A 72,089-nucleotide genomic window follows, 5' to 3' on the forward strand; every position below is an offset into this window, starting at 1 on the left:
GGTGAATCCTGTTGATGCCTTGGACAGATGGAGGGAATATTTGAAGAGTTGCTCAATGTAGGAGAAAACACTAACTGTAATGTTTCAGATTTCGATGTACAATGGGATAGGAATGCTGATGGAAAATAGGATCACATTTGAGGAAGTGGAGAAAATTGTCAATGGATTGCAGTGCAATAAAGCGGCTGGGGTGGATGAAATTAAGTCGGAACTCATCAAATACTGTGGAATGTCAGGTCTTAAATGGCTACACAGGATAATTGAAATGGCGTGGGAGTCGGGACAGGTTCCATCAGACTGGACGAAAGCAGTAAGCACACCAATCTTGGAACATGGAAACAGAAAAGATTGTAGCAACTACAGAGGTATCTCTTTCATCAGCGTTGTGGGTAAAATCTTCTCAGGTATTGTTGAAAGGAAAGTGCTAGTATTAGTTGAGGACAAATTGGATGAAAATCAGTGTGGGTTTAGGTCTCTTATAGGTTGTCAGAACCAGATCTTTAGCTTACGACAAATAATGGAGAAGTGTTGCGTGTGGAACAGGGAATTGTATCTATGCTTTATAGATCTAGAAAAGACATACGACCGGGTTCGTAGGAGGAAGTTATTGTCTGCTCTACGAGATTATGGAATAGGAGGCGAACTTTTGCAAGCAATTAAAGGTCATAACATAGATAGTCAGGCAGCAGTTAGAGTTGACGGTAAATTGAGTTCATGGTTCAGAGTAGTTTCAGGGGTAAGAGAAGGCTGCAACCTGTCTCCAACGTTGTTCATGTTATTTATGGATCGTATGTTGAAAACAATAGACTGGCTGGGTGAGATTAAGATATGTGAACACAAAATAAGCAGTCTCGCATATGCGGATGACTTAGTTGTGACGGCAGATTCGATTGAAAGTTGCAAAGTAATATTTCAGAACTAGATCAGAAATGTAAGGACTATGGTATGAAGATTAGCATCTCCACAACGAAAGTAATGTCAGTGGGAAAGAGATATAAACCGATTGAGTGCCAAATAGGAGGATCAAAGTTAGAACAGGTGGACGGTTTCAAGTACTTATGATGCATATTCTCACAGGATGACAACATAGTGAAAGAACTGGAAGCGAGGTGTAGCAAAGCTAATGCAGTGAGCGCTCAGCTACGATCTACTCTCTTCTGCAAGAAGGAACTCAGTACCAAGACTAAGTTATCTGTGCACCGTTCAATGTTTCGACCAACTTTGTTGTATTGGAGCGAAAGCTGGGTGGATTCAGGCTACCTTATCAATAAGGTTGAGGTTACGGATATGAAAGTAGCTAGGATGATTGCAGGTACTAGTAGATGGAAACAATGGTAGCAGGGTGTCCTCAGTGAGGAAATCAAAGAAAAACTGGGAATGAACTCTATTGATGTAGCAGTCAGGGTGAACAGGCTTAGATGGTGGAGTCATGTTACACGCATGGGAGAATCAACGTTACCCAAGAGACTCATGGGTTCAGCAGTAGATAGTAGGAGGGGTCTGGGTAGACCAAGGAGAAGGTAGAGAAGGTACCTGGATTCGGTTAAGAATGATTTTGAAGTAATAGGCTTAACATCAGAAGAGGCACCAATGTTAGCACTGAATAGGGGATCATGGAGGAATTTTATAAGGGGGACTATGCTTCAGACTGAACGCTGAAAGACATAATCAGTCTTAAATGATGATGATGATGATGATGATGATGACTGTTTGTATTGCTGGGGAAAGTTGTTGCTAACCATCAAAGTTGTATTCGTGGTTCGTCTAGTCTGACACCGGTAGCAAAAACGTCGTGATATCATATCGGAGGCGGCTGTTACTTCTGTTCCAGTTGGTCTGGTATTTTCTGATTTTGGCAAGGCGTTCGAATGGATCATCCATGGCTTCCTATTACAGGTACTGGAAGCCGTTGGGTTCAAAACTGACGAGCGCAGGGTCTTGTACAAATTGTTTACGTGTATCCAGGCTTCGATGACTCTCAATGGCCATCAGACACCATCTATTACAATCTATAGTGGTTTTCCTCTGGGAAGTCGCCTTTCACTGTCATTGTTTTTTCTATCACTTGATCCCCTTTTAAGAAGAATCGTCGCTTAGTTACAAGGATGGACTCTCTTGGGCGAGACGATCTCGGTGCGCCCATATGTGGATGATGTGATAGTGAGACTATGTTCTCCCGTTGAGATTCATTGCTCAAGGCTACGTTGGATGTCTGGTACCTTGTGTCTGGTGTCCAAATCGACGAAAGCAAATGTCAGTTGTTGAAATTGCAGACTTTTTATAATGATGTTATTTCTTGGGCGACGGTGGTCGATAGACACAAATCTTTGTGAGTCATAATTGACCATTCTCCACTCCAAATGGCTATACTTAATTAGACGTCGGTTACGGGGAAGATAAAAGAAGCAGTCCTGTAACATGAACGACGTTCCCTTAGCCTGCTTTAGAAAGCTCGGAATATGGATACCCACGTCCTGTGCAAATCATATTACATCGCTGAGATCATACCCAGTGATGGCTAGTAAACTAAAACAGGTGTCTAGTCGTTTCGATAATGATACGAGATGGCTGCGCGTGTGCGTTGTCTAGTAGGTTTGGCATTTTCCGGTTTTCAGAGGAAAGCGTCTGTGTTATTCGTTCAGCGCACCGTACTGACTATCTCTCACGTAATCCACACAGTCATGTCTCGATTATTTTACTGTATTACTCTGTTCCTGTTTCACCAATGGCAGTGGCGTTCTCGTGGTATTACATAGTACACAATCTGTTATCCACCAATGAGTCACGGATCAGTGTAGTCACTGTCCCGCCTTAGACACACTACAACATTGATTTATCTGCCATGATTGGATGGTTGTAAGGATTCGAAAAAAAAAAGAAAGGCTAGTACCACGTGCGGGACCAGCACAGTGACAGGCTGTGGGGTGGCGTCGTGGTATCTCTGCCCACCTTGTCTCCACTCATCTGAAGCTGGCTGTGTCCGTTCTTCCCCAGGGGTACAAGAGTTTCTGTATACTAAAAAAAAAAAGGAAACTGCGTATCTGAAAAAAACAGTCATGTATTTTATAACGGCTGTAGTCGCCGCACTGCCTGTTCCTTCGGACAGGAACTTTGGATCGTACTTCGAACAACACAGCCACTACAATACGTATGTCTCGTAAACGTCTTCCAAAGACATTTGACATTTTCTCATTCTTTGTAGTATTGTACTTCTTCAATTCGTACTTTATTTGTCCGCAAAATTTTTTAATATTCTTGAATACATCTCAAATACTTACTGTTTCTTCTTGTCTCCATTTAAGATGTTGCATATTTCACTGTGCTCCAGACGTACAAATTCAAAAATTTCTTTTTCAGTTCCATATCAATATTTAAGAAAAAAACCATCCTTGACCTGTACCCCATATAGTTCTGATATTTTCTTCTTTTGCCCGTCCTGTCTATTCCTGCATCCTAAAATGGTTCAAATGGCTCTGAGCACTATGGGACTTAACATCTGTGATCATCAGTCCCCTAGAACTTAGAACTAGTTAAACCTAACTAACCTAAGGACATCACACACATCCATGCCCAAGGCAGGATTCGAACCTGCGACCGTAGCGGTCACGCTTTTCCAGACTGAAGCACCTAGAACCGCACGGCCACACCGGCCGGCTCCTGCATCCTAGATGAGTGAATCTCTCACTTCTCAACTAGTGTCGTTTCCCTTTCTGCTATTTTTCATCATCTTCGTCCTCACTCCGTCCATTCAGAAGCATTATTTTTTAATTTATTTTTATTATATTCCACTCTTAGTTAACTACAATGGTGTGCAAAACTTAAGGACGAAAGTAACTTCCGCATGATGCGTTACTACCTAGCAACATATATCCATGAAACTTGGACCATATATAGAAGGAACTCTTACAATATAAACTGAAGAGACAAAGAAGTTGGTACACCTACCTAATATGGCGTACAGCCCACGTGAGCACGCAGAAGTGCCGCAACACATGTCTGAAGGAGTGATGGAGGGAACTGACACCATAAATCCTGCAGGGCTATCCATAAATCCATAAGAGTACAAGGGGGTGGAGATCTCTTCTGATCAGCACGTTGCAAGGCATCCCAGATATGTTCAATAATGTTCATATCTAGGTGTTTGGGTGGTCAGCGGATGTGTTTAAACTCAGAAAAGTGTTCCTGGAGCCACTCTGTAGCAATTCTGGACGTGTCGCATTGTCCTGTTGGAATTGCCCAAGTCCGTCGGTACGCACAGTGGACATGAATGAAAGCAGGTGATCAGACAGGATGCTTACGAACGTGTCATCTGTCAGTGTCGTATCTAGACCAATCAGAGGTCCCATATCACTCTAACTGTGCACGCCTCCACCATTACAGAGCCCCCACCAGCTTGAACAGTCCCCTGCTGACATGCAGGGTCCATAGATTCATGAGGTTGTCTCCATACCCGTACACATCCATCCGCTCGATACAATTTGAAACAAGACACGTCCACTGCGCGTCCACTCCCGCCGGAAGTTTGAGTCCTCCCTCGGGCATAAGTTAATTTAAGTTAGTTTAAGTAGTGTGCAAGTGTAGGGACCGATGACCTCTGTAGTTTGTGCCCTTAAGAGCGCACACACATTTGAACATTTGAAGACTCATCCGACCAGGCTACATGTTTCCAGTCAACAACAATCCAATGTCGGTGCTGAAGGGCCCAGGCTAGGCACAAAGCTTTGTGTCGGACAGTCATCAAGGGTACACGAGTGGGCTTTCGGCTCCGAAAGCCCATATCGATGATGTTTCGTTCAATGGTTCGCATGAAATCTGCTGCAGTTTGCGAGAGGATTGCACTTCCGTTACGTTGAGCGATTCTCTTGAGTCGTCGTTGGTGCCATTCTTGCAGATCTTTTTCTGGCTACAGCGATGTCGGAGAGTTGTTGTTTAACTAGATTCCTAGTATTCACGGTACACTCGTGAAATGGTCATCCGGGAAGAACCCCACTTCATCACTACCTTGGGGATGCTGTGTCCCATCGCTCGTGCGTCAACTATAATAGCACGTTCAAACTCACTTAAATCTTGATAACCTGCCATTGTGGCAGTAGTAACCGATCTAACAACTGCGTCTGACACTTGTTGTCCTATATAGGCGTTGCGGACCGCTGTGCAGTATTCCGCCTGTTTACATATCTCTGTATTTGAGTAGGCATGCGTACACCAGTTTCTATGGCGCTTCAGTGTAGTACAGAAGATAACTCTAAGAAATACGCAATGTAAAGAACAGAAATAGCACTGTTATTCAAAGACTAGGAATACAGCCAAAAGCGCTGTCCGATATTTATATTTATCTCATTTATCTTATCATATTATGCCTTACATGTTCATTTAATTTCAAAATTTTTCAGGAGCACTATATTTCAAATGCAGTCTATTTCCTGTTGTTTGATTTTTCCCCCTGTCCACTGTTCACTATCGCACAGTTCTGTACCCCAGACTTACAGTTCCAGAAAATTTTCCCTCTTAATACGTTGATATATTGACCAAGAGAAGTCTACTAGTATCAAACATAGGCCTTAATTTGGGGAAGAAATTTCTGAGAATGTACATTTTCAGCACAAAATTAAATGTTAATGAAACGTGGTCTGTGGGAAAATCGGAACAGAAGAGAATCGAAGCATTTGAGATGAGATACTACAGGTGAATGTTGAAAGTTGGGTGGATTGGTAAGGTAAGGAACGAGAATCGGGGAGGAAAGGGACATATGGAAAACACCGACAAGGACAGGATGATAGGATATCTGTTAGGACATCAGGGAATGATTTCTATGGTGTTAGAGGGAGTTGTAGAGGGCAAAAACTGTAGAGGAAGACAGAGACTGGAATACATCCAGCAAATAATTGAGGACGGAAGTTGCAAGTGGTACTCTGGGATGATGAGTTTGGCACAGGAGAGGAATTCGTGGCGGGAAGCTTCAAACCAGTCAGAAGACCGATTACTAAAAGAAAAAAAAAACTGTTAATTCCATTCAACAATTTTTGTGTCTTCTTAACTTTTGGCTAACAACGGTATGTCTCTTTGAGCTTCTAATTTCCATATTTAATGTTTGTAGTTGGTTTCAATAAATTTTGTAGTTTACTTGTCTGCATCCTTACTTATCGGCATATCGCAAATTTTACGTTCAGACAGCCACAGAAAAATTGAAAAAAAAATTGTGTTGAAAATAAGTTCGTAAGAATGGACTATGTACAGAATGAATAAAGAGCAGGTCTGCATTGTAAAATAAAAGTTTAGTAATTAGTTTACCGGCAACGTACATTGTGTGGGGAAATTTTCTAAACTAGATCTTGAACACAGCGCTGTAGGGAAGTGAATAATAAACTCTCATCAACCTGGTAAAAAACAAAAACACGACAGTTGATATACGATGTAAATGTGAACTGAAGAGATGAAGTGTGAAATGTAGAAGTATTATATACGGAAGATGAAGGACGAAATGAAGAAGTGTCTGTAGATATCTCGGGAGAAGTAGCAACAGCCTGATGAAATAAGAGCCCCTGTTAATGTGAAAACTGAAGTATAGTAAAGGGAGAATGTACGGCTGAGTAGAAAGACGATTGTTTAGGACATCTAACTGAAAGCAATGGGTACAACAAGTTTGCATATGCAAAAAAAAAAAAGTTCAAATGTGAGTGAAATCGTATGGGACTTAATTGCTAAGGTCATCAGTCCCTAAGCTTACACACTACTTAACCTAAATTATCCTAAGGACAAACACACAAACCCATGCCCGAGGGAGGACTCGAATCTCCGCCGGGATCAGCCGCACAGTCCATGACTGCACCGCCTGAGACCGCTCGGCTAATCCCGCGAGGCGATCCAAAATCCCCAACCACACACACAAACGGAGTTAGTGGGCATTACTACCTACCTGTTTCTTGATAAAAATTCCTCTTGCAGTAAACAGAACACCTATGCCCCACACGAATCCTGTCGTGATACAAATACATTTCATAATGTTGTGCAACGCGAAGTAATAGATCTTGTACAAGTGAGTAATTTTTTTTCCTTTTTTTTTTTTAGAATCGCTTCAGATGTTTATGTTAGTCTCTGAAATACAACTATTAACTTTCGACACAAAGATTAAATTACAGTCCACAGCAGAAAGCCTCCACATACAGGGAAAGGCTACATCTTCTCAATGTGACTGTGGCAATGAACATTGTAACGAGCTGTAGCAGATGAGTGTGACAGAGGCAGCCCTTGAATCGATTGAAAAGTTAGATATTAATTTGTACATTTAGTCGTTTAGTTCTATTTATTTTGTAAAATTATGTAAGTCATGTATGTAAATTGCAGTTCATAACCGGGTAATCTCGTAATTGACATTACGTGATGGACTGTGGTGCTCTCCATATTGCCCACATATTCGGTGCTCCCTCTAGTTCTGATTGCAGTTCACCGCATTACTCCTTGAAGACGTCTACCGCCGTCGGAGAGGAAACTTTAGGAAAAGATTTATGCATCGGCTGCTGCCTGTTAGCCAGAAAGTTTGAAGTTAAGAAAATGCAGTTTATTTTTATAAGCTAAATAAATAGTAGAGTCCACAGGCTAAATATGTGTTCTAAACATTGTTATTAATAGTGGTTGAAGCGACCGTTGACTTCATTTTCATCATTTTCTCGCGCATGGTGACTGACATTTTTTAATTAGAGATGACCGGCTCAGCTTAAAATATAGTGGGTAAGTCATTTTGGAATTCGTTTTGATCACCTGATGACTTTACAATACTGTTTATTGCAGCATCATCAGTCATCCGCCAACGATCTAAGAGGGCTGCTCAGATAGTCCTAAATCGTTTATGCGGATCGGGAACAACAGAGAGCCTACAACACTTCCTTGGGGAACGTCGGATATCATTTCCGTTTTACTTGGTGATTTTCCGTCGATCAATGCTGTGCTGTTCTGTGACCTTTGTGACAGGAAATCACGAATCCAGTCGTACAACTGAAGCGGTAATCTATAGGTAAGCAATTTGATTGGAGGACTCTTGTGAGGAACAGTCGAAAGCCTTCACAATACAGAATCAATTTGAGACGCCCTGTCGATAGCACTCGTTGCTTCGTGCGAATAAAGAGCTAATCGTGTTTCTCAAGATCGATATTTTCTGAATTCGTGCTTTGTATGAACAGACCGTTACCTTTGAGGTAATTCATAATGTTTGAATAATTATATATTCAAAAATCATACTGTAAATCAACGTTAGTGATATGGGGTATGTAATTAGGAAGATTTCTCCTACTTCGTTTCTTGAGTACTGGTGTGACCTGTACAGTTTCCAATCTTTTGGTATGGATCGAGTGAGCAGTTGTATGTGCCTTCTAAGTATGGGGCTATAATAGTCTGAAGAGAACCTTATTGATGTGCCATCTACACTGGAAGTCGTGACTTTATTAAATGCTTTAGGCTGCTTCGCTACGTCAATGACATTTACTTCTAAGTTTCTCATGTTGACAGTTATACTATATCCGAATTTTGGAACTTCGTCTTTGTCTTCGTGAAAAAATTTCGAAAAACTTTGTTTAATAAGTCCACTTAAATGATGCTGTCATCGGTGATATTTTGTTATCGCGGAGTGAAGGTACAGTTTGTTCCTGGCCACTGGTATACTTTGCATATGACCAGTATCTCTGTGGATTTTCTGTCAGATTTAGAGACTAGTTATTAAAAGCTTGTCGATTTACCATATAAACTAAAGAAATAACAATGAATCCAAACCATTCTGGATTTATCACAGAAGGGCTGAGTTTTAAGTAAAAATTGTGCAGACGTAGATTTCCGCATCAAAAGTAATGGGAAGAGGTTTCCAGTTTTGTGAAGAGCGCTTTTCAAATTTTCAAGAAAATATTTTCGCCCTTAAAATGATCCTTATAAATTTCAAAAATGGTTCAATTGGCTCTGAGCACTACGGGACTTAACATGTGAGGTCATCAGTCCCCTAGAACTTAGAACTACTTAAACCTAACTAACCTAAGGACATCACACACATCCATGACCCAGGCAAGATTCGAACCTGCGACCGTAGCGGTCGTGCGGTTCCGGAATGAAGCGCCTAGAACCGCTCGGTCACAAGGGTTGGCTGCTTGTAAATATCACTTATGTTAAAAAAATCACGAGGTAAGAAATCCGGAACACTTTTAACGGTTAAAGAACGTGAATTCGGAGCAGAGCATGCTTTTAATTCTAGGCATCAGAATTTCTTACTTCGAATCAACCATCTGTAACGGCCCCTATGTCAGGGATCACTTAACTAGTGGGTATGATTGGAAGCCATTTTTTTTTTTTTTGCAGAAACAATATTTCTATTAAAGCAACCGTTTGTCACCATATCAGACCCGATATATTTTATTTAATCCTGTACGCCTATTGCAACTGTGCGGCCATTTTCAAGTGAGCATATACAAATGTTTGCACATAGAGTATTAAAGGATCGTACGTAATTAAGTCGTGCGCGGCACATGATCACGCCGTTTGTTGCTTGTCATCTTATGTTTATGGTATTGCCGCCTCGTTTCTTATTCGATTTACTGGCGCCACTAAGTTGCTGCCTTGTTCAAAATGACTCTGAGCACTATGGGACTTAACTTCTGAGGTCATCAGTCCCCTAGAACTTAGAACTACTTAAACCTAACTAACCAAAGGACATCACACACATCCATGCCCGAGGCAGGATTCGAACCTGCGATCGTAGAGGTAGCGTGGTTCCAGACTGTAGCTCCCAGAACCACACGGTCACTCTAGCCGGCAAGTTGCTGCCTTGCCTGCCCTTGAGTGGCAGCAGCAGCGCTTATCGATAAGAGCACTGCGATATTATCTATGGAGTGAGGTCTATTTCTAGGTCGTCGTATGTCAGGAGTTGAGTCGTTACGGGGCTGCAGTGAGGTTCGGACAGCCATGACGCGCCCGATCGTTGCCGACACGGATGACTTGAGTGGGGACGACCTTGATTGGTCGTTTGATCGGTCGTCTCATCAGACGACGCGTATTTGGTCGCCGACCGATTCTGGGTTCTTCGTGTCTGTCGACTTGTGATTTGTCTTTGTCGTTCCACAATCACTGGTTTTAGTATTGTTCGATTTGTTTGTAGAAGTGTTTTCGTGGAACAGTGTAGAGTTTGTGTGGTTTTGACTGAGCAACTATTTTAATGCTGTCTGCGTGCTGCATGGAGTCGGTCGATTTAGACGGAGCAGCGAGGAAGTCTCTGCGGCGCGAGGTCAGGCCAGGACCATTGGCGGCGTGCATGCGCGGTCGGATTTGTGAGGCGCCAGCTACGAGAGCTACAAAGCTCGTCGTCCATTGAACCTGGGCACTGAAGCTGAGTGATAATTAACTTGTTATGAAACCTCAACTGCTGTGGCATGTCTTCGTTCATTGCCGGTTGTTGCTTTCTGGGCCCTTCCCGCAAGCAGCAACATATGGTGTGCTGGAGTCGGCGAAATTTTGGAGCCATCTTCCAGTATGGTGTTTAACTATTGAATTGGTTGTTGCTTATTAGTGAAGTGCAGCAGCGGTATTTTCTGCCTTGTGGCCGTTAACGTTCCAGTTGTCTACCCTGATCGTTAGCATAGTTTGCCTGCAGTGTGTCATTCCTCACCATGTTGATGCTCTCCGGCAAGGCGTATAATTCGACAGACTTGGTGTTGTTCACATTTTGAGTGGTTATTGTGCCTTGACTCTATTTAGAAACCAATTTTCAAGACGTAGTGCTGCCGGTATCTTCGCCCTCGCCGATATTTTCCGGTTTCTTCCCGTTGGTGGGGCAGAAGGGAATTATTTAGGTTGTTGGTTGGTCCTTCAGCTGTCCCTGGGTCGGGTTGCCATCTGATTATTTAGTCTTACTCTTGGCTACCTGTCTCACATAAACTTATGTTAGAGTTACCTCCTCAGGCCGACCCTTGGAACACTTCTGAGCACCATTGTTCTGTTGTTTGTGATATTCGTCTCAGGTACTGTGCGAGGCCTTCAGCCATCTACTAATTTAGTTTATTTCAATTTAAAATAAGGCCTTCAGCCAACTTAAATTAATTTTTCAAAATTGATTTGCTTAAAAGTTATTCTTTGAAAGAGGAGATTTTGCTCTATTTGAAGTCCTTATTATCCAGGCCTTAAACCTTGAGTTGTTCAATGTTCAATTTGTAGTATTCAGCCGAACTTTTACATGAAATATCTTAAGCTAAGGCCTTCAGCAATCTCAAATTAAAATTTGAAAATTCATTTGATTAAAACGTTTTAAAATTTTCTTCTTTACCCGAAATTCTTGTTTCCAGGCCTTAAGCCCTTAGTTCTTCTGTGTCCAGTGTGTGACCTTCAGCCGAGAATTAACGTATTTTTTTTTTTTTTTTAAGTAAGGCCTTCAGCCGCATGTATTTTTAAAGCAATTGTAACAACTTGTGTTCAGGCTTTCAGCCGTATTGTTTTGAATCCTCTTAAGGGCATGTGTGATTAAGTGTTTTTAGGAAAATAAAGTGGTGTGTTTTGTCCAACTGATAGTAACTCACTTTGGCCCCTTTCCACAACCATAACCCGATCCGCTCTGTCCTGCGAAACCAGATTTCAGTGATCTTACAATAAAGAACCAAACATGAGAATATAATACAGGTCCGATTTTCTTGAAAGTTCTCCCAAGTTTTGTTTTTGTTATGACATTTGTTTACAGTTTTACATATGAAGAACTTATTTATAACATATTTACACGAACCCCTTGAAAATGACCCAACAATCGTAGCTGGTCATTCAGTGGAATGAAGTGTATGATTTCATAGAAATTAACAGTCATAGCGAAAAGAAAAAGAATTTTCTTAATAAGCTACATTCCTAGCTTTCTATTCTTAATAAAATACTGTTCTTGATAAGTTGTTCTTCACCTACTGAATTTTCAACTTTTGGGGCAGTTTCCTTCTTAGCGTGTGTGTGGGTATACTATATCTGTTACTTTTTAATGTGGATCAAAACTATACATCTGTTAAGATGTATAATTGGTATATGAAAGAAACTGGGTTCGTTTCAGTGTACTTGATATGTTTATTGCTGGGAAAAATTATAGGATAACTTCCCCAACGAAGTCATCAATAATCCACCCTTGTCTGAATGGGTTAATTCTCCGCATATGCGTATGTAAATATGACATTTTATAAACTAATAAAGAAGACCTAGAACTGGATATAAATAATTTAACTGCATTAAAAACTTCACTGTGTCTGATTTTATATTTTTTGATAAGACTGCGTGTAGAAACACATTCTTTTGTTATTTATAGGAGAAACCGTTTGTAAAATAAAAACTGTGACTATTCTTCAAGCATTCGAATATCTTAATCGAATGTATTTGTGTAAAATACTATGTCTGTTTCTTTCTGACAGTCTTATTCTCTGTATTTATATTTATCATGGCGTAAGTGAGACGTAAAAATTAGTAACTGCAGATGTGCTGAAAGGTACTTCTAGTGGACATTGTACCTATAGTATGTTGTTGCTTTGTGTTTCTTTCTCATTTCGTACTGGTGCGTATCCCTCTTGTAGTGTATAGAACTTTTCGTGTGAGTAAATCACAGTTACTAATTAAATGTAAAGAAAATATAATTTCGTAGTGTAAAGCGTGATCTGGCTGTAGCATGTTCTGTGCACAGTACTGTGTTTCTGCCTTTAATAACGCATTAAACGTAGTTCTTACTATTCAGGTCACTGTGTGTTGCCAAATTACATGTGGCTCTTTCTTGATTTATTATCAGTTTCGGTGAATTGTAATGTTTATACTTTGACAGCTATTTTGTATGATAGCGTTTGATTATTATTTTTTTGATACAAAGCTGGCTTACGTTAGTAATAAGCCAGAGAAACGACCACAGTATGGTGTCTTTCAGTGTACATTCAATCTCTTCTTTTCACTCTCAGTAATTAGACCCTTGTGGTTCCAACAGCGATTTTGTTTTTAATTTGGTTTACCACAAACCTTGGAAAAAAGGAACATAACAATATAAGCAGAAGAGCTTTTCATTTTCCTATTACTATTTTACGTCAGCGGTTGCGGTCTACACCAGTAACAAAGATAACAAACAGGATGGATATAGAGACAGACGTCAACTGTAATTTCTGTAATTTGGTATATGTTTGATAGGAAGATTTTTTCGGAACGACTGTCTCATGGAAATACGCTGTACGCATTTGTTCAAGTTACTTGACATTTTAGTATGTTCTGTTGGTCTTATGATTTATAACTCAGACTGCTCCCCTTGGAACGCAACCGTCCTTCGCCGCGCCGCTGAGGTGAGTTCTCGCTTTCCAGAGATACGCATCATTCATACTAATTTGGAAGTTAATCGTAGATGGACGAGAGTGCTCTGTACTTCGCGATTCCCAACCACTGGTACCTCGCTCCGACGTAACTGTCCTGTGCTCTAGCTTGGTAATATCGCAGGTGCTATTTACAGAAGTTATGTCAGCCAGGCCCTGCTTTTCGCGCTCGAGCGGTCTTAATTGTCTGCCTCACGTTTAACTAAAAACCTTCCTCCGAGCAAGTTACCCATTGTTGGCGCCTTCGGACAGTAAAAAGGTTTGAGGAATGTGCTTACAGGCTGCTTTCTTAGCAAGTGCTACTCTGTGTCTGCTCGTTCTTCGTCATCAACACACATGTAACACCTCCTGGGGATCAACAAAACGACAAAAAGCGGAAGTCTGGGTCTCTGTCTTGTATAAAAGGGGAAACTCAGGCAGTGGACAAGCAGTCGATCGCTAGCACCACAACGATTCATACCACTACAGCAATGTCTCGTGCTCAGGTAAGAGACCGACCTACTGGGATTCGAGGCTGATTCCTTTGGGCGTCGTGGGTATCCTAGGAAGCCCCGCTAGCCTGTCTAGATTTTATCAAGAGACGAGCTTGAGAATAGCTTTTACAGAAGCACAACTCCCACGGAAGTGTATAACGTTTAATTATGCTTTATCATAAAGATAAGAAAAAATTCTTGAAACTTCCTGGCAGATTAAAACTGTGTGCCGGGACCTATGCCTTTCGCGGGCAAGTGCTCTGCCAGCAGAGCTACCCAAGCACGACTCACGAGTGGCTACTTTCGCTCTTCAGTGGCCTTATATGTTCTTTGTACCTGATATTAACATTTCTTGCAGTTGATCCAGTATATTTAGAGCAGCAGTTCATATATTCCTGAATGAGACCATGTTCAGTATACAACAGAATACGTAATGTGCAATGAATTTAAATGTGACCTATCAATAGGAAGTCAATTACGTGCATCTAGTGCCTACAGAAGAACATATCAATACGTCAAAAGGGCATAAAAATGAATTCAAGTGTAATAAAAAGGCGCTACCATATACCTGTAAATAGTTAAATAACTTCTATGTACCGCCAAGACTCATTGCCAATCCCCTAACGAAATAACATGCTCACGCTAGCATGTAACATCGGCGGCTCGCGGTATATCGTCCTATCAGGCGACCTGTGTCACCAATGGCTCACGCTCGACTCTACCAACTATGGTACCAGCAATACTCTAACTATGATGTATTACCTAAGAGCCAGGAGCAACGAACGGCTGTGAATACAATTTTGAGTGATCCTTCAGCGGGACAGCTTTCTAAACATATAATTTGTGATTTCAAAACTAAGCGAAACTAACTAGGTAGACGAATAAGACAAATAACATTAACAATTTTGTGGGTAGCTCATTCACAGTTAGGGCTAGTGACTGACACATGTATGCATAAAGGATTATGTGTTGTGACACATTCTGATTCCTGAAGACAACTTTTGCCAAAACGCGCTAATGGATTTGTTTGATAAGAACTGAAAGTGCTGTACAGGCGGAACACTGTCATAAAAAAGTATGCAAATGCCGCAGCCATTTTGAAGCGTAACTTTTGCTTTTAAAACCGATGATCCCTGAACCTGTCAATTTAAACGTAAAAAAAAAAAAAACAGCTCAATAGAATTTAACTGAGAACATCACAATCGCCCAGTGGCATAATTATCCGCAGTGGTTGCGGATTGTGCTGCCGAGAGGGGAAAATTGTTTTAAATGTACGTGAGTGAAAGTAACTTTCACTTAAACTAGCTGCTAATTTCTGATAGGAAACACGTAGATGGAATTGATATCCTTTGCATATCTGAACAATTTTTAGAATGTTCATTTCGTGGTTAAGCAATCAACATAAAGACAGCCTTGAGGCGTCTTCTCCAATACACGCAGCATGATTTCAAACAGAGCACCCAGCACACCCGCGGCACAATTTTTGTCTTTACGTACTTCTCTACAGACGTAATTGTGCTCTTTCCTACGTGTAGAAAAGTACCAGTACAGTGATTATCGTAATTCTTAACGTCACAAATGCTGGAAACATCCGATACCTCTTATGGCACTGGTGTTTCCCCCTTACTTCTGATTTTCTGTTTCTTCTTTTCCGGATGCCAAGTAATACACCCACGTACAGCTTTCCCGTTCTCGTTCGAATCTGTTGTTTCCTCTTTCCATTCCTTACTTTCCTGTCATTTCAGCCTCTTCCAGCTTAATTTTCATGGGGGGTGCACACCTGTTCCCCTACAGGATGCCATTACCCCAGCCTGATATTACATCAGATTCTGTATATTGAAACTGTTAGACTTAGTAAGCAAACCCATGCAACGATGAAATGAATTACAGTTATTCTAACATTCAGATAAAGTAAAATATCAGTAATAACTGTAAAAATTCCTTCCTATTTTTCGTCTGCTGAAAATAGCAAGAAACTGGTCTGTTCTGTTTGCAACGCACGCACGTATTCCACAGATCAGACGGCACCTGTGTTCTTTTTCCGACTTGCCACTTACAGGAATTAGAAAATGGGTTGCAGTAGTTGAAAGTCATCTGATTTACTACGGGGTTCAAATTCTGGATGGTACCATTACCGTTACTGTTTACTAAATCTGGACAACGTGACTACGGTGAAATTAGAGCTGTGAGATGTCAAACAAAACGAAAAGTTAGAATTACATTAATACCTTCAGCTGCTGACGGGCGTTGATATATATCAACTGGGACAGGTGAAAATGTGTGCCTCGACCCGTACTCGAACCCGGGATCTCCTGCGCACATGGCAGACACTCTTTCCATCTGAGCCACCGAGGGCACAGAGGATAGTGCGACTGCAGGGACTATCTCGCGCACGCCTCCCGCGAGACCCACATTCTCACATTGTATGTCCACACACAACATTCGTAGTGTCCCTCTCGAACACACTCATTACTTGGGGAGGACATTCTTACCAAGTCCCGTAAGAGTTCAGGTACTTCTTCAGTAACAGAGATGTATTTCACATTAGGGAAGATGAACAAGTGCTCATAGTTCTTAAGGTATGCACTTTAGAACCCTTGTTTACTGGACGTATTTTTCTTGTTTTGAACCGTATTACCACCTCCGAAAGTCGCCTACTTTAGAATATTAACAGCAACAGTACCGGTGCATGTATTCCACTGTCAGAGGTATCAGAAACATTTCCGCACATAATTTTCGACTAGCTCGTTTTCGGACCAGGGTCCCTGGCCTGATACACTTACCCATCTCATCGTCCCTGAAAGATTGTAACTTTCACCCAGTATATGAGAGAACCTGAGTTAGTGTTTTGCAGCTAAACAAACACTCTGAAAGAAATGGGGCCAGCTATCTCGGTGAGTACGCGAGGAAGCCCTTACTTGTTGCCCGTGTGCTGTACGTGGCTGTATCTCGTCGCAGGTGTCCGTGGTCCTGATGCTTGCGATGGCCGCCGTCAGCTGCCAGCAGGCGCTGTGCTGGCGCGGTCGCTCCTACGCCCACCAGACGGCTTCTGTGGTGGGGCCCGCGCATCGTGTCAGCGTCGGGGCTCACTCTTACGACTACGTGGTGAGCAACATTGTCTAGCTTCCATTTCATTTTTTTAGCTCATCTGCCTCTTGACTGGTTTAATGCTGCTCGCTGTCTTTTTCTATCTTGTGCTAATTTTTTCCCGTCTTCGTAACTACTACATCAAACGTATTTCACAATCTGCATTGCTTAGACCTATTGTTATTCCCTTCTATGGCTCTTTCCAAAATAATGTTAACAATTACTCGGTGCTGTAATAGATCTTCCACTAATTTATTATTTTGTTTTATATACATGTCTAGTTCCGAGGGACCAAACTGAGAAACCAATGTCCGTAGCCCCGGAACAAGTCAGTACATCAGAAAAGTTAATCATGAATAAAACAAAAGGTACACGAATCATCTACTGATAAGCTGCTGAGTCTATGGCATACTCAACAACTTAACACAGAAACTTGCTTGATTTTTTCCAAAAATCTTCTGGACAGATCATAAGGATTGAGCCATGAGGACATTCTTCACTTTGGACATGAAAATTCAAGGGTCACTGCTAAATTTTTTAATTCTTGTGGTAGCTTACTGAAAATGAACGCAGCAGTGTACTGTACATATTTATGCACAAGAGTCAAGGAAGTGTGATCCAAACGCAGATAGGATGTTTGCCTAGTATTAGCTGAATGAAAGCTGATAATTCTTGGGAATAAGATCACATTGTTAACAACAAACGACCTTAAGGTAAATTTATATTAAGAGGCCAGTGTCAGAATTTCCAGACTCATGAACAAGTGTCATCAAGATGGTCTTGAACTTTTACCATACTTTGCTTAAAACGCCCGTTTCTGTGCCAAAAGTACCCTTTGTGAATGGGTTTACCCCAGAATACAACGCCGTATGTCTTAAGCGAATGAAAATATGCAAAGAAGACTAACTTTCGTGTCGGATTACCACGAAATAGAGATACTGCTGTAATGGTAAATACAGCGGGATTTAGTTATTAAACAAGATATTGAATATAGGCTTGCCATCACATCTTAAAACTGTGAAAAATTTGTCTTATTTTGATTAGTACCAATCTATTTTCCTCAACCCGTGAACTGCACTATTTGGTGTACTGCCTATATTGTAATCATCATCCTTCTCTAACAAGCTGTGTCATCACCAAAGAGAAATATTTTAGAATAACCTGTCATGTTAGAAGGCACGGTGGTTCCATCACTGACCGCTGAGGCAGCCTCCACTCATCAATGTCCCAATCAGACCCCCCTTCACAGCTGTTCTCATTTCTGGCCCTTCTTTTTGTATGGGTATTTCCACAGACTTCTTCTCTCATCTATTCTGTTTAGAGATTGTTACATCTTACTGACTAATTAAATTTTAACTTTCTATGGTAGTGCCGCATTTGAAATGCTTCTAGCTTTTTCTTACCTGGCTTTCCTCATTTACACATCAATATCTGATACCAGTAGAGCTCTTTTATTGAAGAAAGCTTTCTTAACCTGCGTCACTTTACATCCACCATTAACTTACTTCCCATATAGGAGAATGCTTCCCACTTCTTCCATCACTGTGTCATTGTCAATTTTCATGATGAGCAAGTCTTTGTTCTGTCGTGTATGATTCTTCGCCTTTGTTATTGGTATCCTTTCTCATGATTCTGTGCTAAGTATGCTCCCCATTCCATTCAACAGGGCCAAGTTTTCCTTTCATCCAGCCAGAAACGTCACGTCCTCTGTACGCACTGCACTTTTATTTATCCGTAATTTTGCTTCACTTTCTTCAGTGCGTCTTCGACTTTCAAGTTGAATAACAGTGATGGTACGATGCATCCCTTCGCAACATGGTATTATCTTTCTTGGCCTTATTTCCACGTGGGTTTTGTAGATGTTTCAGAACACACTATCTCATAAAAAATGTGCGGACTCCCTTACGTATTACGGAATTGACGGCTAGATGTCACGAGAGGGAGACGCGCCAGTGTAAATGGAGGCGGGAGGTATTGTGTTGTCAGGTGAGAAGCAGTAAAAGCAGAAACGCTCGGTCAGCGGAGCTCAGTGACTTCGAACGTGGACATGTCGTTGGACGTCACCTGAGTAACAAAACCATCTGGGACATTTCAACCCGTCTGAAGCTGCGCTAGTCTTGGTGATATGGTTCTGAAGTGGAAACCACATCTAAACAAAGACCAGGCATCCCTTAATGTACTAACGGACGGAGATGTCAAGTATTGCAGAGGGTGGTTGCAAAAAATTGAGTGAAATCTGTGGCAGAAATCACTCGAGAGTTCCACAGCCCTGCCAACAGTCCAACTAGAAGAATGTTGTGCGTAGGGAGTTAAAAAGATTTGGTAAAATGGTGGAGCTGCTCTTCATATGCCACACATTTCTGTACTCAATACTAAAGAGCGACCCCACTGGAGAGTGGGTGGATGGAAACGGCTGATTTTCATTGATGAATCACGCTACATTCTGAGGCAATCCGATGGAAGAGTTTGAATTTGTCGAATGCCTGGAGAATGTTGCCTGTCATCAAATGTTGTGGCAACAGTGAACTTTGGAGAAGATGGTCTTACGTTGTGAAGATCGGATCCCCTTATTGTTCTCAAGAAAACTTTAAATACGGAAGGATATGAATGTATGTTACAACATTGTGTATTGCGTACGGTGACGATGATTCTTTGTATCAGCGTGATAACGGACGCCGACATAACGCACCCTGTCGTAAGGCAGCATTTCTGAGACAATGGTTTTTGGACAATAAAATTTCTGAAATGAACAGACACACCCAGAGTTTCGACTTGAAGCTATAGGAACACCTTTGTGATCTTTTGTATGTCGATCCTTCTAACTGATGGTCTGTGGGATTCGGCCGATCAGGTACGTAATGAAATGAAACACCTGCAGCCGCCGTTTTGATGTTATTTTTTTGTATTGAAACCAGTTTCGATGTTTCAGTACGCCATCTTTGTCTTCGGCCTCAGTTAAGCTCTGAAGATGATGTAATGAGTCACCGAAACGAGTTGCAATATGATAAAATAACATCAAAACGACGGCTGCAGGTGTTTCGTTTGATTACATTTGAGATGAGTTAGAACGTGGAATTCAGACCGAGTGCCTACCATTACTCTCTTTCCTGGCTTTAGTCTTGCTCAAGAATGGGCTGCCATTCCTCCTCAGACGTTCAGGCATCTCACTAAAAGTGTTCCCAGGAGATCTGAAAGCCTTATAAAGGCAAAGTGCCGACGCATCCCATCTTATAGTCCACTAATAGATGTCCGGATATTTTTTTATCGTATACTGTACTTGTGTCTCACTGAACTCTATTCTTAAAGTTTCAACGAGTGTGGTCTTTGTTTCACATGCAGATGCAACACGCCGAACACCCACTGAATGTTCTCTGGCTCACATCAAGCTACGAATACGAACTCATACAAGAGGGTAAAAGTGATAACATCATGGATTTTTATTGTTCTCACCACTCAACAGAGGAAACGAAGTGAGACAGAACGAAGCATGATCATAGAGGCTCCCTAGACTTCATAGGAATTATACGTGCCCTTAGATCCACTGTTAAGATATTGCTGTGAAGTGTAAACGGCAGTGAAGTCTGAGGTTTTTGACGTACGAATAAATTAAATGTAACCACCGAAGTTCGTAATAACCTTTCGTGAAACGTCCCTGTCCACTACTTCAGATAACTTCTGTTCTTTTTTCGAAAGGACATAAGGTAATGTACAGAATGATCAGTCAAGGTTCTTTATAATTCGGTTTGGTTGGTAACGCCATTGCAGAGAAGCTGCTCGTCACACAATGAATGCGTAACACAATTTGCAATAACACTAAAAGCGTCATCACTGTCTTTTGCAACAGCGTATGAAGATTTTAGGAAGAGATGAATCACGGTATTTTGATGTGCCCTGAGGTATCTGTGGTCCTGGCTTATAGCTCGCGCACACCAATACTCACGGTTCGATAGCAAAATGAAAGCAAGTTTTTATGAAAATGATTAGGACTACAGGAAAATTGTCACCCGGTGGCAACAGTTTGGGATCGGACCTCGGCAATTCTGCCCCGCAAAGTAAGGATCATTCCAATGTAGTTCGAGGAAAATCGAGTGGATTTGCTGGATTGATCTACTCTAGTGCCGAGTGACTAACGCCAAATAGCTTTACGGTGAACTAGAACGTCGGTTGCGTACCAGATCAACTTACACCTACCTCTCTTGAGCAACGATAAATATGGACGTTGATGTTCATTGTAACAGGACTTAAACGTAATTCTCATTTGACGATTAAACTGTGTTGAATAGCATAAGGATTATGTTCGTTTTATTAAGATCGTAATTGCCTTTGGAACTAACCGCAACAGGTGTTCGGGACATTCAGCCAAATAGCATGTTGTAATACAATAAGGCTTGACATGAGGTGGAATTGAAGTATGTGCAGTTTATCTCAATACTGTAGCTTAGCACATAGTTTCTCTCAGAACACCTGACGTACAGGTACAAGTGATACAAGATGTATCAAAAGGAATCATCCTATAAAAAAATCATAACTGCTTTGTTATTTGAGATATGTGCGTGCACAATACACCGTTGAAAAGAGAAAACTCTCGAGTTTTACATGGTTCCCTCTAGGTAGTAGAGTGTGCACCCATTTCAGTTCTAGAAAAAACGGTGTCGGGACAACAGAAAGCGTTTTGTGTTCTACATTTTGCGCAGTGCCGGTGAGTAATAACTGTTGATCGTGACTTTCGTACTAGCTATGGTGTGGATCCTTCTACAGCACAGAACATTAGACGATAGCATGAACAATTCAGAGAAACAGTTTGTTTGTGTAAAGGCAAACCACCGGGCCCGTCCCTGAGTGTCTTACACAGACGTCGAACGCATCTGCCATACTTTCACAAGGAGTCCGCAGAAATCCGTTCGCCGCGCGGCTCGACAGCTCGACGTGCCCCTAATGTCCGTCTGGCGTGTGTTGTGTCGACGTTTACAGACGAAACCACACAAAATTCAGCTACTGCAAGCTCTTCGTGAAGGTGACAAACAACAACTTGTGGTGTTCTGTAATTTCGTTCTTGGCAAGATGGAGGATGACAGTTTTTTCCACACTTAGTGTTTAGTGACGAGACAACATTCCATTTTAATGGAAAGATGAACCGTCGTAATGTGAGAATTTGAGGTAGAGAACAACCACACAAAGTTGTACAACATGAGAAGGACTGGCCAAAATTTAACGTGTTTTATGCACTTTCACGGGGAAATGTGTATGGTCCATTTATCTTTGGCGAGAACACAGTTGCAGTAAGCATATATCTCGATATGCTTGAGAACATTCTCTTCCCACAGTTGGACTCTGATTCGAACGACTTTATTTACCAACAGGATGGGGCACCACCACACTGGCATCTCGAATCGCGGGAATTTTTAAATCAAAGGATTACTGAACGATGGATCGGTCGCACTGGACCAAATGATCCAGCCTTACGTTACTGGCCTCCAAGATCACCACACCTGACTGTATGTGATTATTTCTCGTGGGAGCTTATAAAAAAAACTCTGTTTATGTGCCTCCGTTAACAACAGCAGTGAATGAACTGAGGCATCGCATAACAGCAGCTCTGGACGCACTAAGTCCAAGGCATGCTCGCTGCAGTGTGGTAACAATTTGAATACGGAATTGACAAACAGCGTGCATCTCAAGGGGGGCATATTGAACAGTTATGAAAAGGTATGAAAAAAAACCTTTTTCATCAAAAAACATTCATTGTATATGTTTATTAGTTTCAGAAATATAGATGTACCAAATCGGATGATTCTTTTTGATACACCCTGTATTATGACAACTATTTGTATTTATATTGTTTTCTCCGACTAGTATTTGAGTGATAACTCGGTCTGTTGTTGAGAGAAGAAGTCTTGTTGGCATAATAACTCACTGGCAATATGTCGCCATTTGGTGCCATTGCTTTCATCAGGCTCTACTCCTGGTCCTGGGAAACCGTACAATTGCACAGAGTAATAATGCCCTCTCACCAAACCCTTTACCACGCGTATGAAGTGGTTTGGTTGTACCTCTGATGTTAATGCTTGACAGGCTATGTAGGATACAGCAGGAGCGACAACATAAAAACGTGTTTGTATGCTATAAAGTGTAAACTGACTTGGGTGGTCGCTACGTGTCTACGGCAGGCAGTCCTGTGTCTGTACTGATGAAACCGTAGCATGCTACTCTGTCGGTCTGGTAGGAAGAAGACAGTTGTCGGTGGACGTGTAAGCGGGTAAGACAATTGGGAAATTAATATTCAAATATCCTTTCCTTTGGCAGGCGTACCCGAAGTATGAGTTCGAGTATGGGGTGTCTGACGAGCACACAGGGGACCACCACACCCAGAAGGAGCACCGCGACGGAGACGTCGTGACTGGCGAGTACTCGCTCAAGGAGGCGGACGGCAGCGTGCGCACCGTCAAGTACCACGCCGACAAGTCCGGCTTCCACCCCGTCGTGCACCACTCGCACCACGGTGAGTGACTAATACCAAAAATGTCAACTCGTTTGTCTATTCCGAAGTCCCCAAATCGTAATTCAAGACAAATAACAGTCCAATCGTCTCTATATCACTGTTAGACCAATTAGAGGACGACTTTGCTTGACAAGGCTCGGTACAATCGGAGGCGGCATGCACTGAGCTTCGCCAGACCCTTTAACTGGTTTACCCAGCCGCTTATATGGGAACCAACAGTCAGAGGTGGATTCTGAATGATGCTACTGCTTGTCATTTTTCAGATGACACACCTTTGCCAGAGGTGAAACAGTGACAGTCTGACACTTGCCGACTGGGTCAGCCATCCACACAACCACCACCTATATCTTCGCCAAAAATTGCTGAACGTCAGTAACAGTCTGCTCTATTAGACGATTCACTTCAAGCCAAAGTGGATCTCATTTTCTGTAAGGCCCATCCAAATCTCATGGTAGTCTCGGGAAGCTAGAGATAAAGGTTCAAGAACGCTCCTTGCTTGCTAACTCATACCAGAAGAGCTAGTATTTTTAATACACTGCTTCACTTGTGTACATATACTTTACCACTTTGATACGAGTTTCATTTGAGTTTTGTTGTTACTGTCTCATACTTATTTATAATACCCATGGAGTATATTCATCATCTTCTTACCCAGCATTCATTTACTTTTGTAACATGAGTTTCACAGACGCTAGAGAATTCACACTTCTTTCTTTCCTTCTGTCCCTTTCTGAGCGTGCATCTGATGCAGTGCATGCGTTTTAGATAGCCTAGTAGCCTTTAACACGTTGTGACTTACTACGTTTCATTCAAAAGATAATTAGTGTTTTGTGATTTCCGATTCTTAGTCGCATCGGTGTCCACAGGTGTGACATTTCTGTTTTATACTGTCGGCAGTCCAACAAGCGAACAACACAATTAGATTTTTACTCAAAGTGTTAAAGAAGACGATTAGGTCTTTCATCGAAATATTACACATAAAAATCTAATTGTCACCCAGCTAGAAACCCGTAGGAATATCTATCAACTATTGTTTTTCTTCAGCAACTAAGCTTTTCGTTGTTTACGTCCTGTACCTGAAAGTTTCATTTTCAATTTTTTATTTCTGTTTCTCAGCCAATCTCAGTGCGATATCCAAACGTGTTTTCCATGTCTCTCAATGATTCGTAAACATGCAGCCCGTTTGATGTCTATTTATAAGGCTGTGGTTGCTTACTGCTGTTCCGTTATGAACTTCCTGTAATGAAAGCTAGTGCTACAGAAAGAAAACTGGCTGTCTGTACTGCACAGAACAACGTGAAACATTAAATTATTCGATGATATGGAAAATAAAAGCATTAAGCAAGATTGTCGTAAACCAGAAGTTAAGATTTATCACTTCCGTTGCTTTTCACATGACTGTAAAATGAGTTGCCCAGGGATTTAAATGTGTCGGAATAAGATAAATTGAGATGATGATGTAAGGTACAATAGCTCTGCATCTCTTCCCATGCAAAATTCAAACCCATCAGCCATTAAGCTCCAGGGCCATGGAACAGCTGTTGTGTTCCTCCACCATTATTGTCCACATAACTGACGGACAGGACTTCGATGTGATTATGCTTTGTTTAGCAACGAAACCAACTATCATTTGAATGGGTTCGTTAATAAGCAACATCGGTGCTTTTGGGGAACTGAGAATTCGCATTTCGCGTTCGAGAAATCTCCTCACCATCAACGGGTGACCGTGTGGTGCGCAATGTCAAGTCACGGGATAAACAGCGCGATGTTCCTTAATGACACGGTGACTACCGCACTCTCCGTGAAGGTTTTGGGAGATGATTTCATCCCCATTATCCACATTCACCCTGATTACGACAAGATGCGGTTCATGCAAGACGGAGATCGATTCCATTCAAACAGGAAAATGATGTCCTGGAGGAGAACTTTGGGGACCGCATTCTGTCCCTGGGTTACGCAGAGGCCAGTGGCATGATCCTCGATTGGTCGCCATATTCTCCTGATCGAAAGATATGCGACTCCTTTTTATGGGGCTATGTTACAGACAAGGTGTACCTCAATAACACCACAGCCATTGATAAGCTGAAAACAGCCATTCAGGAGGTCATTGACAGCATCGACGTTCCGACACTTCAGCGGGTCATGCAGTATTTCGCTATTCGTCTGCGCCAAATCATCCGCAATGATGGCAAGCGTGTCGAACATGTCATAGCCTAAAACCAAATATCTGCAGTGACTTTTATATGTTGGATAAAGTGTGGGTACGCCGTAATTTCTAACTAATTTACGTTCTTTTGCATACATACACATCAAAAAAATTTTGCATCACCTCGGTTCCGAAAGTTCCGGAATATGAACAGAAAATTGGAATAGAGATCAACATAAACATCATTTCCGCCCTTTTTATGACTCATGAAAACCACACCGGTACCTCTAATACACAGTAGCACGTCTTCAGAGGTGGTGGTCCAGATTGCTGTTCACACCAGTACCTCTAATACACAGTAGTACATCCTCTTGCAATGATGCAGGCCCGTGTTCGTCGTGACATACTATTAACAAGTTCATCAAGAAAATGTTGGTCCAGATTGTCCCACTCCTCATCAGCGATTTGGCGTGGATACCTCAAAGTGGCCGTCCGGTGTGGCCGGGCGGCTCTAGGCGCTTCAGTCTGGAACCGCGCGACCGCTACAGTCGCAGGTACGAATCCTGCCTCGGGCATGGATTTGTGTGATGTCCTTAGGTTGGTTAGGTTTAAGCAGTTCTAAGTTCTAGGGGACTAATTGCCTCATATGTTAAGTCCCATAGTGCTCAGAGCCATTTGAACCATTTGAACTCTCAAAGTGGTTGGTGGGACACGTCGTTCATAAACAGCCTTTCTCAATCTAACCCAGGCATGTTCGATAGGGTTCATGTCTGGAGAACATACTGGCCACTCTAGTCGAGCGATGTCGTTGTCCTGAAGGAAGTCATTCACAACATGTGCATTATGGGGTTGCGAATTGTCGTCCATGAAGACCAATGCCTCGCCAATATGCTGCCGATAGGGTTGCACTATCGGTCGGAGGATGGCATTCACGTACCGTACAGACATTACAGCGCCTTCCATTGCCAACAGCGGCGTACTTCTGCCCCACATAATGCCACTCCAAAACAGCAGGGAATCTCCACCTTGCTGCACTCGCTGGACAGTGTGTCTAAGGCGTTAAGCCTGACCGGGTTGCCTCCAAACACGTCTCCGACGATTGTCTGGTTGAAGGCATATGCGACACTCATCGGTGAAGAGAACGTGATGCCAATCTATTAGCCATGTTGTAGGGCCCATCTGCACCACGCTGCATAGTGTCGTGGTTATAAAGATGGACCTCGCTGTGGACGTTGGGAGTGAAGTTGCGCATCATGCAGCCTGTTGCACATAGATTGAGACGCAACACGACGTCCGGTCGCTGCGTGGAAAACATTATTCAACATGGTGGCGTTGCTATTAGGGTTCCTCCGAGCCATAATCCGTAGGTAGCGGTCATTCACTGCAGTAGTAGTCCTTCGGCGGCCTGGGAGAGGCATTTCATCGACAGTACCTGTTTCTCTGTATCTCCTCCATGTCTGTACATGGTTCACTTCAAGATGCCTGGACCCTTCCCGTGTTGAGAGCCCTTCCTGGCACAAAGTAACAATGCGGACGCTATCGAACAGCGGTATTGGCCGTCTAGGCAAGGTTGAACTACAGACAACACGAGCCGTGTACCTCCTTCCTAGTGGAATGACTGTAACTGATCGGCTGTCGGACCCCGTCGGTATAATAGGCGCTGCTCATGCGTGGTTGTTTACATCTTTGGGTGGGTTTAGTGACATCTCTGCACAGTCAAAGGGACTGTGTTAGTGATACAATAGAAATGTTCAGAGTCACCTTATGGCTATTCAGTTTACTTAGTTCTCCTGACATTTCTATTTTTTTTATATTGGAGATGTTAAATTTCGTAAATATTTACCTCAATAAATTGTTCAGTCTGAACAAGATCAAGCACTATCTGCTTTTGTATTTATTACAGGACATGCTGCAGGATCTGCGATAGGAACATCTGTCGGTGCTGGAAATGGCTTGGGGTATTACTAAAATTCTAAACTTCTTTGTAGGAGAATATCATTGAAGAAACCACCTTCAGCCCCAACCATTTCGCATACCAATCGCAACAACGTGTCTGCATATCAGCATTGTACATACCTGTTATTAATTATAAGATTTTATTTGCAATATGTTTTTTATATGTTTGAGAAATAAAACAATTGTAAATCTCACAGGTGTCATTTTGTTTCAAACTTACTTTTTCCAGACTTCGAAGAAAAAGAGGATTACTTGTAGAACAAGGAAAGTCTGTAACCAAGTCCAAGATTTTCTAGTGTAGTTGCGGAATACGAGATGCCTTTTACCGGCCGACCGGAGTGGCCGAGCGGTTCTAGGCGCTACAATCTGAAGCCGCGCGACCGCTACGGTCACAGCTTCGAATCCTGCCTCGGGCATGGATGTGTGTGATGTCTTTAGGTTAGTTAGGTTTAAGTAGTTCTAAGTTCTAGGGGACTGCTGACCTCAAAAGCTAAGTCCCATAGTGCTCAGAGCCATTTGAACCATTTTTTGTTTTTTTTGTTTTGCCTTTTACCTTATGAGTAACTTACAGACTGTAAATGAACTGGGAGACGCATTACTGCTGATCTAACGGCTGTGATATTAAGACAGCGCTGCTAGCTAGCACCCACATTTTTTGTTCTTGTTGTTGTTGTTCGCGACAGTTGAAGATATGACATGAGTGAGCACTTCATACTCGAACGTTTAATTTGATAGCACCTTCTGTTTGAGTGGCCGATTTCGTCAGCATCCTTGAGGTATTATCTCCACGTGATCTTTGTATGAGGTTCACACCCGATGTTTGCTTTCCAGCTGCAATCATAGCTATCAATTTCTCCTTCCTATCATTCTTACAATCCTCAATGTCAGTGAGCGTAAGATTTCTATACCTAAACACGGACACAGGAAACAGCACCTATGAACTGGTTCATGGACCTGTATTGTGATGCCAGTATATTTATGTATTTTTTGTATTTCATTTGCTATCTGGCTACGAACAATAAAACTAAAATGGGGTGTATAAAAATTTATTTCAGATGGAAACCTTAGGAGTCTCTGCTATTGACATAATATTCTGCGGCTCTGCATCTCATTGTAGATCGCCAGTTCATTCTGACGTTGCTGAGAGCGAATAGTTTGGCTAACGCCACGCTGTTATGAGATTTAACAGGAAAATATACGGACAGAACAGATCACGATACATATATATTTCTTTGTCGAATCGGTAGCCATGCCGTCGAAGACGACAACGACGAAGAGAATAGCAGCACAAACAATAACATGCATTATCATCAAAGGCACCTCTTTGCGCAATATAAAGCTGTATGTGAAACACTGTGAGTGGCTTAGCGGATTGGAGGAACTGTGTCTCTGATATTTTGGCGAATTGAACGTAATGTTTCGAAGAAAGTCAAGCGACACACATGTCGGTCTGTGTAGTGGATATGTCGGCATATGTTTATCTCTCAATTTTTGTAGGGTATGGGAACCAGGTAACGGCACTCATTCGCCAATTAGCACAATACATTTTCATGTGGAGGTGGAGAACTAATTTATAAATTTATAAACAATCCAAAAATATTCCACATCATTCAAAAATATCGTTTTCCTGATCCCAGAAACTTGAAGGAATTAATAAACATTCAAGAAAAGTCATAGAACTGTAAGAAATTCACGAAATTCCTTTCGAAAACATTTCTGAAATATCCAGAAAGCATACAGAACGTTTTGGAGTAGAATTAGGTTTCGATATACACTACTGGCCATTAAAATTGCTACACCAAGAAGAAATGCAGATGATAAACGGGTATTCATTGGACAGTGATTACATTTTCACGCAATTTGGGTGCATAGATTCTGAGAAATCAGTACTCAGAACAATCACCTCTGGCCGTAATAACGGCTGTGATACGCCTGGGCATTGAGTCAAACAGAGCTTGGATGGCGTGTACAGGTATAGCTGGCCATGCAGCTTCAACACGATACCGCAGTTCATCAAGGGTAGTGACTGGTGTATTGTGACGAGCCAGTTGCTCGACCACCATTGACTAGACGTTTTCAATTGGTGAGAGATCCGGAGAATGTGCTGGCCAGGGCAGCAATCGAACATTTTCTGTATCCAGAAAGGCCCGTGCAGGACCTGCAACATGTGGTCGTGCATTATCCTGCTGAAATGTAGGGTTTCGCAGGGATCGAATGAGGGGTAGAGCCACGGGTCGTAACACTTCTGAAATGTAACGTCCACTGTTCAAAGTGCCGTCAATGCGAACAAGAGGTGACCGAGACTTGTAACCAATGACACCCCATACCATCACGCCAGGTGATAACGCCAGTATGGCCATGACGAATACACGCTTCCAATGTGCGTTCACCACGATGTCGCCAAACACGGATGCGACCATCATGATGCTGTAAACAGAACTTGGATTCATCCGAAAAAATGAGGTTTTGCCATTCGTGCACCAAGGTTCGTCGTTGAGTACACCATCGCAGGCGCTCCTGTCTGTGATGCAGCGTCAAGGGTAACCGCAGCCATGGTCTCCGAACTGGTAGTCCATGCTGCTGCAAACGTCGTCGAACTGTTCGTGCGGATGGTTGTTGTCTTGCAAACGTCCCCATCTGTTGACTCAGGGAACGAGACGTGGCTGCACGGTCCGTTACAGCCACGCGGATAAGATGCCTGTCATCTCGACTGTTAGTGATCCGACCGTTGGGATCCAGCATGGTGTTCCGTATTACCCTCCTGAACCCACCGATTCCATATTCTGCTAACAGTCATTGGATCTCGACCAACGCGAGCAGCAATGTCGCGATACGATAAACCGCAATCGCGATATGCTACAATCCGACCTTTATCAAAGTCGGAAACGTGATGGTACGCATTTGTCCTCCTTACACGAGGCATCACAACAGCGTTTCGCCAGGCAACGTCGGTCAACTGCTGTTTGTGTATAAGAAATCGATTGGAAACTTTCCTCAAGTCAGCATGTTGTGGGTGTCGCCACCGGCACCAACATTGTGTGAATGCTCTGAAAAGCTAATCATTTGCATATCACAGCATCTTCTTCCTGTCGGTTAAATTTCGCGTCTGTAGCACGTCATCTTCGTGGTGTAGTAATTTTAATGACCAGTAGTGTAGTTCTTTCTGAATTAAGAAATACTTTATTTAAATAAATGCGTATTTAAATCTAATGGGAGTGTAACAGCCAGCTGCTACATCGTCCGATTCTCAACCTTTGCCGTCTATCACACCCCAATACGCAATGGAAGACACAGGGCTGCGAATACACACATACAACATACAAACACACAATCACAGGCGAGTGGCAGTGAAGACTGTAGAGACAAACCTGCATAGATACATACTTTCATTTATATATAGATTCATATACTTATTTGGAATTTCCATGTTATTGATAGCACAATGCATTTTGCTGTATACTTCCTCAGTTCTTACCTCGTCGTTGCTGCTCCTCATGTTTGGATAAAAACAAGCTATTGGAAACAATAGATCGTCGTATAACGGACTGCTAAGCCATGTGATCAAAAGTATCCGGACACCTGGCTGAAAATAACTTACATGTTCGTGGCGCCCTCCATAGGTAATGCTGGAATTGAATGTGGTGTTGCCCCACCCTTAGCTTTGATGACAGCTTCCACTCTCGCAGGCCTACGTTCCTTCAGGTGCTGGAAGGTTTCTTGGGGAATGGCAGCCCATTCTTCACAGAGTACTGCACTGAGGAGAGGTATCGATGTCGGTCGGAGAGGCCTGGCACGAAGTCGGCGTTTCAAAACATCCCAGAGGTGTTCTATAGGATTCAGCTGAGGAATCTGTGCAGGCCAGTCCATTGGAGGGATGTTATTGACGTGTAACCACTCCGCCACAGGCCGTGCATTATAAACAGGTGCTCGATCGTGTTGAAAGATGCAGTCGCCATACCCGAATTGCTCTTCAACATTGGGTGCTTAAAACATCAATGTAGTCCTATGCAGTGATAGTGCTACGCAAAACAACAAGAGGTGTAAGCCCCCTCCGTGAAAACCACGGCCACATCATACCATCACCGCCTCCGAATTGTACTGTTGGCACTACACACGCTGGCAGATGACGTTCACCGGGCATTCGCCATACCTACACCCTGCCATAGGATCGCCACATTGTGTACCGTGATTCGTCACTCCACACAACGTTTTTCCACTGTCCAATCATCCAATGTTTACCCTCATTACACCAAGCGAGGCGTCGTTTGCCATTTACCTGCGTGATGTGTGTCTTATGAGCAGCCGCTCGACTACGAAATCCGAGCTTTCTCACCTCCAACCTAACTGTGGATCCTAATGCGGTTTGGAATTCCTGTGTGATGGTCTGGATAGATGTCTGCTTATTACACATTAAGGCCCTTTTCAACTGTCGGTGGCCTCTGTCAGTCAACAGACTAGGTCGGCCTGTACGGTTTTGTACTGTACGTGTCCTTTCGCGTTTCCTCTTCACTATCACATCGGAAACAGTGGACCTAGGGCTGTTTAGGAGTGTGGAAATCTCACGTACAGACGTATGACACTAGTGGTATTCAGTCACTTGACTACGAAGTCCTTGAGTTCCGTGGAGCGCCCCATTCTTCTCTCTCACGGTGTCTAATGACTACTGAGGTCGCTGATGTGGCGTACCTGGCAGTAGGTGGCAGCAGAATGCACGTAATATGAAAAACGTATGTTTTTGGCAGTGTCCTTATGCTTTTGATCACATAGTGTATTTGTGGATATCGTAGTTTTAACAGTACATTCCATGAGTCAGACATGATAAGCCCTGTTAGCAATGCTTAAGGAAGAGCCTACAGCACTTAAAGATGAGCACCATGCGTGTGATTCACAAGTTAACAATAGTAGTAGCTCGTTTTTGTTATTACAAAGGGTATTCAACCAGATGTACTCAGCTTCATGAAACATAAATAATAAATGAGTAGTACGCCTTAGTTTTGATTATACTGCCATGGCAAATTATAAACGTTCATCTCGGCTTCTCAGATAATTTTCAAACGATAGTGAATTGATCCCATACTTTGCGTGAGTGAGATCTCAACAGCTGAAATACAGTTTTTCAATGCATTCGTTGTCATTTGGTGGAGACAGCAGAGGAACAGTTCATCTTTGGAACCCCTCACAAGAAAAAATCACACGGCGTGATTTCAGAGTGTCTTGAGACGAAACAGAAACGTTGATTCCGATTTCCTAATGATTTGTGATGTCAAAACAGTCTTTTGTATGTTCAGGGCGGAGTATTACACTCTAAAATTAAAGTTTTCCTTTCACCACACCACTGGTTGCCCTTCAGCTCTTCTTCCATTATGTCTGCAGCTTCGGCATGTATTTGGAATTCAATTGTCGTTCATTTGGTCGACATAATTCAGCCACATTTTTTGGTTCAAGTTCATGGAGGGTCTCATCATTTCTTTCTCTGTCCCTTTTCGTGCTGCCTCCTTTTGGGCACTTGAACTTCATATCATTAGTTCAACTGCTCTTACCCTTCATATGTGAAATCCATGCCTCATTATCACACAAAGCATTAATTTTGCTAAGTTTTATGAACAAGATCTGGTTTCATTACCCTGTTTATTATTCCCATAGCCTTATTAAACTTCATGGTTTTTTACACCTACCAGAAATTATAGAATCCATCGTTGATACAGAAATTGAGAAATTGTTGATCTCGATTCCAAAGAACTGTTTTCCTGAGCTGTTAGAAAATTAAATTCTGTGCATTGTTTCGTTGACGTCGTCTTTCCAGCATCTCGCAGGTGTACCGCACTTTCTTCTTTCATGTGGAGTCCATTGCTATACAAGTTTTGGCCATGCGCTGTAAGTTACCATACCAGAGTAGGTGCTTCCTTTCTATGTAGTCTAGGATTGTGCTTTCGACATTCATAACCTCTCTGATCCTATCATTTGTAAGTTTGTGCGTGTGCTATTTTGACGAGTTGCCCAACGGATTGATCTGACAAGTACCCTTTGGCTCCTGCAAGAAGAAATTTCCACCCCACACTACTACAGAACTCAGACGACGCTCCTAACGTACCAAAAAGAAATGCCTGAAAAACTTTCAGCAATAAATATCTTCTGGAGTCGTACACTGTGAGGAAAAGACACAAAAATATTCTATTTTCTTATGTAACTAGTGGAATACTCGGGTACTGGAGTATTGGAAGTTAGTGTAAGAAAAACATTAAACGAACGGAAAATATTACTTACTGCAAAATCTGAGAAAAGCAAGTGAAACTTTTATTTATAAACTGATACACAAATTTCTGGGTTCTTTTCAGAATATGAGGTTACCTCTTATGGATAGGAATCCTGTTAATGAAATTTATATACAAAGTGTGGGAAAGCTCTTTTATCACTTTTCATTAAGAAATTTGTTGATGATGAGGTCCCATACTCCGAGGAGCGTAGAGGACGATGCGGGAGACGCGCACCGCTGTACTAGGCAAGGCCGTAGTGGAGGTGGTTTGCCATTGCCATCCTCTGACCGTAATGGGGATGAATGATGGTGATGAAGACGACACAACAACACCCAGTCATCACGAGGTAGGAAAAATCCCTGACAGCGCCATTTACTTGGCAGAATAGTTGGGAGCCGCGCCTACTCAACTTGAATAATCATCCGATCGAATTTTTCTAAGTATGGTCAAGGCTGTCGCGTGAGAAATGTAATGGAGTGACGTGAATGAAGTATGTTATTTGTATTCGAGGAAAGATAGGGCTTGCCTACGCTGCAGCGCACAATACCATGAGCTGCAACGACTGCTGCCTGCATCGTTTGCTGCTGAAAAATAACAAAACTATCTCTTTCTATCTGGATTGACCTTCGCCAGTCGAACTCTCACCACGCCTTGATGAAGTCAAGGACTCCTATCTGCCCCTAGTCTAACTATTGGCGTGGTACACCTGTCAGATAACCAGTCCACTATGATGCCACTTAATGTTCGCTCGGAGGCGCTAACTAATTGTCTGTGTTCACACCACACATTAAGTGTCGCTGCTAACACAGTGAACAAATGCTTAATCGCGAGTGACTCAATATAGAGTATTACTGTGATTTGCTAGCGACAGAGGTGCTCTCACAGTGCAGTACTGAGCAGAGACTTTCTTCCTCAGTCTCTGCGTACACACACGAGCGCACTCGCTCCCATTACATGTTCCCACTTCAAGAGCATCACCAGAACTCCTCTCCACGCAAAAAGTGGAAGGCTAGATTATCCGCTGTCTTTCCCTCACTCCTCCAGCTCATTGTGTCAGAAATAGTCCGCCAGTCAGCGTTACTCTTAGAAACGAGACAATGGCGCTCCATTTAAGCCGACCAATCCGGAAACATATAGCATCTGCGTTAGGCGTTTACTGTCCACCTGTGAGAACTCTGAAACTGCACACTATGTCCGTCAGAAAATGTGTATGCTGGGGCTCTCCCAAACAATACAGCGGGTTTTGCTTTTAAGGTGAACACGCAAGCCATTATCCCTTTTCTCTGGCAAAAAACTGTTTTGGTCCCTGGGTGGACCGCCGGCCAGCACAGCTGTGTGCTAACTCACCCTCCTACGGACTTTCCAGCGGGCTGGTTGCCTCTGTCGAATAAAAACTCTTGTGGCGGCCGTGTCTTGAATGTTTGTGTATGCCAGCCTCTGTTTTTTAATCTTGGTGTGCACTTGCGATTTATTTATTAGATTTGCAAATCGATTAAATGGAAATATGTAAAATTGACTCTACCCTATCGAGTTTGGGCTCGAATGAAACGTCTTGATACGCTGAATGCGATAGTGAGGTCGGAATATGTAAGAAATAAGTGTCACAAGACCACGCCACCTTACACATTTCTAATATGATCAAGCCTGGAATATCCACAAGTCCGTTCCCAGAAATCCATCTCGACAGCCAGCAGGCGATATTTCTAAGTTAGTTCATACAACTCTGCGCCATATGTTGTCATACTTTCAATAATTGTGTGGTAGATGGTATGTTTTGTTCTGCACATTATGTTTTTGTTCCAGAGAGGACCATTTAGTTGTTTTATGACTCGAATGCCATGGCTAATTATATTGTTTATATCATCCATACTTCTACCACTGGACGACAGTGTCAGTGGTTAGCGCAGCCAGCAAGGTACTCACAAGGGAACCTCCCCATCGCACTCCCCCTCAGATTTAGTTATAAGTTGGCACAGTGGATAGGCCTTGAAAAACTGAACACAGATCAATTGAGAAAACAGGAAGAAGTTGTGTGGAACTGAGAAAAAATAAGCAAAATATACAAACTGAGTAGTTCATGGGAAGATAGGAACATAACGGAAGCTGAGACAGCAGGAGCTCCGTGGTCTCGTGGTAACGTGAGCAGCGGCGGAACGACAGGTCCTTGGTTCAAATCCTCAATCGAGTGAAAATTTTAATTTTTTATTTCCAGTTTATGTGACAAACTCTTATGTTTTCATCACTTTTTTGGGAGTAACTATCACATCCACAAGAAAACCTAAATCGGGCAAGGTAGAAGAGTCTTTTTACCCATTCGCCAAGTGTACAAGTTAGGTCGGTCGACAACATATTCCTGTCATGTGGCGCACATGCCGTCACCAGTGTCGTATAGAATATATCAGATGTGTTTTCCTGTGGAGGAATCGGTTGACCTATGGCCTTGCGATTAAATGTTTTTCGTTCCCATTGGAGAGGCACGTCCTTTCGTCTACTAATCGCACGGTTTTGCGATGCGGTCGCAAAACACAGACACTAAACTTATTACAGTGAACAGAGACGTCAATGAACGAACGGACAGACAATAACTATGCAAAAATAAAGAAAGTAAAATTTTCACTTGTGGGAAGACTTGAATCAAGGACCTCTCCTTCTGCAGCTGCTCACTCTACCACGGGACTACGGCGCTTCTGAGCTCACATTCTCCTTTATGTTGCCTATGTGGTCAAGACTGATGACCAGTTTGTATATTTTGCTTATTTTTTCACAGTTCCACACAACTTCTTCCTGTTTTATCAATTGATCTGTGTTCGGTTTATCAAGGCCTATCCACTGTGCCAAGTTATAACTAAATCTGAGTGGGGTGCGATGGGGAGGTTCCCTTGTCAGCATGTTCGGTCAGAGAGCCGGATAGTCTCTGTAATAATAATAATAAAAAAAAAACCTGAGTGTAGGGATCAAAAACGAACTTCTACGAATGTCATCTGACGCCGCTATGACCGAATATAACGAACAATTAAGAACAAAATGCAAAAAAAAGCGCATCTGAGTTCCAGGGCAAGGACACAAGTTCGATTCCAGAGAGCCTCATAGATTTTTCTCTGCCCGGGAAGCAGGTGGTGTGTTGTCTTCATCATATTGTCGTCGACCCACTCGTCGCCCAGTGTGCCATCATATGAAAGGACTTGCGGCCGAGATTCCTCAGAAGGGGACTCCCGGCCATCAGTGCCCAATGATCATTTCATTCTGTGGGACTATTTCGATTTTAAGTGTTGGGTGAGGATTCTGCATTTTTCAATAATTGTGTCGACTATACTACTTCGACTATACTAATTTACTTGATGAAAGGAGAAAATATAAAAATGCAGTAAACGAAGCAGGCAGAAGGGAATACAAACGTCTCAAAAATGATATCGACAAGAAGTGCAAAATGAGTAAGCAGGGATGCCTAGAGGACAAATGTAAGGATGTAGAGGCTTATCTCACTAGGGGTAAGATAGATACTGCCTACAGGAAAATTAAAGGGACCTTTGGAGAAAGGAGAACCACATGCACGTATATCAAGAGCTTTGATGGAAACCCAGTTCTAAGCAAAGAAGGGAAAGCAGAAAGGTGGAGGGAGTATATAGAGGGTCTATACAAGGGCGATGTACTTGAGGACAATATTATGGAAATGGAAGAGGATGTAGATGAAGTTGAAATGGGAGATATGATACTGCGTGAAGAGTTTGACAGAGCACTGAAAGATCTAAGTCGAAACAAGGCCCGAGGAGTAGACAACATTCCATTCGAACTACTGACAGCCTTGGGAGAACCAGTCCTGACAAAACTCTACCATCCGGTGAGCAAGATGTATGACACAGGCGAAATACCCTCAGACTTCAAGAAGAATATAATAATTCCAATCCCAAAGAAAGCAGGTGTTGACAGATGTGAAAATTACCGAACTATCAGTTTAATAAGTCACAGCTGCAAAATACTAACGTGAATTCTTTACAGACGAATGGAAAAACTGATAGAAGCCGACCTTGGGGAAGTTGAGTTTGGATTCCGTAGAAATGGTGGAACACGTGAGGCAATACTGAGCCTACGACTTATCTTAGAAGAAAGATTAAGGAAAGGCATACCTACGTTTCTAGCATTTGTAGACTTAGAGAAAGCTTTTGACAATGTTGATTGGAATACTCTCTTTCACGCAGGGGTAAAATGCAGGAAGCAGAAGGCTATTTACAATTTGTACAGAAAGCAGATGGTAGTTATAGGAGTTGAGGGGTATGAAAGGGAAGCAGTGTTTGGGAAGGGAGTGAGACACGGTTGTAGCCTATCCCCAATGTTATTCAATCTGTATATTGAGCAAGCAATAAAGGAAACAAAAGAAAAATTCGGAGTAGGTATTAAAATCCATGGAGAAGAAATAAAAACTTTGAGGTTCACCGATGACATTGTCATTCTATCAGAGACAGCAATGGACTTGGAAGAGCAGTTGAACGGAATGGACAGTGTCTTGAAAGGAGGGTATAAGATGAACATCAACAAAAGCAAAACGAGGATAATGGAATGTAGTCAAATTAAGTCAGGTGATGCTGAGGGAATTAGATTAGGAAATGAGACAAAGTAGTAAAGGAGTTTTGCTATTTGGGGAGCAAAATAAGTGATGATGGTCGAAGTAGAGAGGATATAAAATGTAGACTGGCAATGGCAAGGAAAGCGTTTCTGAAGAAGAAAAATTTGTTAACGTCGAGTATAGATTTAAATGTCAGGAAGTCTTTTCTGAAAGTATTTGTATGGAGTGTAGCCATGTATGGAAGTGAAACGTGGACGATAAATAGTTTAGACAAGAAGAGAATAGAAGCTTTCGAAATGTGGTGCTACAGAAGAATGCTGAAGATTAGATGGGTAGATCACATAACTAATGAGGAGGTATTGAATAGGTTTGGGGAGAAGAGGAGTTTGTGGCACAACTTGACTAGAAGAAGGGATCGGTTGGTAGGACATGTTCTGAGACATCGAGGGATCACCAATTTAGTATTGGAGGGTAAAAATCGTAGAGGGAGACCAAGAGATAATACACTAAGCAGATTCAGAAGGATGTAGGCTGCAGTTGGTACTGGGAGATGAAGAAGCTTGCACAGGATAGAGTAGCATGGAGAGCTGCAGTCTCAGGATTGAAGACCACAACAACAACAACAACATACTACTTCGGCGTTTCATCACCCTGTCGCTACAAATTAAACTTGTCTTTGCAAAAACCCCGGCCATCAATGCCCAACGATCATTTCATTCCGTGGGACTATTTCGATTTTAAGTATTGGGTGAGGATTCTACATTTTTCAATGCGCCATGTGTTGTGATACTTTCAATAATTGTGTCGACTATACTGTAAGATGGCAAGAACTATGCCCCTTACATGAAGTCATTAAAGATCACCTAACACACGTTGAGCGAAGAGTAAGGCTGAACAAAAATGACAGAGAAGGCACAGTGCATCTTGTAGAGGGTATAGTATGGACGTATTGGAATAATTGATGTTGGGTGATGGTTTTAAAGTAATTCACACGACATGAAAACTCTGTGGAAACGCGTCGATTTACTGGAGGCTAGTTTATCCCAGGGAAGTGTTCAAGAGTTGACCGAGGCCGGCTGGGAGTGGCAATAGGCCGGCTGGAAACGACAGTAGGCAGCTTAAGGCGGCTCAAGCTCTGAGAAAGCGGTAACGGGGCGCGGCCTCCAGCTGCCGTAAGATGAGTGACAGTGAGTGGGTGGTTGACCCGATGCTGGTGTACCGGGAAGCAGACGGAGAACTTGTACGCCTGTTGATAAATGGCCGTCGTCCCGTTTTCAGTGAAACATGCGAGAAATCCGCTCAAAGCTACGGTGGAGTGGTCAACAGAGGCCAAAATATGCGTGTTCGTGACTATAGCAACTTCACGCTGAATTCACGGTCTGTAGAGTCTGACGTAAATCAGGTGAAGAGCGACAGAATGAAATACGCCGGCTTCCGATGGGGATGTAGGGCCGAGGAATTTGAAGTACCCTCCTGGGGTACTCCGGAAAAATTGGTGTTTTGTGCATATGCTAACCTTCATGGGTGGCCTGGGAGGAGCTAAATAGCAGAAGTTGAGAGGAAGGGAAATGTTGTGGGAAATTTGTTCACTTCCCAGAGCAGGCATTGGTCGGCGCTGGGAAGCGACGCATAAGTAACGCGACTTGCACTGCAATTGGCGTAAGTAATTTTGCTGAAGGGGAAACCGAGGCAAAGAGCGGACTGGCAGAAGTCTCCGTAGAGGTCTTCCCAACTTGCCTAGAGTACGGACGTGGCGTTCTTTTACTCAGCTTGCCTGAGAGAGAGTGAGCATCTCTGCACTTTAGGACTTAGCAAACGGAACGATTGAGCTTGGAGATAGAAAGTTTTCGTTCAGCTATGTACTGAGCAAGACAGCTAGAAGTGAATAGACGAGCGCAGCCTTGCAGCACCACGAGGTCGGCCGACGTCCGCATAACGACGCCGAGCCCCTACGCTGAATTCGGTTATATTGGGCCCTCTCAGGCCACTGATTAATTTGTTGGATCACGTCGGCAAAGTTTCCTCGAGGGTTTCATGGGCCGTGTATTGTAGAATTCTTCTCGCACTTCGCATTACGCCTGGTCAGTCGATAGGAATTACTTTTGATTTATCGCGCTTTACTCCACGCAAACGCAGTTTATTACGCCTGTTAGGAGAATCATGTAATGTGATGATTGAAGGTCGTGACTTAAAATAAATCTGTGCTAATCGACTGCATCTGTTTTCAATCAAGTAGTTGAAATCCCAAGTCACTTCCTTAATTAATTTTGTGTTCAACATTTGCATCTGGTATTCAATAGCTGAATATAACATCAATGTGCACCCATTTTTAGTTAAAAGGGATCAATTCTGAATCAATTAATGTCAACACTGCTACCGTAGTTCATTCAGGAGTCACAGGGCCCTATTACTTTCTTTGCGTTATCCGACATTGCGGTAGTTTTGCACTCCCTGTTGATCTGTTAGTCAATTACCTGGGGTAAACACACACCAAAACCAGATAAGGGACAGGTGGGGTGTTACAATACTACTTCGGCGTTTCATCACCCTGTCGCTACAAATTGAACTTGTCTTTGCATAAACCCCATCTGAAACTATTGGAACAGCTGAAATTTTTGCTGTCTGTCGACATCTCTAAAAATTATTCGTGAGAGAAAATTTTCAGCCTTAGATAGCATGATCATAAAATTCTACTTGCTTCACCTCTTCGTTTTCGCGTTAGTTGTCAATATGCTTAGAACAGTAACCGGCGCTTCAAAACAGGGTATAGAGGAGCTGTTTGCGGCGTTACGCGCATTTGCACCGGAATTCACGCAACATGTGCGGCATTGTCAGTGTTGGCCACAAGGGCACTTTCATCACCAGCGCGAACGCCAGGGAAAGCCCATCAGCAGTGCGTCGGTGCAAGCTGCGGCAAGATTTCCTGCGCAGAGTTAGTATCAACTTTGAGCAGAATTTCATTAAATAAGAATATGGAAATGAGTTTTTGGCGTCATTGGCTTGGAGCCCCTTATGAGGCAGGTCCGGCCGCGTTGGTGCATGTCTTATTACATTCGATGCCACACTGGGCGACCTGCGCGCCAGATGGGGATGAAATGATGATGAAGAAAACACAACGGAGAAAATCGCCGACCCAGCCGGGCATCGAACCCGGGCCCGTTAGGACGGCAGTCCATCACGCTGACCATTCATCAGTCGGGGCGGACATTAAAGAAGAATGCCGACCTTAGATTATGTCCTGCGAATGTTGCCCACAGGCGTCGGATAATGTAAAAAAACACGTTTCTTTTAATTAATGACCCATCTTTATGTAGATGGCAAATGGCTCTGAGCACTATGGGACTTAACATCTGAGGTCATCAGTCCCCTAGAACGTAGAACTACTTAAACCTAACTAACCTAAGGACATCACACACATCCATGCCCGAAGCAGGAGTCGAACCTGCGACCGTAGCGGTCGCGCGGTTCCAGACTGAAGCGCCTAGAACCGCTCGGCCACTTCGGCCGGCTCTTTATGTAGAGTTTTGCTACAAAGTTTATATAAATATCGACAATTAACTAAAAATTGCACATGTTTTTATACGTTACGGCAAAGACAACACAACATTGGAGCACGTCTGAGATGGAACACATCACTAACAAATGATATATCACATAGAAACGCACTTGAAAACGGGAAGAATTTCCCAAAAAGCGTCTTGCGAAATATAAGTAAAAAGAAAATACCCAGGCTTTCACTGACCATTTCTAATGTATCAAATCAAATTTTACAGGTGTGTAAGAACTGGGTATTCGATGTGTTCTCTACGTTTTGTGTCTCTTTTCGACTGACGTACAATTGCTGGCATTATTAGATACACATGCACGTTCATATAGTGGAGGACAAAAGAGGAATGTATGAACCCGCAGACTATAGAAGACTGGAATAATATCGGCGACCAGTATGAGATGACAGCAAACTTTCTTCAGCATGTGGGGTCCATAGATGGAAAACACGTAAAGCATGGGGATCAGGTAGCGAACTTATTATTACATGCTACTAGTTGATGAAGCTTTTGTAGTGAGTGGCAACTTAATGAAATCATAACTAAAAAAAAAAAAAAAAAACCTGACCAATAAACAAAAAGTCTTTAATTACAGGCTATCACGAGCACGGCATTATGCAGAATGTGCACTTGGTATTTTACATTTTACTTAGTAAATGGAGAATCTTTCGTCGTCCACTCGATGTTCAGTGTTCATTCTCCTCAGTCAACATATAAAATAAGGATTTTCACGATTATATTTCGAAAAACCGACGAAGCAATCAACATAAAACTTCGCGCACGTTCAACATTATTTGTTGATTCTTGGACTACACTTCCCGCTTTTTTTTGAAGCAATTAATTCAGCCATCACTAAGCCCGCCGCCATTCGAGGATTTAAAGGGTCCCTGTCCAAATTGAGGTGTGTCCATGACGGAAGCCTCGCAGTCTGAAAATCTTATATGAATTCAAAAAAGAAACAATCTTATTAATCTATACGACAGTTTTTGAAATTTGAAAAAAATAATAATATGAAGGATGTTTTAAACAAAGATGTAGTTTTGTCGTGTGATCTGTTCACGTTTTTTGCAACAACTAAGGAATAAATTAATATAGAAATTGAGCTATTACTCCTTGCGGAAATGCCCAAGGAGTAATTCAGCCATATTTCAGAACAATATATTTATCAATGTAACCGCAATATATTCCGTCAGCTTGAGATATAGCTTATTTGTGTAATATCCCGCAAATTATCTCTAGCAATACCAAGGTATTTTCCATAACATATTACCGACGGGTGGGGAGAGGGGCGTGGAAGTACTTTATATAAATCCAAAAAAATTAAAAAAATACAAATTCGTTAATTATTGTTGAATTATATTAACAACATATTTTTAAAGAAGTACTGTTGTGAAAGTAGGGTCCCGAATCTGAAAGTACTTTGAGCGCACTGTTAGCAATATCAGCTCACTTTCAATAACGTGTACTATCTAACTTCATTACCGTCCTACCTTCGTCACCGTTGGTGGACATCCGGTTGTCGGCGATAGCGGCGGCCGCTGACGTTCGTCTGCATGCTCGACCTCCATCTTAGTCGAATTCGTCACCTTAAGCGTTAACGGCGCTCTTTGTATCACTGCCTAACGTCCAGCGTATGGTGGTGTTCAAGGTGGGTGGACGGAATCATCTCGCAGCCAAAGGTGGATAGGACTGAACAGTTTCCTATGAATGAACACCCGTCACCGTGAGGCGCAAGTGCTGTCGGTCACAACACAGACATAGTCTCGCGGAATAGCTTCCCAAATTCAAAAATGCTCGTCGCCGGTACAATCTGTTTTGGTTTGTCAGTCCCAAGTCTCAAGTTTTCCTATAGACTGACTGCGCCACTGTGTGCCCTACGTCTTCTTTCAGAGCCGGCCATAAACCCAGCACGACCAAAGCGAAGGCATCCATCTAATTTTCATCTCTGCACATCAACGCCGCTTTCAAGGAGCGGTGCAGCCGTTCCACCTTCCCTTTACATCCGGGATGGCAACTGGTGATGCGAATGAGTCAGCAGTCGCATAGTCGAAGCAACTCCTGAAACAATGAAGCTTGAAATTAACTGCCTCGATCGGTGGTAGTCATTTGTGCAGATCCGAATCGTGAAATCCAGCCATTAACGAGCATCTTTGCCAATGTAACGGCGTAACGGCCTTTAATGTCTGAAGTAATTGTCTATATATGGAAACGGTCCTACCAAGTTCACATGAATATGCGAAAATCGCGCAGTCTGCGTAATAATGGTACCAGGCACCTACTTTGCTTTGCAAGCAACGTTGTTGCACTTTGTTGTTGTAAAAGCCATGTCAAGTTACTTATTCTCATTATGAATTATGCATAGGCCTCTGAGTGCCATATGAATTACAGTTAATGATGTTTTACGATACATTCTCAGCTTTGATGTTTATGCTATGTAAAACTAGGCCATCTTGTGCCACAAAGATGTTTTGTGCCAAATTTTTGCTATCAAGGTCAGCATTTATTTCATGTAAACTAGGCCACTTTGAGCCACTAAGATGATTTTTGTAACATTTTCTTAGCTACTAAGATCAGCATTTATGTATGTAAAAGGGCCACTTAAAGCCTCTGACTGGTATTTCCTATTCAGTTGTTTTAGATATTAAGGTTTGCATGTATTTCATGTACTAGGCCACTTGGAGCCCCAAACATTTTATAGCTACGAAGATCAGCATTTATGTATGCAGAAAGGCCACGTGGAGCCTCTGATTCATATTTTCTCTACAATTGTTTTAGTTATTAAGATTTGCGTGTACTTCAAGTACAAGGCCACCTGGAGCCATTCAGTTTCTTGATTTTGCTGTTAGGTTTTCTTAAGTAATTATGTCTCAATATTGCGTATACAATGCCACTGAGAGCCACAGTATAATATTATGAACCAGTGATGTTCTCTGCCATGTTAGGTTCTTCTATGTCTAATTGGCAGTCTGATGCCACACCTATTGATGTTGTCTCATTAAGAGTGCACTTTTGCCTACTCACTCTGATATAAAGCATTGTTGCTTCATCCAGCCTGTAATTTCATTTGAATACTGAACCTTTTGCGATCAGATAGATTACTCGATGTTGACATAGGTAGAACTGGTCATGTTCCACTACCTTACCTTTGCTACCTTTTCATACCTTCCTGTGGTGTGTGTACTGTAAGACCTTCAGTACACACACCATCAGATTATTTGACTTGTCGCTCTAACGAAGTAGGTGAGTGTCAGCAATATGTCTCGTGGTCTTATCGTGGCGTGTTTATCTTCTGCCATTAGGTCAGAGGATAGAAATGACACTTGCACGCTTAGAGTAGCAGATTGACGGTGACCAACTTTAAACAGAACTTGATTAATTTTCACACACATTTATTAAAAGAATAACAAGCATAAAAATTACTTAACTCGATTCTGGAGGCTATTTACAAATGACAATCTGAAGTTCCTTTTATACTGTTATGTTAATCTTATTCTCACATATATCTCTGATACTTGACAAAAGTGTCTATACATTTATCTTCATGGGTATGTACAGGAATATGGTAATCTTATTAGGCGCAGATTGAAACTTGACTATAGACTGGTACAGACAAATGTAGAACTCATACCGACTCGTACAGACTAATGCAGATGGGTACAGACTGGTGCAGACAAATGCAGACTGACTAATCGGAGGTCTGTACACTCGTTATAATACCTCGCGCATTCATGTATCACTGCGCAAGTGTGATCCGCAAGGAGAAAAGGTTCTATGTTAGCAGCAATCTCACTGGCTGTGTTACATATTAATACGTGGATTGGCGGAACCAGAATTTGGTCCGTCTCTATGGCAGCGCCATCTCGTAGTGTGGAGACGGACGAGCGCTGCGCCTGCACTGTTGTGCTTAGCGGGGCGCGCTCTAGTGGGAAAGTTGTGTACGCGCTGACTACACGGAACTATTTACACAACACTTCCATTATCCAGTCTCCTACCTCTGTTCATGGTATTTGAGCAATTTAGTACTGGTATTCATACTTTAACGTAAGTGGCTATATATGCCGTTTGGATTTCAGAAGAATTTCTGCTATGAACAACAGTGATGATGCTGGTCATCACGTTACTGACATTATGATAATTGACAACTATGATTGTTGATAATTTGTTGCTGAGTACCTCTTGTATCTCTGTGCATGACTGAGGAAAATAAAATGGAGTTCAGATGTCTTGGTACACTGAATGCAGTTCACATTGGTCACTACTCATTTTAAAAAGAAATGGCCTTCTTGATGTAGTCACTTCAGCATGCTCGTAGGCTTCAGCCATTACTCTTCCTCTTCCTTGCCCAATCCTATACAATCATCATGACAGTTAGGATTGTATATTGATTCTGCTCTACACGATTTATTTGTCAGAAACTTTGTTTATGAGAAAATTTACTCATAATATAACAAGATGATGGTTCATACAAGTGCACCTGAGCACTATCATTTCTTTAAAGTTTAGTGATGATATACAGTTCGATTTTTTTTTGTACAATCAAGACACGTTACTTTATAACGATCCTTAGGACTACACTGTAATGGTTTTATACTACTCAACATTTATATTTATCAGAAATGTGATAAAATTTACCACACACTTGTTGTACAAGGTACTCCCAAATACGTGTCGAATTTGTTAAACCCCGCTGGAGGGTTGTGAAAGGAGTTACTGGGTCACACTTGTATGTAGCACCTGAATGTGATAAGAATATTAATGTTAACTAAACTGAAAATATGATATAATAAACAATATATGTCTGTAATAGGCTTTATAAAGCGGATCGCTGACTGTGCACTACCGCAGAGCCAAAGATACTGTTTCTGATCTGAGATTGTAGTGTTGGAGGAAGAAAACGCTGGGAGCACAATTGTAGGTAGCTATCTGTGAGCGAATGACGATGGAGTAGGCAGTTTTGTGGTTTGCTGTGTGAAGCCACCAAGTGTTATATTAGTGGAGGTTTGTCAATATTGTGAATCTTGGAAACAGAAGGCTTCGTGCAAGCAAGGTGAGGATGTTAAATAATTATGAGTTTTGTTTTGCCAGCGCGTTAGTATAGATGAGTTGGTTGATAATCTGTAATTGTTGAGTAACCCCAGAATGAACGTAAACTGATTTGATAAAAAGGCTAGTTAGATATTTCACATTTGCAGTGTTACTACGATTTATTATCAGAGTTATGTGTAATTTGATGACTTGCTTTTATGCTGGTAGTGAGGTCAGATAATACTTGCTGCATAAATCTCATTGTTTGTGGAGCAATTAGTAAATATGATATTATTCTAACCAATGTAATTACAATTGCAGATGTTTTTGAAATGACAAACTTAACTTGCAATATAATTTTACTAAAAAAACTCAGTGTTAGTAATTGATCATAATCAGTACCGCCTTCCAGTCCAGGTCATACGTTTTTCATAGTAGTTGGAGTTTTCATAAATGTTTTCATTTATCAGCCAAAACAATTTCATGTGCGTTTCAAAGTGTTACATCCAGCATTGCACACCGCTGAGCCTGTAGATAACATATTTATTTTTTTCATGAGAGACCACATTATATCACATTCCACCATTGCTGCTTTAGAGGTAAGACAATAATTTAATTTATTGTTATGTGCATAGGGACCGTAGTTATCAGTTCTGAACAGTGCCAGAGGATTCAGTGCCTAAGGGACTGAAAATATTTCGCAGTGACTATATTTATTTATTGATATTGGGAGTTGCATTGCTGAAAACAATGGTTCAAATGGCTCTGAGCACTACGGGACTTAACTTCTGAGTTCATCAGACCCCTAGAACTTAGAATTACTTAAACCTAACTAACCTACGGACATCACACACATCCATGCCCGAGGGGGGATTCGAACCTGCGACCGTAACGGTCGCGCGGCTCCAGACTGAAGCGCCTAGAACCGCTCGGCCACTCCGGCCGGCTGCATTGCCCAATCAGTTCGTATAAAGTTTTGCTAACAATAACACAGAGTAAGCACATCAATTGCAATTACAACACGGTAATTCGAGTTCAGTACCCGTTCCACAGTTCAGATAATCATTCAACGTAATCGTAAAGTTTTCGTAGTTAAAAGAACGTTACAATGTGAGCAAATTGCATGTAAGTCTGTATTCTTTAATGCTATTGCACATGTCTGAAATGTTTGCATTACACATGTGGATGACAAGTTATTTACAGATATTGATTTGAACAGGAGGGACACTCTCAAGACCTTTAATTTCGTTCATCATACTGAAAGAAATCACTATGACTTTTGCAGTTTGGCCATCTGTAATCAGCAGCAGTGTTGTAGTTTTCTTTTTGTCAATTAATTGGATGTTGCAAAATAACAGGAAGTGAGAGGCAGAGAGATATGCAAATATTATCCTGCAGTTGAAAATTAAAACCTTAACCGATTTTGTTCATAAAACTAAAAGAAAATGGACTGTGCCTATTCTCGTGGAAAGAGGACATTTTTTGTGTTTTTTATTCTTGAGGGATGCTCAGTTTAGGAGCAGCGTTGAGGAATGCAGAACGGTCTGCAGTTGTGGGCGGGGGATGGATCCAGTGTGTATGTGATCGCCCAAGGCAGATGCGCTCCAGCCAGGGCGCAGCAACATTTTAGACGAACAAGCAAGTTGTACTCGGGGTGCGCATCATTTATCTCGTTTAGTGTTAGCCGCCTTAACGACCTAGCCATGTGCTCCATTGGTTAAAGACTCTGCCACCAGATGGGCGGGAGGCAGCGGTCAACATAGGTACCATGCGGAAGTAGTAGCAGCTGACCATTTGAAAGCGCCTATATACCCATCTACGGTGAGGAGAGGGAGGGATGATGGGAGGTAGGCGTAGCTCTAATTTCGGTAGTTCCTGACCATGCATGGAGAAGAGTGCACGTTCAACTGCCCCCCCCCCCCCTTCCCTCTCTCCTGCTGCAATATTTTGGGACGAGATTTTTCCTAGTCACTAGTACATGTGTATCATTATGAACCGTTGATTACGAGTGCTAGTTTTTTTCACGATGTGCTATTAGAACAGTGAAGTATTTTCCATCTGTTGTGGTAGTGTGTATTGGCTTTCCTGAATTTCGTTTACCTGAGCTGCAGGGTGACTGTAAATTACCTGAGCTGCAGGGTGACTGTCAAGCAATGCAGCAGGAGGCGTCTGTAACGAACTCTGACTTCTAAAAGCAATAATACAGTCCTCAGCTGTATGCTTACAGGTAATAGTCTTACTAACTTATTAAACTCCTCTGTGTCCAACACCAGTATCTCGTCAGTTGAAGTTATTTACACAAAAAAAGAGGGTACTTTCCACCTCAGCCCTTTTCCTGCCAGGTTGTAGGTGAAGGGTAGAGACTGAATATATCTGCCACTACTTTCGAGTGGTATTGGGAAATTTTTCCCCAGCAGGTTAACACGAGCTGTGTGGCACTATCAATTTTTGAGCTGTATTGCGATTTTAGACAGTCCTTGTGCAGCGCTATACATATTGTGTGATTAGGACTGATTTGATTAACTATGTAATTAGGACTAGTCTTTACTTCAGCTTCCAAACCAAAATAAATAAAGTGCACTAATCTAACCTTCCTCTCCTGCATCTGGACAGTTTCCATGTCTTGGGGAGTGCACTTGGGCCCTCCGTCGAGGAATGAGGTTCGAGTCCCAGAAAGGGCAACACTATATTTAATTTCCCACCAGTTCCCAGGTGAGGTGTAGGGTGGGACGTCAGCACAGTCCTGAGACAAAGAAATTCCCCCAAATTCGAAATTTCTGCCACAGTTCGAAATTACCGAAAAAATTAGAAATTCCTGCGAATGGGGTACGTGGGCGAGAGGGTGGGGGAATGGAGTGGGTGGGGACGGGGAGGGGCCAGGGACTCATGTGCCAGCTGGGGAAAACACATGATGTCATCTGGGGGTAAGGGTGGTGTTGGGGGATGGGTGTAATTAATTGATCAGTTTAATTAATTTGCATACCAATTTGATATCAAGATCCACCTGAGGCGTCATCTCAATATTAGTTACAGTTGCCTCACGGGACTTTCCAGGCACAATAAAATTTATAGCCAATAGTAGTGTGTGCGTCCACAGGAGCAGACATTTAAGAACTTAATGTATATCAGTTATGCAGTTCAGCATGCTCTTGGCAGATAGCTAAGCTTACTGCCATTTGTGTACAGATTCTGTGGGAAAATGTGGACCTATCTGACGGAGTCAGCGTGCCAAACTCCCGAACCATCAGAAGAAATCATCAACCAACAGTGTGACAAATGTTGTGCATCGGTACATGGTAATATGTACGAACTAATCATGCCTGATGTGGGAATCATAATTAATAAAGCATATTTACCCTCTCTTGTAAGAATTTATAAATAAATAAAAGTGCAAGGGCAATACGTGTACCGACAAAACTAAAAAATTGTGAGTCTAACAGTACATAATTGCTTTAGTATATTGTTTGCTATGGATACTTTTGTAGAGGATGTCATGCACTCATTCCAAAGGTTTGATGAACATTCATCTATGAATCGATGCAAAAATTGACGGTCTAAAACCTCTACTGCCGCGCTGGGTAGCCGTGAGGTCTGAGGCGCCTTGTCACGGTCCGCGCAGCTTCCCCCGTCGAAGGTTCGAGTTCTCCCTCGACCATGGGTATATGTGTCGTCCTTAGCGTAAGTTAGTTTAAGTTAGATTAAGTAGTGTGTAAGCTTAGGGACCGATGACCTCAGCAGTTTGGTCCCATAAGGCCTTACCACAAATTGTCAAAAAAAATTCTGAAAGCTCTACTGAAAAAAATCAACCGCATACTGCAGAAATACAAGCATAGAGCCTCAATACGGTAACTATAAAGGTCCATGAAACTGAAGCAACATTAGAAGATATGAAAAAATTCTTGTAAACACAGGGGAAGAAAAGCACATGAAGAAAACGTAAGAATCATTCTGATGTTTTTAAATGAACACACCGCCATTTGACTGAATTGTTGTTTATTTAATAACGCTCTAGGTTTCAGCCTTTCATGTCATTTTCAACTCATTAGGTTTATTTTATTAACGTGTATTGTAAGACATCAAGTTTCTTAGTTTATAGCCAACTTTGAGCTTGATGTCCTGCAAAATATGTTAATGACATAAATTCAATCACTTGAAAATGGCATAAAAGACCAAAATCTGGATCATAATCAAATAAACAACAATACAATCAAAGGGCTATTTGTTCATTTACAAATTATTGTATGACTGTTGCTCAGTAACATCAAAAATCATTATGAGGTTAATCGGTATAATAAATACAAAGGTTAACGACATGGAATGAGTGTTGAATGTACTAAAGGGAACCATTTTTCAATTGATAAATAATTTGACTAAATTCATTGTTTTCTGAATGGATAGAATAAATACACATCTTACATGAAATTAAACGAATGCTGTTGAACAACCTTGGGGTCTAGCCTTTCTATGTAAGTGGTTTTAGTAGAAATTCCTTGGGGGCATGATTTGCCCAATCCAAATGACTATCCTGGTGGCCACGTTATATTTTGGTTGCATATTGGCCAGCGGGAAGAACTCGTTTCGTGGGCCTTCAGTTTGGCCATTAAAGCCATATCTGCTTAGAATGAATCCGATCTTCTACAGGCGAAAGTATTACTGTCCCAGACATTGAACCCTGCATTCTATTTGCTTCCTGCTGCATGTGTATTGCCAGAGTGGCCGGGAGCTGCCTTGACATTGTATTTTAAAAGACTGCCTTCATCCGCTTTGGTTCCAGCTACATGCAGAGTGACATGGTTAAGCTTGCATGTGAGCGATTTGTTTTAAATTCATGAATTTATATGTACTATATTAATGAAAATCTTCATGTGATTTAGTATTGCCCACGTGGACTGCTAAGTTTGAACTACGGTATATCATTCGGCGAGTGTGCTGCTGAGTGTATCTGACCTGTTATTTGGCCATGGGCTCACTGCTGGAACTGTGGTAAACTGTGAGATATTGAAGCTTAATTTGCCTTCTTTTCAGTCTTGGGATTTAACATGTAACATAATGTGCAACAGTTTAGGTCTTGGGGATGTAAATTTGTAACCTACTTAACACTTTATTGCAAATAATATATTTAATTTTTTTGGTGCTATTGGGGCAGCATATTCATTACATTTTATTGCGCTTGGAGATCATTCATGTTATTGAGGTTTCAAGATAATAAGCATAGATTTGTGTCACTAACAAGCATAGTGGGCTGGTACAAGGTTTCCCTAATGAAAATTTACCACTAATAGTGTAGATCAAATTTGGCTTACCTCCCTGTGCAGTTAATGCGAGTTTTGCTTGTACCTCAAGTAATAGGTTTCTGTATCATAGGTCTGTCTCCCATCTTACAAAGTGTACTTGCTTGTCTGGGGCTACCTTGCTTGTGTTTATGTTGCACACTTGGGTCTCTGAGAGTGTCGTAATACATAGTGCACACACCTGTTATCCTCTAGTGACACCTTGACATCGGGCTACACACCTTGTGTGTGATGACGACAGGCGCTCAGTTCTGTATATCGAGCCCGTTGCAACTAATCCACATAACTAATGGAAAAAGTTAAGATTTTCTTCATTACCATTTTAAATTGATCTGGGGCTTTTAATATTTCATGAAATAAGAAATACTTTAGTTTTCATGTTCCATGAAGGTGCTTACTGAACTCTTTCATATTCTTTTATATCGTCTGTTAATGCGTTGCTTAACATTTTTTGCACCTAGTCTTTTCTTGATAATACATAATGCTGACTTATATTTGACTAAGGGAGTATGTTGGTCAGATCTTAATTATTCTTATAAATTTGATCCAGTTACATTTCCTAAAATGTGCAACTTTTTGTTTATCAACTTGTACCTCAAGGGCTGTTCCCCATGCTAAATGAATTTAATTTTTATTTGAAGGAAAGAAATTTGAATGTACAGTTTTATTCTAAGAATTAACCATCATTTGAATCTTGATTTTGATGTTATTATTCAGTCACATTACTTCGTTTGTAACGTAAAAATATAAAAACAGTGATATTTAGAAAATATACAGCAGTCTGCCAATGTACTCGTATTCTTAATGAGTCAATAGTAGCGGTTGAAAACACGTCTCTGAAAATGACTCACAAGAATGTTCTTAATAGTGCAATATCTTTTAAGTTATCCCCACACGGATCAGTAACGAATAAACTAGCCCAGTTCTCAGGGTAGTTACGTAAACGTCGAGAGTTAATTGTCCTCTCCTTCTTTACCCAACACCACAGATATTACTACACGCTCGTGAGAAGTCGTGTGCTTATTGCACCATAGAGTATTTCACAAGTCTGTTCGATGTAAACTACTGGAATACGTAACTTAATATCGTGGTTTCGTCTCGATTCCCCAGTGTAAGATAACAAGAGTAGCATCTACAAATGAAATCCTATAATGGAACTGGAATCCTGTGACCAGATCTTTCCTGCCTGGGATCTGTAAAAAATTGTTAAATTATTATCAGCTGCAGACGGGCTCGTAGGATCTGCAAGAAAGTTAATTGTCCTAACCGACGGCAAGTCTCGTCGATCAGCTAACAGAAAAATGTTAAAATTTTTCTAAGATGGCGCCTAAGAATGAAAATTCTTTGTTAAGGCACATACCTACTTAAGACAATCCAGGTATCAGATTACAAATTGATTGACCTCATACACAAATTCTTTTGATAAAATAACCATTATATTTTACTGGTTTCAAGTACAACTTACATTGTTAGCTGGTGCAGCAAGATGAGCTTTACACAAGAACGTCCTCTTAGGTCCGAATCCAAGCAGATAAGAGAAGCGAGTCAAAGGAAAGATAGTTCATGCATAGAAGCGCAAGAGTCCATGGAATAACATGTCCATTGTAGTTCTATCTCTTCTTCCTTGGCATAACTTGTCGGTTCTTTATAAAATTTATCGTAATATTTAGTTTACATTTTTTTAAACCCAAGACAACGCAGGAGAAATAGTACACGTTTTCAGATTGGTAATATAAATTTGGCATAAGTCATGGTTTGAATTAACCTTTTTTAAACAGATTAGTTGTTTAACTAAATTGGTTGTTTTCTGAATCGTTATAATAAATATATATTGTACATGCAATTAAACGGTGAATGCTGTTGAACCACCTTGGAGTCAAGTCATTCTATTTAAGTGCATTTCCTAGAAATTCCTTGTTTGGATAATTTGCCAATTTCAAATGGTTGTCTCAGAGTGTGGCTGTTCCCGTAAGAAGTAAACAGCGGGGGGAGGGGTGGAAGGATTTCTCTTATTCCCTTGTTGGCATCTTTCACCATTTGTTGTATATCTATATCACTGTGAATTACGTATTAGTGACAATTGAGTTTGTGTTTCAGAGAGCCATTACAAGCATGGACGTGAGAGTATGTCTGGGAACTACCTTTCTGAACTGAGAGCAGTTATCATGTGAACTGAGAGTTCGTCAGCAGGTGGCCGCCAACACCATAGAAAAGTTAGCTGCCCGTTTGGGCGCCCCCTTGGAGAGACCATTGAGCCTCCTCCCTGGCAGCCTTCGCAACGTATGTGCAGTGCTCAGTTCTTGTTCAGCGACTCTTGCAGTGTTACTTTCTGATATCGAATTTCCGGAATTCAGCCAACTTACCCGAAAGCAGATGTATAGGATTCAGGCTCAAGTCATCCTGGATTTAAAGCAACTATATGTGGGTGCCGAACAAGCTAGTTCTATTGATCAGTTGCTCAATCAGCTTAGAGAATTACAGGGGAGCGTCAGTGTTCTTGGTTTAGATGATGATATGGGAGGTAGCAACGAAAGCTCTTCAGCCGTTGCTCAACCTAGTCCAACCTAGTGTCCAACTTCTGCCTAATTTTTAATACCTTTGTTCATTTGCTTCAGGGAATTACTGATATTTCAGTTGTTCAGGTTGAGGCTATCTTATGGTTGACCGTTTGTTGTGAATTTCGTGCTGAAGCCTTGGGAATATCACATCGTCTCGTTCCCCAGATCTTCTACTCGTTAATCCATTGTTATTATGTAGGATATTTTCGGAGGTTTTATAGGTGCAAGGATTGTCGCACGATTTGAGCGAGTGCATTATACAGTTAAAATTATCTCCCTGTATTAGAAGTGAATTTGGATGTAAACATTTTTAGCAAGTGCAATGGCTGAGTGAAATACAGGGAAGATATATTGAGGAGATTCGCATGATAGTTTCTATTTTAGAATTACAAGCTACTGATGGGAAATTGTTAACAACATATTGGAACGCATGAAACGTTTGTGTGTGTAGCCCTCTCACGGAAGTCCTTTCGTGGAGGTTGTTGCTTTGGTCTCTGACATCGAAAGCCTTAGTTTTGAGGATGAGAAGTTACAGTTGGGCAGTCGAACTCCCCCACATCCATAGGTCAAACAGGGGAGTCTTATGAGAATCCTTTCTTGCGAATCCAAGTCGAATCTGTGTTTTTGATGTGGGGATAAGGGTCATTTTGTGCGTGACTCTCCGGTAAGGAGTAGCACGCGTGGGGACAGTTGACGTCAACAGAAACGAGGAAAGAAGCGTGCTCCTGTTCCATTCAGGCGCTGCGCCAGTGTTAGGCAGTTGCCAGTCAGGCGCTGCCGTATGTTTGTGCTCAGTTTCATCGATAGCCAGTCTGCTCGTTGTTCGATTATGGTAGCATTATTCCCTGTCAGACTCTAAGTGGTACCTTGAGTTTAGAACCATTCGTAAGATGCCATATTTACGGACTTCCTCTCAGAGATATGGGGTTGTCAATAGGCAGGTGTTGCTTCTGGTGGGGGTACTGCGGAGTCAGTTTAGTATATTCGATTTTTCATGGTCTGTCAATTTAATGGTGGTTAAGAAATTGTCCGTTAACCTTATTTTGGGATGTGATTTTATGCAGCGAATTGGCTGGGTTCTGGATTACGGTGCTGGAGAGTTTTCTTTTTAAATTCCTCCCTTGTGAAAGGATAGCCTTATGCTCTTGTCAGGTCTTCCAGAGCATGAATAGTGCTCAGCCTCAAAACTCTGATTTTGAGGTTGGTCATCTAGTGCCAGTTGAGGTGACCCAATTTTTATATGTTGTGGGCCATTTTCCTACATTCTGAATAACAAACCTGGAGGCTACTAATAAGTTTAAACTTGTGGCATTCCACTCCCCGACACATAGAACTTATCCTTTCGTTGGTTATTCAATCTTTTTCTCATAGTCATCTGCCAAGTTTCAGGCCCATCCCACAACTGTGAATAGGTGACTAGTCCGGAATCTTTTGTGATTTGAAAGATCATTATGACATTTTTCAACTACAGGCTACATGTCCTATGATCATTGCTGATTCCTCTACGTTTTAGGTGCAGTTTCGCACCCAGAGGGCAAGAGAGCGTCCTGAACCTCTGTCCGGTCCTCTGCCCTCTTTGACAAGACCTTTCAGAGAATGAAGATAACTTCTGACGCCGGAAGTCTGCAGCTGCAATTGCTGATTATTTTTATACAAAATTTAAGCAGTGGCGGGGTTTGAAACTGAGACTTAGGAAGTTTTGATTGTTAATCAAATAACCTGCCCCTAGACCATGGCTGCTGGAAAATCTGAAAAGGGAAATACTAAGACTCAGCGTCAACGAATTAAAATGGAAAGAAGACAGGGTGATATTAAAAAGAAGACAGGGTGATATTAACAGCAGCAAAAAATAGTATACTGTGAGTAGGATTCATTATGGGTAGAAAGATAGGACAGAGGGTGAGTTACTGTGAACAATTCAGATTCATTCATCAGAAAATTCACATGCTTGAAGAGAGACGACAATGGTACGCAAAGCTAATCGGAGTGTGTGTTGCCATACAGCGAGCGCGAATTATAGCTTCGCTCTTTCTCGGTACTACCATCACTACCAGTGACTATTTGTAACGGTGCCACCGGACACCTTAAAACAGCAATCGATGCTAACGTTATACCTCTGCGAGGAATTTTTGAATATTGTGACCATGGGATAGCCTAATGGAAAAAGAACAATCAAACTGGGATACGATTCCGAAAGACTTTAGCAGAGTAGAACAAACAATAAACCAGTGGATTAGGGAACAGATGTTCTCCCAGCGCAAAAGCAAATTGTAACATTACATATTAAAATCGGTCGCCAGCCTAATTAGGCATTCTTGTGTCAAGCAATATAATAAAGCAGAAGGCAGTGCTAAGGCTAACCCAATCTTTATTGACACTCACACTAAACTCTTTCTTCATATCCGTTCGTACTACAGCACAGTAACCTAACCGTGCAGACAAATGTACTACTAACAAACAACTGGCCAATGAGATAGTAAACAGTAACATATGCCTCTCAACAACGCGTACCTTAAATGAACTAGGTGTAACAGTTTATAAAACCAATTACCGACTCACATGAAACTAGTAGCAGTACTGAACAGGGAAAAGCTTGAAATGATTCTGAATTTAAATTAGGGGTCTACTAATGATCATAATCTATAACCTCATTGTTTAGTAAGGGTCTCTATGCCTGTGCATTAACCACCGTGCATTAGAATAGATAACACAGTAAATAGTTCTTCCTTAAACTCGGTTTGAAACAACTAAACGTAATGCAGATCTAACTGCACTGGCTCTGAAGGGGCCTTTGCATTAACTAGCTTAGTACATGAGGACCCTTAAACTATCATGGTCCGAAGAACCATGTTCATTAACAAAACTGTATCAGTTTTTATGAGAAATGGTAAGTATTCTTGTCATTAATTATTAATTAAGTAAAGCACAACAAATTATAACTCATTAAAAAACAAATATGCTTTGACAAGCAGTCTTTTGACCTACTCAGAAGTACAATTGTCTGTAAAAATGTCACAGAACATTAAATTCAAACTCAATCACTTTCTCATAATAAATTAGGACACTCGGAATTAAATTCAGTAGGACAGGATTCCTGTCCAGGATTATGGTAATCACGTGTGTAAGATAGAGTTTTAGCAACACCATAATTATTATTATAAAATCAACCAAATTTCACAAATACTTGGTCCAGCTGCAGAGTGCCGAATATAAACAATTTTGTGCAAGGCTGGTGGTACTAGTAGCGTAATTTTCAATGCCTATAAACCTGGTAGCGATGCAATCATAGCAATACTGTTGACCTCACCCTGATACATATCTTCTTGGCGTCGGTATTATAATTATAGGGCCGAAAACCATACCATGAAAATGGTATTCATTGGAAGAATCCTAAGGAAATGCAATCCGAAAACAAAGGAAGTAGGTTACAGTTCGCCCACTGCTTGAATACTGCTCAGCAGTGTGGTATCCGTACCAGATAGGGTTGATAGAAGAGATAGAGAAGATCCAACGGAGAGCAGCGCGCTTCGTTACAGGATCATTTAGTAATCGCGAAAGCGTTACGGAAATGACAGATAAACTCCAGTGGAAGACTCTGCAGGAGAGGCGCTCAGTAGCTCGCTACGGGCTTTTGTTGAAGTTTCGAGAACATGCCTTCACCGAGGAGTCAAGCAGTATATTGCTCCCTCCTACGTATATCTCGCGAAGAGACCATGAGGATAAAAGCAGAGAGATTAGAGCCCATACAGAGGCATACCGACAATCCTTCTTTCCACGAACAATACGAGACTGGAATAGAAGGGAGAACTGATGGAGGTACTCAAGGTACCCTCCGCCACACACCGTCAGGTGACCTGCGGAGTATGGATGTAGATGTAGATGCAGATGTAGATGTATCACCAAATGCAGCATCTGAGGCCCATAAATACTGCCTGATACGCCTGGTTAAATCCGCAGGACAGAACAGGTAGTTGGAATTGCGGAAAGGGGCCAAAAATGAGCGGCTGTCAGTTACACTCGAACACATATAACTTTATTTAGTTACCGAAACATTACAGCGCAAATTTCCGACCTTAACTTTCGACTGAAAATGTCACACAATCTTATGGCTTAAGGGCACAACCTCTTTAATTTTTAAAACGGATGAAGGCCCATGATTTAAAACGCAAGTACAATAAATTTTCAAAAGGCAGAAAGCGTCAGGTTTTATCCTTAAACAATATTTCAAATGAGGCTGAAGGCCCAAACAATCTAAGACTTGGCAAGAATGGAATTTAAATTTTAAGACGGCTGACGGCCCATAATTGAAAAACCAACTACAATAAATTTTCAAAAGGCAGTAGGCCCAAAGCTTTATCCACTGGTGCACTTGGACTTCAAATAACCAAAATACAAAAAAATATAGTTAAACTCCACCGGATGGTAGCCAAACCTTCACAATTTCGAACACTCGCTGTTGCTCACTGGAATACCCCCAACAGCCAACCATGAAAACCAGCGGCACAATGTGAACAGACTGGCTTCGGTAGTTAAATTACCACTCAACTTTGATGTCCTGGGTCGGTGAGCCACGAACCTCATAGCAATCGGAACAGCTCCCACACACTCCGACACTGTGTAGAGATCGCCAGCGGGCCCGGCCCACTGCGCCGCGCGGAGATTTCCTGGCTGATCCACACCAACCGACCGACTGCTGCACACCGGCTAGCCAGAAACTATAAGCACCAGACCAAAGATAATTACAACGTGCGAATATCGATACACACGACTGCTGCCACATATAGAAAGAGGAAGAGCCATGGCATAACCGCAATAACCATGGGAAACCAAACGCAGAGTAACAGTCAAGGTTTAAACAAACGCATAAGCCGGGGTCAGCATGGCTCACTGCCCTTAAGCTCTCCTGGCCTCAAAACTCCAGGAATATGAGCCACAATGATCCGCTACTGCTAGCGAGGTATTAACCACAACACTGCACAGCCCACACTCCTTACCTGTCAGAAAGGACGAGTTGCCACATGCATGCCGACCACACCTTTACCACTCTGCCAGGGTGCTTCCGTAGCTGTGGGGCTTCAACACTACATTCCCTAACTATGGACCAAGTTATTTTCAGTACATTATATAAAAATAATTCCAGTAGTTATTTTAATTCACAAACACATTTTAAACAACATCGTCAAAAGTTTCACGTGACTGAAACACTTTAACATAGTCGAGGCATTTCCATGATACATAATAAATACTACAAAATGACAGAAATATCGATACAGATACAAAATAGGTCAAAAGTAGGTGTTACATATTGTTTCCAATAATTTACCCATATATTTCCCTGCTGAATAAAAATGAGATAACTCATTCATTTTTCCAACAAGACAACGCTACTGCTCATATGGGACAGTTGTCCCCACGACTACTAGATAAAATCTTTAGAGACAGTTACGAAATATCTCTTCCGGCGTCCCCCCCCCCCCCTCCACCACCATTTTCTGGATCTGTCACCACCCGACTATTTCCTTATTTCCTTTTGGGTCCTACGACTACTAGATAAAATCTTTAGAGACAGTTACGAAATATCTCTGCCGGCGTCCCTCCCCCCCCCCCCCCTCCACCACCATTTTCTGGATCTGTCACCACCCGACTATTTCCTTATTTCCTTTTGGGTGCGGCTAAAACATTGTGGTGTAGTAACCCAAAGGCAATAGATGAACTGAAGACAGCGATAATAGATTATCTGCACTCGATTACATATGAAACGTTGGTAAAGGTGTTAGCAAATAAATGTCAGTTTCGAACTATGCCTTCAGGAAACAGGAATACATCTCCAGCACATACTGTGATATTGGCGAGTACAGTGTCTTTAATTGTAATTAATATAATTAATTAATTTCATTGTTTAACTGTAATCATCCTGAATCCCATCTCCCAAATTACTCCAGTCACCAGCATTGAATCCCAGCCTCTAGTTTGTACAGAGAGTTGAAAGTGCTGCCAGTCTTGGACGCCCCGAAAGGCGAGACACGTGGAGCCTGTCGCCACGGGGATCTTTGCTGATACACTTCAGCAAAGTCAAAACAACCTTCGGTGAATTAAAAGTAAGTGCTGTAACATTAAGAGCACAATGGGAATTTAACTTTTAAACCCAGAGAGAGAGAGAACGGATGGTTGGAATGTGTACACTGAGGGCCTCTATGAGGGGGAGTACTTATCTGATGGCGTAAGAGAAGAGGACACTGGAGTCGCTAGGGAGGAGATAAGGGATCCAGTATGAGAATCAGCATTTAGAAGAGCTTTGGAGGATTTAAAACCAAATAAGACGGAAGGGATAGGTAACATTCCACTGGAATTTCTAAAATCATTGAGAGAAGTGGCAACAAAACGATAATTCACATTGGTGTGTAGAATGCATGATCTGGCGATATACCATCAGACTTTCGAAAAACATCATCCACACAATTTCCAAGATTGCAAGAGCCCAGAAGTGCGAGAATTATCACACAATCAGCTTAAACAACTCAAGCATCCAAGTTGCTGACAAGAATAATTTACAGTAGACAGGAAAAGAAAACTGAGGATCTGTTGGATGAGGATCACTTTGGCTGTAGAAAAGATAAAGGTACCAGAGAGGCAGTTCTGGTGTTGTGGTTGATAATGGAAGCAAGACTGCAGAAAAATCAGCACACATTCATAGCATCTGTCGACATGGAAAAAGCTTTCGACCGTGTAAAATGGGCAGGGATGTAGTCGTTCGCCCCTGCTGTTCAATTTGTAAGTTGAAGAAACAATGGCGGAAATAAAAGAAAAGTTCATAAGTGGAATTAAAATTCAAGGTGGAAGGATTTCAGTGATAAGATTCCCTGATGACACTGCTATCCACAGTGAAAGTGAAGAAGGTCTGTTGCATGGAATGAACTGTCTAATCCCTGCAGAATATGGATTGAAAGTAAACTGAAGAAAGATGAAGTAATGAGAAGTAGCAGAAATGAGAATAGCGAGAAACTTAACATCATAACTGGTGATCACAAAGTAGATGAGGGAATGTTAAAATCTAGACACCAAAATAACCCCTCACAGGTGTAGCAAGGAGGACATAAAAAGGTATCAAATACAGGTTTTAATTTGAGGAAGAAATTTCTAGGAATGTCTGGAGCACAGCATTGTACAGCAGTGAGACATGATCTATGGGAAAAGTGGAATAGAAAATAATCGAAGTAGTTGAGATGTAGTGCCACAGGAGAATGTTGAAAATTGGATGGATTGGTAAGGTAAGGATTGAGGACAATCTCTGCAGAATGGGCGAGGAAAAGAATATTTGAAAAAGAAGAAGGGACAGTAAGATAGGACATCTATTAAGATCACAGGGAATAACTTCCATGGTGCTAGAGAGAGCTGTAGACAGTAAAAACTGTGGAGAAAGGCAGAGATTGAAATACATCTAACAAATAATTGAGGTCGAAGGTTGCAAGTACTACTCTGAGATATAGAGGTTGGCACAGGAGAGGAATTCGTGACGGGCCACATCAAACCAGTCAGAAGACTTACAGCTCAATAAATAAATAAAGCTAAGTACAACATTCCCCTAACACATAAGGTTCCTATCCGACAAGCGCGATGTAGGCTTTCTCCCTCCAACATGAAAATTTTGCGGGGGTTGTAAATGGGTGTGCTCGGTGATGGGGTGATATGCTTCCCTTTTTTTTTGCCCTTAAGTGGCATCCTGGGGACATCTAGCAGCCGTGGACTATAGGGCACTAAATCAGAAAATCAAACCAGTCAGAAGACTTACAGCTCAATAAATAAATAAAGCTAAGTACAACATTCCCCTAACACATAAGGTTCCTATCCGACAAGCGCGATGTAGGCTTTCTCCCTCCAACATGAAAATTTTGCGGGGGTTGTAAATGGGTGTGCTCGGTGATGGGGTGATATGCTTCCCTTTTTTTTTGCCCTTAAGTGGCATCCTGGGGACATCTAGCAGCCGTGGACTATAGGGCACTAAATCAGAAAATTGTTTTGGACTCTGTTCTGCTCCCCGACCTCCGTAAATGTTTCACCAGATTCGTGGATGTGCGTGTCTTTACTGTATTCGATCTTAACAAAGCCTCTTATCAGCTCCCATTACCTGAGAACATGGTTGTCTTCTGCACAGCTTGGAATCCATACGGATTCAACAAGGTTCCTTTCGAGCTCTGGACCGGTGCTGCGATACTGTAATGTCGCTTAGACCATGTACTGGACGAAGTATGTTTCAAATCAGTTTCCAACTATTTAGATGAGGTCGTAGTCTGTAGTGCTACATTTGCTGTAGTGCTACATTTTCTGTAGTGCTACATTTTCTGAGTATTTTCAACATTTGGAGAAGGTGTTGGTCTGTCTTAGTGGAGCTGGACTCTCTGTTAAGCCTTCAAAAATTATCTTGACCCATCCACAAATTTCTTTTTAGGGCATTTAGTTTCTGCTAATGGGTTTAACGTTGACCAAGAGCGGATTTGAGATTTGTGGGAGTGTCCCCCTCCGAAGAACAAGATAAGGATGGCCAGATGTATGGGCATGGCCAATTTCTTTTACAAATTTGCGCCTAACTTTGCATAATTAGCGGCTTCTCTGAACAACTTGCACATGGAGGGTCAAGCTTTGAAGTAAGGTGAAACCAACAAGAATTTTTTGAAGCCATTAAGAGGGCCTTTAACGGTCCTCCGGTTTTGGTAATTCGCGACTTTGAGAGACCGTTTGTTGTTCAAATGGCTGCCTCTGATTCGGAAGTTGCATCATCTGGGTGAGTGTCGTCATGTCGCTTACATTTCGAGGGGCCTGGCGCCAGCCGAACTTTAGTGTTCGGTGTATGAGTATGAGGTTCTGACAGTCATTTTCGTCTTGGTTAAGTTTAGATTTTACCTGGAACACAGGGAGTTCAACTTAGAAACAGACTGGTTTTGACCCGCCCCAGGAAAATGGGAAAGATTGTACCAGCGGCTGTCCACGTTTCCGCCTTCCAATTAACAGTCAAGCACATTAGAGGCCTGGAGAGCAGGATCGCAGATGCATAAAGCCGTATGTTTGATGAAGATAACTGTAAGTACAATGATGACTAATTCCAACAGGTTGCATGGGTGTGCGGTGGCAGCGGATTTGTTTGATGACATTAAAAGCAAACGAGAATGGGTCCACTTGGTTCTTATTAAGAAAAAATTACTTGGTGGGATGGGGAGAGAGAGATAAGGTTTCCACATTCGTCTTAAATAAAGACGTTGTCCGTTGTAAGAAGCCAGCTGACAAGAATTTTAAGATTAGTTTATCTAAGGAATTGGAACTTCAGATATTACATCATTTCCTTAATTCCTTGCTGGGCGGGACCTGGATGTTCACAAAACTCTAACCAAGATATGAGAGCATGTAACTTCGCCTTTCATTATAAGTGTTGGCGAGTTTTGTAAAGCTGCCAACCCAACACCAACTCACGTCAGGGCACCTTGCAGTCAACCCGGGAGGGCTCTCCTGTGAATAATCTCAGGATGAAAACCGTAATATTCTCGTCGTCTTAGATACATTTAGTGTGTCTAGGAATCCTGCCTACTCGGTTCGCTAGACTAACAATCAAACAACTTGTATTAATAACCTTTACTACAATAAGAAAATTACAATACTTAACTTTGCTAGATGTGTCACAAGCAAAGGGAGACATACAAAATAATAAATTTTCTTCAGAATAGACAAAATAAGTCTGTGCTACATAGGGATTTGTAACGAAATCCTGATGGACTGAAAGCTGTGGCTGGAGGGGATGTCAGACTTCCGGTCGTACCCTGCCATCCAGCCTTCGCTCTGGTGGGAACGTCCCCTGGAAAATGCCCAGAAGGGTACGTGTCCACCTCCTGGGGCCCATGCCATGACGTCGAAAGCGTCTGACGCTGTGGTGTGAGCGGGTCCAGCTCCATTGGTAGGACGAGAGGAGGCGGAGGAGGCAAAGGCTTCATCTACATGTCGTCCTCCTGTCCTGTTGTGATGACACCCTCTGGCGGCTGCTGTGGCAGAACTGTCCTTGGGATCTGTGAATCTGGGGGAAAAGATACAGATGGATCACTGTACATCTGACAGTGGCGAATTTGATTGTGATGTCGGCGCTGCAATCCATCTGGGCCTGATATGAGATACATGCATGCACCAAGTCGACGAAGGATCTCGGCTCACGCCCAATGTCTGCTGCCGCTAAAAACCTTGTAAAACACAATATTATGCGGCGCGAAGCGATACTTGCGGCCTTCCTTCAGCGCCAGATGCTGAGGAAGGTGGAGCAGGTGGAGCAGTGTGCGATATCGGCGGCCTTAATGCAATTCCCCGGCGATGGTCCATCTCGCAGATGCGAACTATAGGAGACGAGAAACAATTGAAACGCCTGATTCCTGGTGTGTGCGGTGCGAAGTTTGGCCATCTGTTGTTTGAAAGTTCTGACAAACCGTTCCGCTTCGCTATTCGACTGTGGATGGAACAGTGCTCTAGTTAGGTGCTGTACGACATTGTGTTTAAAGAATGTTTCAAATTTATTTGACGTAAACTGAGGGTCGTTGTCCGACACTATCACTGCAGTCAAAACTTTGAGGCAAAAAATAGAGGACAACACCTGAACTGTGCTATGTGACGTTGTCGAGTTCATTGGTACACCAAAGGAAACTTGGTTACAAGAGTCTACCACAATCAACCGACGAATGTTCGAAAAAGGTCCCGCAAGGTCTATGTGCACATGTTTTTCAGTAAGATGGAAATGAACAAAAAGTTTTTTGGACTGGCGTAGCAATAAAGAAACTGTTTGCTTGATAGTTTTGTTAATGCCTGCAGCAAGCTTTGAATACACTGCATTGATTACATAGGCCCCGTGACTAGATTTTTGTGAGTTGGCAGAATATTTATGTTTGTTGCATTGCAAATGTACGGATTGTACGTGGCTTTCTTGCAATAAGCGTAACGCTGTGCTTGTCTGGACATTTTTGACATGAATAGCACTGAGGCCATGACTTAGTTCTATTCGCCCATGTAGCCGCCTGTTTAGAGAACTGTTTACGTGGCTTGGCGTGTGCATGCTGTTGCTGTCTACTGGACCAGTAGTGAGCAAGTGATGACTCAACCTGACAAATTGGTGGATGGTCAAATTCATCGGCCACTACGACACCTGAATCATACTAATCAGGAATTTCCTCTAAGTAATGCAACTGACTGTTTCAAAATCTGTCCTCTAAGTTTCACATCAGTGACATTGAACACGATCGCACTTTTCAGACTCATACCAGGTGTTAAGCTTTTTGAGTCTGCTGAATCTCCAGGTTCGTAATTTGGCTTCTGAGAAGAAGTCCATGGTCTATTTTAGTCAGTTCAAGGAGAGTCTTCAATCTTTCCCTTCCCATTCCCTTCTGATAAAGGGGGAAAGAGAATTTACGTTTTTTTTTGGGGGGGGGGGGGGGGAGACAGTCATTGCGGCTCGTCTCGAGTGTGTCCTTCGTCGTCGCTTATCTTTGTATCGGTGTTGCATGGAATGGCTATGTAACACTCTGAGGCTGAAGAAGAGCCAAGTGAAGGGCATATGAGACAGCATGGTGAGTGCACCAAGCGGTGCCAGCCCGTTTACGAGGAAGTGTGCACTATTGGGCGTGTTGCCTGCCGGTGGTAGATATGCGGGCTGTGGGGCATTGCAGCGTTATTCAGTGGTCTTACCGTATTTAGGTTATACTTGACCGACGGTCAAATCTGATTTTGTGGGCTTTCCGTTTGTTCATTGAAGCCATATCTGTGGAGAACGAAGCCGATATTCTGTAAGTGAAAGTATTATTGTCCTGAACTCTAGATCTAAGCACTGTAATAGCTTCCTGCTGCTTGTATATTGCCAGTGCGGCTGAGTTTGTATTTTAAAAGAATTCCTTCATCTACTTTAGCTCCAGCTACCCACAGTGTGACATGGTTAAGCTTGCATGTGAGTGATTTGTTGTAAATTCATGTGTTTATATGAATTGAAATTTATGAAAATCTTGGTGTGTTCTAATACTGCCCGTATGAACTGCTAATTTTGAACTACGGTTATGTCATTGGGCGATTGTGCTGTTGAGTGTATCTGATCAGTTATTTACTCGTGGGCTCATTGCCGAAACTGTGGTAAACTGTAAGGTATTGAAGCTTTGATTTTTCTTTTTTTAAGTTCATTTTACGCGTAGCATGCTATGCAGCATTGCATGTCTTGGTGGTGTAAATTTGTAACCTAGTTAACATGTTATTGCAGATTGTGTACTTAAGATTTCTTGTGCAGTCTAGTCATAAGATGAATTGAATTTTTTTTCGTTTGTGAAGTCATTCATGTTATTGAGGATTCGAGATAGTAAGCCCCAAAATTTCAGGCGATTGCTTAAATTTGTGCCAGTCCCAAACATAGTGGCCTGGTACAAGCTTTTACTAATGAAAATTTGACATTTTTACTGTAGTTCAAATTTGGCCTACCTCCCTGTGCAGTTAACACAAGTTTTTCTTTGTACCTCAACTAATAAGTTTTTGATTCCTAGGTATGCTTCCTATCATAGTTAGATGTACTTACTTTTGCAGGGCTACCCGGCTTGCACTAATCGTATGTACTTTGACAGAGAAGGTCGCGCTACGCAGTCTGCGATCTGCAAGCGACACCTAGACATCGGACAACACACGTTATTGTGTGTTATCATCCCAGAGTCTCCGTCTGTATATTGTGCCTGTTGCGACTATCCCACACAATTAAGGGGCGAAGTTCAGATCTCTTCACCATAGACTGAATCTGGCTCAGGGCCTTTAATATTTCATGCAATAACAAAAATTGTAGTTTTCATGTTCCATGAAGTTGCTTAATGTACTATTTCACATTCTTGAGTCTGGTGGATTGCTGTGTTGATTAATAGTTTTATGCTCCTAGTCTTTCCTTGACAATATCTTGTGCTGGTTCATATTTCTCTAAGGCAATATTGTTGGTCAAATGTTAATTATTCTTGTAAATTTAATCCAGTAACTTGTCTGGAAGGGTGTAACTTTTTGTTTGTCTAGCTGTGCCCATTAATGTTATTTTATTTATTTATTTTTTTAAAGAAAGACGTTTGAATGTACAGTTTTATTCTAACAATTAACCACCATGTGAATCTTGGTTTCGATGTTAGTAATTAGTCACATTACATCGTTTTGAGTTGGTAAAACAAATTATGGATTAACTGGTGGCTTAAGTTAACTAAATTGGTTGTTTTCTGAATGATTGTAATAAATATACATTGTGTGTGAAATTGTACGGTGAATGCTATTGAACAACCTTGAAGTCAAGCCCTTCCATGGAAGTATTTTTCCTAGAAATTCCTTGGGGGAGTAATTAGCCTATTTCAATTATGCCTTTCTAATTCCGAAATGCTGCTGCCTGACATTTTGGTGTCCGCTGAAACGTGAACCTGTTTTATAAACAATCTAGTCAATGATCTCCGAATCGTCGGCGGTCTTCAGTTCTGCTACATTTCTCTTTCTGCTTTGTTAAATTCTTGCTAGACGTTGTTGCGTACACGCTAGAGTTCCTTGTGTAATGTTGTGGGGGTAACAAAGGAACTGTTCTAACCATTTCCTACTTAGTTGCTCACAGTCTTTCTAGTGTCGAGGTGGCTGGCTTCCTCACCCAGTACCGGTGATGATACTCGTATGTTTACGCTTCCACACTGGCCGCTGGCGTCACTTACGCGTGACTGAGTAAAGCCGGCTGTTCGAATTTAGAAAAACATTATATTCTCAGGTTATCTTACTAATTTTGGCGTGTAAGAACATGGAAAAAACAAAGCAACGCTTTTATAAGAAATCAATGGCAACTCTTCACAAATAATTAAAGTTTTAGACAAAACACGGAACAATGACTCGAACCACTACGCAGCTCGCGCGTGAGAACGTCCTTCACTGCGTCTACACCGTCGCTTGTTGCTTGTGTTGCGAATTTCAGGCTCCTGGCTCGAACCCTGAAATATCAGGCTGCTTCCGGCGATGCTACTGCCTGCTGCTCTTGCTACTGAGTGCTGTCTGCACGCTGTTCTTCTTAACTAGATACGTTTCAGATGCCTCCTCGCAATCATGGCTATCTACACCGACGTGAAATTTTGGGGCTTACTCCAATTATTGACTTCTGCTATCTTAACCTCCGTCCTGCGAGTCGCCACAGCTTCATTCAGGTGCTACAACCAGTGCCGGAAAAATCTATCAATTTCTATGTACAGTCACTCCACATAATCCAACACATCATACAACCCCATGCCTGGCAGCATAATTTATTTATGCCCCTTTTCGGCGTGATTTTTGCAAGGGATTGAGTGACAGGTTGCGTGCTACTTGGAATTCAGCCGTTTGACTAAAGTGGAAGGAAGTTTCACTGTCTGATTGAAATTCCTGTGGAGGCATAAGAGTGGAGAATAACGAGGAGAATCAGCATCTCAGAAGATACAATGCTAAGTTTACTTCCGAATGCCCTGTATAAAGCTGACTTCCCTAGTTGACGCGCCTCCACACTAGTAGCCCAGTCCTTAAACAGTGACTCTTTTATCGTCATTCCGTCTGCTTAACGAATCCCCCGTATGAAATGTCTGACAAGTAGAATCCTGGCAGAAAACTTATTGACAGCGACAGTATAACAGTAATAGGAGGCATCACCCAAGTGTCAGATCAGACTTCCATGTTCTTCAATTAGTTGTCTTCCTTGAATTCTTCTTGTGTGCGCTGGTCTGCAGCGTATATAAATTTTATGAAATGCATACAATTATAATAAAATCTATGAGAGCTGTTTTTATATGTTTTATTTTCCACCACCCATTTTGGGCAATGGCTCATTCTCAAGCAATATCTAGAAAGTATACACAACTGTACAGTATTTAGTTAAAATGTAAATTTTACTTACATTATAAGGACCTTAAATGTTTTTTCAGATATGGTTTACATTTGTTTTGTCATGTTTGTGCTTGACAGAGTGTCAATTTTAATGAAGATGCACACTAAATGTGAAACAGTTGCTTTGGTGTTTGTTTACATGTTCATTGAATCTTGTAGTAAATTTTCATCTTGTTTGTCTGATGTAGAGTATGTCACAATCACTGCATTTGATTTTATATATTCTTGTTTGGTTGTATTTTTGCACTTTGTGTGTTGTGTTTATTACCTTCATTCCTAGTTTATATTCCATGCAACATCTAATTTTCAGATTAGTATTACAAAATATGCTACACAAACATCTTATAAAAAATTGAACTTTATACATATTTGGTAAAAAATCTGAATAACATTTTAAACAATAGAAAGAAGGGTAATGGTGGCAAAATAAATACATAGAGAAACTGCTTTGTTCATACAAAGAGACATGAAGAAGCTTGCTGTTCTCACTGAGAAAATAAATAAGGATCAAGAGTAAGGCTCAGTATGGCAAATTTCAATAATATGAAATAGTAACAAATTCTACTGACAATAATTTTGTCACCAAAGAAGAAGAAATATTGCATAAAGGAATAAGCTAAAATGTAATTACAGCGTTAAATGATTCTAATATTATGTCCATTATGGCTCATAGTAAAGAAGCATGAGATATGGCGAAGTTGCCTACAATGGAACAGAACCACATAAGAAGCAAAACAGCAGGTTTCATTAACAAGCGGCTACAGGAGAATAAATTATTGGAAATAATAACAATAATGAAATTACTAACTTTGAGAAAGTCAGTAATAAACTATAATCATATAATGCTGTAGTAATAAAATCTGAAAAAAGCAATAAATCTTAGTCATGCATAAAGCCTAAAGAATTTTAGAGAAATGCCCAAGGAGCAAATTTCAGGCAGCTATTAAACGAGCAATTAGGGACGTGATTTTCAACTTCCTAGTAAAGAAATGAATAGTTGTATAGTAAAGAACCCCCAAACACTTAAACTGAGAGAATAACTCAAAATGCACAAACAAGGGATTTGTGTTTGACTTGTAAATCATAGAAATAGACCAGCATAATTACCATTAATATACATTTACCAGTAAATACGTAACTGAAAATGCCATAGACCAAAGTAATCATATTGAAGACACAAAATTACCAGTCAATGAAAAATTCATCTCATTAAATGTCTTTCATATGTATACAAATGTGCCAGTTACTGAAAATATAACCATCATAAGAAATAACCTACTAAAATTTGACAAGATTGGCCAACCAGAAATCTGTGAACTACTGACCTCATGGAAACTGTACTGTTATACTATTATTTCACTTTCCTAGGCGGTATGTATAAACAGAATTGTGAGTTGGATATGGGAAGCTGACTTACAGTAAAACTTGAAAAATATTTTCATATATCACTCAGAAACCAAATTTTATCTGGTAGTAAATCCAATGGCCTGATAAAGCCACATATTACCAACTTTATGTTGATGACACCATCATTTTCTTTAAAGGAAATAATTATCAACATAATGAATTTCACCAGCAAATGAATCAACTACATAATATAATCAAATTTGCCATCAGATACAAAACAGACAAGAGTATAAACTTCTTAGATAGAAAAATAGCTAATGATATTGGAATCAATAAATTTGCCATATTTCATAAACCAGCCACAACTGACTGTATAAAATACAATTCATTGTGTCACTCACTACTGGAAAAAACAGCATATTCTCATACTATGATGGGTTTTGTAATTAGAGTTCCCCTTGCTAAGAAAAACATGAATACAGAATTGGATGAATTAAAATCGTAGCCATAAATAATGTCAACAATGTAATATAGTCAGTAAAGGTATGTAAAAAGAATTAGGGCCAAATTTTCAAACAATAATGATGAAATAAAATTAGTGAACATAGAAAGAAAAAAGAAAGAATAGTTATTTACTCTATCATGTGTGGGAAATATTTCTCAAAAACTAAGTGCTACGTTTTGTAATATTGATGTGAAAATTAGATTATACACAGAGAATATACCAGGAATGAAGGGAATTCACAGAAAAGACAAAGCTAAAAGTATGACAATCAGGAGAATATAAAAATAAATGCAGTGACTGTGTCATGTTCTACATCACACAAACAGTACGAAAATTTACTGTAGGACACAATGAACATATAAGCAAAAACGAAAAAAAACTTCGGACTTAATATTCATCTTCGAGAATATACTCTACAATAGACATAAGCACTGATCTTTTCATTCTCCCTAGAGCTGTAAAAGGAAGCTACGTGAACGTCTTACAAAGGAATACAAATCTACACACAGGTGGAAATAAAACTGAATAGTGTTTTAAATAAACAAACGGAACTTCTAAACAAGTATTATGTTGAGAACTTTGACAAAACTCGTATTGGTTA

The 72,089-nt window shown here is 41.6% G+C and overlaps 1 protein-coding gene across 1 annotated transcript; it reads left to right on the forward strand.

The window, feature by feature from the left end:
• The first annotated feature begins 13,774 nt into the window (after positions 1–13,774).
• Positions 13,775–27,631, forward strand: LOC126419082 (cuticle protein 7-like). Its single transcript, XM_050086171.1, has 4 exons — positions 13,775–13,819; positions 16,766–16,912; positions 23,198–23,393; positions 27,443–27,631. The coding sequence occupies exons 1-4, from the start codon at positions 13,805–13,807 to the stop codon at positions 27,505–27,507; spliced, it is 423 nt and encodes a 140-aa protein (XP_049942128.1). The 5' UTR covers positions 13,775–13,804; the 3' UTR covers positions 27,508–27,631.
• The last annotated feature ends 44,458 nt before the right edge of the window (positions 27,632–72,089 follow it).

This window comes from Schistocerca serialis, chromosome 9, assembly GCF_023864345.2.
Source record: "Schistocerca serialis cubense isolate TAMUIC-IGC-003099 chromosome 9, iqSchSeri2.2, whole genome shotgun sequence".
Classification (NCBI taxonomy): Eukaryota; Metazoa; Arthropoda; class Insecta; order Orthoptera; family Acrididae; genus Schistocerca; species Schistocerca serialis.

What these genes read in the sequence shown, in the direction of transcription:
- LOC126419082 (XM_050086171.1), top strand. An exon ending in CTCACTCTTACGACTACGTG is followed by an intron (nt 16,913 to 23,197) that starts GTGAGCAACATT and finishes TTCCTTTGGCAG; the next exon opens with GCGTACCCGAAGTATGAGTT. An exon ending in CGTGCACCACTCGCACCACG is followed by an intron (nt 23,394 to 27,442) that starts GTGAGTGACTAA and finishes TATTTATTACAG; the next exon opens with GACATGCTGCAGGATCTGCG.